The sequence below is a fragment of the Phytophthora infestans genome, genomic scaffold (genome assembly GCF_000142945.1).
Source record: "Phytophthora infestans T30-4 supercont1.3 genomic scaffold, whole genome shotgun sequence".
Taxonomy (NCBI): domain Eukaryota; phylum Oomycota; class Peronosporomycetes; order Peronosporales; family Peronosporaceae; genus Phytophthora; species Phytophthora infestans.
The window spans coordinates 1,795,702-1,866,543 of NW_003303756.1; the positions used below are offsets into that span (position 1 = coordinate 1,795,702).

Sequence of the window (70,842 nt, forward strand, 5' to 3'; positions counted from 1 at the left end):
CACGTCCCACAGGCTCCTGTTTGCCCGAAGAAATATTAGTAGTTCGAAATTGGCGGGTAGCATGGACGTACGCTGTGGAGTTAATACCAGCTTGCATTGCGAGAAAAGTCTCTCGCACGTGTTTGATGTCGGTGGAAGGTGCTTTAAGAGAGAATTGTAGATAGCACCTTTGTCCTGCTTGGACACCGCTTGCCTGGTCCAGCACGAAGGATCTGAGTCGCGTAGTCTTCGGGACGAATCTTCCTCTTGTTGCCACAAACCGGCACTTCAAACCGCTTGACTGCTTGCGACTCTGCGCTGGAAAGATTGACGCCGTTGATGACCTTGACGACAGCCGACTCGAACACAGGAGAATGTACGATATTAGCGTCTGCCTTCAGGTGACCACGCATGCATGGGTACTCAGCGACCACAGAGTCAAAGAGAAGGCGCACGTCCGCCAAGTCAATACCTTCAGTCTGCAGCTTCTTCGTCACGCTTTGAAACTTCTTCATGTGCTCAAGAAGAGCGACCAGCTTCCGATGTGACGCACCGGTCGGGATCAGCTCCTCCACGGCGTCCACTGTCTTGATCTGAGGGCGAATTCGAATGTAGCGCTGAAGCATCTCAAAACTGGAACTCCATCTCGTCATATTCCGTTTGATGGGATGGAGGCTGGTCACTTTTGAAAGTTCGGCGAAGTTATTAACTTGACATAACTTTGACATCAGCGTGTTAACTTGCGCTAGTAACGGTTCGTAATCAGCGAGATACTTGTTAACCGCCAAGTTAAACCGGTGACTGGCACAACCAACAAGCGGAACACCAAGCTTGGTGGCGATCGACTGGTTGGTGCTGCAGCTATCGCCAGCAATAAACGCCACCATGTCGAGCGTCTTGTTGTAGACATCCAACACACCGTCAAAGAGCTTGATGTGCACATCTGCATCCTGCGATCCGTCATCAAGGGGAGACACTGCGAGCAGCTGCAGACGCAGATCCCCATCTGTATCAAAAGCACCATAAACGGTGATGTAGTGCATGGAGCCACTCGACCATCCATCGAACATTATTCCAAAACAGCTGCCCAGCATCGACTCGATCGTCTTGCCAACTTTCTTGGCCACGTCGTGCATTGCGTTGAGAAGAACGCGCGAAGAAATGGATGTCCATTTCGACATCGATCGTGTCAGCTCGTTGTCAGCTTCTGAGAGCGGCATATTGCGCTCGATGACCCACTGCATCCACTGGAAACGATGTGTCGTCTCTTCGGAGACAAACCCAAAGTCCTGGAGACTTTTAGATGTTGTAGAAAGGGAGGCTGCATGCTGAGTCTTGAAACCGGGGTGCTTGTGAGCGAGGTGAGCGATCAGGTTCGAGTAGCCAGTATTGGCAAGTTGCTTTCTCTCGTTACCGCACTGCTTGCAGCGATAACGGCCTTGATCGAGGGCCTCGTAGAAGTACGCGCAGATGTCCTTGTTGTATGTCAGCATGTTTGAGGCGGGAGGTTACTTTGAAAAGTGAGCGAGCGAGGTACAAGAGGCTTCTCGACCTCACCTACTACTGTAACCAGTCGTTTTAACATCAACAAGTAAGTATGGCGTATAGATTCGACAAGATATGGTGGTGAGCGAAGCTCTGTTGTCCACCAATTCGAGTTTTGACCTGGAATTTGTATGAGCTTACTTTTGTACATTATATTGTGAAAATTGGTCCAATATGATATTATATTTTTTGCGAAAGTTGAAATAATCCGCTTTTTTATTGTGAAAAACTGATTTTAGTCGTACGGAAATTTTTTATTCAGACCCCTGGCTCCAGCATCATCTCAAGTTCTTGGTCCCCTAACGAAGATCTTATCGTGATGCACGACATCGAACACGTCCCCCATCTTGTAGCTGGTTATAGCGAAGGTACCAGCGTCCAGAGGCGTCGGCGTAATGCGAGGGGATTCCCTCACTCCTAACCCCGTAGAGAACGAAAAGGTAAGTTTTGCTGGTCAGCGGGGAAGCTGTACACGGTCATTTCTTCACTGACTGCTGCGGTGATACGCCGGCTGATCAGGAGATGATTCAGAGACTCGGTGGTCGGCTCTAACGGCACTGAGCGACTCGTCCGGTCGCTGAAACTCACAGGCCCTGCCAGCAGTACAAGTCACGTTCCTCTTGTACGGAGTTCACATTGGTGAACTCGTCGCCGTTAATTTCGAGAATAGCCATGAGCTCACGCAGCATAGAGTCCTCACGGAATGATGTTATCCCTGGTAAAGTGACTTCCCACCTGACCCACGGTATCCACCGACGTGATCGAATTCACCTCGATCTGCACTTCTAGAGATTCAAAACCGGCCATCAGCTGCGCTGTTAGGAGCCCAGGTCGGTCGTTTTGCGGTGGCATGATGTTACGAAGAAACCAATGTGGAGAACCTCCCCATTGTCCAAGTTGCATCTTCCAGTTAAGAACAGTTAGAGGTAGATCACCGGCATCGTCACCATCCGCAAGACTGTAATTGCCCTTCGCGGAATCCAAAGAAACTCGAGATGCTGCAACTTGTTTCGCTAATTCATTTACTTTGTCCGGATCCATATCTGTTTGTCGCCATGACGTACCGTGCACGTGATAGTTTTTTTTACTCAAACCCATGATCTTCCAGATACCCCCCACAGCGTGAGAAAGTCCGCGTTTTCAGGAAACGGCTCTGGGATCGAATGCTCCAGCTCCAGATGCAGATGGTACAGGATGCGCTCGGTGTCGCTGTCGACGGCAACGTGTTCCAGTGATAACGTGCCCTTGAGAGCGATAATTGACCAAGCTTGAGTTCTGGTAGCTGGGGCATGGAGATCGGCCCGGCGGTCCATTGCGACGAAGCTGCGAGTGCTTGACCTACTGAGAGGCTAACAAGTTATGTCTTGCAAAGAGATAGCTGCTGCCATGTAGTTTAGCGTATAGGTGACATCCCTTTAAATGTAGCTCCTCAAAATATCTACGTGAGACAATGTGGGATGGATGTCATTTAAGTGCAAAGTAGCAAATCGACTGCTCGGTTGATGCGATGAAATTCGGGCGACCTCATACCATCGCGTCATCCTCGATAATTCATCCGCACGTTTCAATACAGGACTAAAACACTTGCACCGACCAGATACTTACTTAGTAAGCAGCATTCTGTTTGCCGTAGGTATCAAGATAACAAAAGGTATGTAGCCCAGTCATTATAATGCTCACACAAGAACGAAACATACCATTACTCAGCTGCACTATGTCTCACACCATGCGATGGTACTTGATCTGAGTATTGGTCCTAGCCCGAGGACCAACAGGGCTGTTGGGTGCAGCGACCGAGCGTCTTCGGTCTCGGCCTCCACCACCAGCCAGGAAAGCTTCGTTCGGTTTGGCTGCCTCCAGCGGCTTTTCACTATCCGGACCGGACGAATACAGAAGCGATCCCGACGGATTCAACTTCTCGAAGATCTCCTTAAACGCATCAAACTCTCGTTCCGCCTTGTAGCGACTGGCATTGTGGAATGCCACCCTCGCTTCCACCAGTTCGGTGTGCGGTGTCTCGTCGTCTGGGAGCTGAACGTACAGATAGCCGAACTCACTGCAGCTGATTTTTGGAATCTCCCACTGGTAGAAACCGAAGCGTTCCATGTATTCATGAAGAACAGCTTCACGGTGTTCGGGTGGGATCGAAGAAGAGAGCACGCGGATCGTCTCGTGCACTTTAATCAACGCTCCGGAAGCTCGTCTGCGCATTTTGACAAACACAGCGATGTACAGAAACCACACGACGTTCACAAGCGTGAAAAAGCCACAAGAAATGCCTAGTAAGCTGTTCTCTTGCCAGCTTTCTCGTCTAGGGAAGAGATCCACAAACAGAGGGAACAAAGCGTTCTCGATCGCTACCAAACACGCGATGATGAAGCAGAAAAACACGTACTGATCCAGTGTCGTAAAGTACGAGATCTGCGGCGTTAAGGACGCCACCATGTTCTTGAACGTCACAGCTGTCAGCAACAGGGTCAACACGATCTGAACGCGGTCACCAGTGTCCATAAGCGAACCATCCGAGAGCGGAGCGTACGAGATAAAGCACAAATACGTGATGATACCAGCTGGAATGGCTACATTCGTCATGTAGTAACCTGGTCGTCGTTCCAACATCATCTCGAATCGAATACTCTTCTTGTCACCTTCAGCGTCGATCTCACCGACGAACACCTTATCGTGGTGTACCACATCAAAGACGTTGCCTAACTTGTAGTTGGCGATGGCGAACGTGCCTGCGTCTACCGCTCCCGGTGTGACCCGCAGGGACTTCCTCACCCCCGTCCCCGTAGAGAATGCAAACGTGAGCTTCTGTTGGTCCACAGGGAAACTGCGTAGGGTCATCTCTTCACTAAACGCAGCTACCACTCGACGACTGAATTGCAGGTGACTCAGATACTCCGACGTCGCCGTCACTGGCAGCGCTAGACTAGTTGAGTCTGTGAAGTGAACAGGCCCCGCTGGTGACAGACTGGACGTCATCTCGCGCTCTTCTTGCATCGAGTTGACGTTCGTGAGCTCAAACTGGTTCTCATCGAACTCGAGAATGTCCATGAGCTCACGTAGTACCGAGTCTTCTCGGATTGTGGTGATAGCCGGCATCGTAACCTCCCACGTCACATCAGCAGTAAACGTTTGGCCCACTGTGTCAACTGAAATGATAGAGTTGACTTCGATCTGTACTTCAAGCGGCGAAAAGCCGGCCATTAAGTGAGCTGTCACCGGACCAGGACGGCTACTCCCAGGAGGCACAATATCTCGAAGGAACCAATGCTGCTTGTGTCCCCATTTACCAAGCTGCATCTTCCATGGGAACAGAGTTGGGGGCAGGTCGTCAGCTTCAGCAGAGGCCAACGTGGAGCTTCGAGCCTTTGCTGGATCATTCGAATTCCCCGCAGCTTCGACCTTTTTGGCTAATTCTTCAACCTCCACATGGTTCATCTCGGTCTTACGCCATGACATGCAGTGCACTTTGCGGTTGTTGTCACTAAGGCGAATAATCTTCCAGATGCCACCCACAGGCCACGTCAACGTCATGTACTCGGCATTGGCGAGATATGGTTCAGGGAGAGGGTGTTCCAGCTCGAGGTGAAGGTGATACTGGACGCGGTCGGTGTTGATATCGATGGCGACGTGCTCGAGTGTGAGCTTGTCGTTGAGTACGACACTGGACCACGTCTGCGCTTCCTCGATGGTAGCAGTGGTGGAGGATTGTAGACTTGTGTTGCTCTTCATCTTGAGGACGTGCGCAACCGACACTGAGGTTTTTATAGCGTACAGACAGCAGATTTAGGAGTGCCGTAAGTCAGTTGACAGCCACGCACTGCATCTGATCGCTGGGTACTGGATCCATTCCTCGTGACTAAGCTCGCGGCTGACTGATGATTACCATGTATGGCTGACATCCCTCCAGGTTGCTCATTTTCCCAATCAGCAAGTTAAGTAAAGGGGACGGGTGACATTGTTTACCTACGATTAATCGGGAAAGGTTTGTGCAAATCTACGGGGCACGAGTGACCATCAACTCCGCCGGAGTCCCGGACAGCAGCGAAGCCCAGCTACTATCATCTTTGCATTACTGTAGGATAAGACCCACTGCCACTGGGTCACACATGTACAGTACCAGTTGTCTCGAAACATCATTTCACACTTGATGAAAAAAACATGATACCAAAAGCAGTCCAGTCATAGCTTTTCAACAACCGGTAGTAGTAGAAGATGTCGTATACCTCCTCTTCCTTCAAGGGTCGGGTAGTCCGCGGCTGTTCAGGGAGTACGGTCTTGTTCAGTGGCTGTAGGAACGGTAGATAGGAACACTAGAGAGTTAAAAATAAAAGTTTGTTGATTGGCTTGGCTTCCTCTTGAGTAGAAGGAGGGAAATATAAGACTGAGAGCTAACCGGAAGAGAGGCCTAACACCTTCTCGACCTTACATACACTACACTACCTACTAAAAAAAGGAAGGATTCACTTCGTTTGTTGTCGGCCTTCGTGGGACAACGGAGAGCTTCTAAGAAGAGGCTTGATGTCGCGAGGTGCTTTTGGTCCCACGACGCCAAGACTCCGGCGTTCTAGGGCCCCCTTATAGAACCACCCTAACGGGCTCGGTCAGGGGCACGTGCGTGGTTGAGTTCAACGGGAACCACCCTGACGGGACGGCGGGGCGAGGAGTGATTCCAGGGTCTCGAGTCATCCCGACGGGAGGCAGAGCTCCTGGAATGACCCCTCCGTTCCCGGGTACGGGACATCCTCCCCGACTTGTCGTTCGTCGTCCTCGGCGAACGGATCCTCTGCGTACATCTCTCACGTTAGTCCTATAGACTCCGTCGTTAGCAACTTCTTCAGACAGGGGAGGTTGGAACGCTTCGGGGTAGTCCTCGGAGCGGTCCTCAACGTAGTCAGGGTCGACGGCTTGAGAGTCATATAGCACCTCGACATCGTCGTCGACCCGCAGACGTTCGATGTTCCGGGCCTCAGCCATACTACGTTGAGAAGCGTTGTGGCGGGTACTCGTCAATGCTAGCTCGACCAGCACCTTAGGGGAGACAGTTCGGAGGGGGATTCCCTCGTCGTATTGACGACAACCGTGAGATACCACACCGGTGACCACCACGACAAGAGTGTCGGCGAGACTCCAGCCGGTTCACTCGAGGCAGTAGTTGGTAGCTAGTAGGAGCAATAGTACAATCCCCACACCCACAGGTCCCAGGAGTACGAACTCCACTAGATCAAAGGCGTTGACCGGGATGTACAGCAGTAGAGACAGGCATAGTAGTACTAGCCAGCAGGTGGCTTCTCCCACCGCGTACAGGCGCATCCAGGTGGCCTTGAGAGCGTCCCAGAAAGCGTACCAATAGCGTATGCTCGAGTCTCTTGTACGGAGGAGGACTTCTGGGATGTAGTCGGAGAATGTCACCTTGCTGGCGATCCACCAACTGCGCAACATCCGTCCGTAACGACCATACTTATCTTCTCCTTTGAGTAGAACAATAGGAGGCACAGCAAATAGCGCACTCCACACTCCATACGCGTAGGTAGCACCCCGAAGTTGACGAAGTTCGTTTGCTTGAAGTACGTCTCGGTATAGTGACGCACAGTCGCTCCAAATATCGCAGTTCAACTTGACCACACGCCACACTTGGACCAAGAACTCCCTGGTAACGTTACGTAGAGGAGTCGTTAGGACCCAGACCGTTACAGCCCCTACGTACACGGGCCACAGCTCTCAGCGGGCGTACTCGTAGAAAACACTAGCATGAGGCTCCATTTAGACGAGAGTACACTCGGCAAATAAGAAACTGAGTACACCCCGGGCGACCCTTCTCGACGTCATTCGACCTCCATCCGTCTTAGCCGCCACCCATCTGTCAAGTCCAGTAGCTGGGAAAGGAGAACTCCGATTCCTCGTCCTTTTCGGGAGCCTCTCTTGCACCCATTATACAGTTATCACAGGAACCTCGAGAGAGACAGGGCCGGAGGTCCAGGCACCGACGGGCAGTTTTACTGCTCATTTGGCAATTTTGCCCCGACTTCCGACACACCCTCGGCGCCCTCTCTTCTCACCACCCCAGTATGGGCACCTCGCGCGGAACGGCCACGCACCGCCTCAAGGCCGTCTGGAACGTGGAGTCTTCGGACTCCGACGGCTCCTCTTCAGATGACACTCTAGCCGACGAGCGCTTCTGGATCCTCATGCGAGACGTCCTGGCTGCAAATGCTAGCTCCATCGGCCTCGAGCTTCTGGATGACATAGCCGCCGCGATCTTGGACGACACGGGGAAGGCTCCGGACGCTCTGACGGGGCCGGTAGTTATCATGCCCAATCCGCCTCGGCAACCGACTCGCGGGAAGCCGCCTCGGCACCCACGCTTCACGCAAGATGGTCGATTTCCGCTCAAGAGCGTCAGTACTGGCTCGACTAAGAAGAAGACGATCACGGAGAGTCCTCGTTCCGGCAAGAAGCGTCCGAGTCACCCGTGGTCTTCGTTCGCGTTACCATTCAAGCTGTCGGACACGACTCCTTCTCCCATGGTCGATGATCTGAAACGGGTTTATTACGAGGCGGCCGAGCTAGTTCAGGAACCGTACCAGCTGGCGTATCCGTGGCCGGGCTCGCACTTGTGGTACAACCCGCAAGAGTACCCGCATGTGCACGCTTCTCACTGGCGCTTCTGGAATGAGAACCGTTCCAAGTTCTGGGAAGGCAGACGAACGTCCCGTTGAGGACCTCCAACGCGCAGACTCAGCGGTGCAAGGCTAAGATGGCGGCAGTAGTCGCACGCGTCTGGTTCCTGAGCATTTGTATCGAGACCTGGGGCTACTCCGGCTTCCTTCGTCTATTTGAGAGCTGCGCGCACCGTCGTCGCCTTATGTGGATGGGAGGACAGCCTGGTCGGAACGCCCCAGACGCCAAGACCTACAATGGCCCAGTCATCGACAACCTGTCTAAGCTTTACTCGCGTGACTCGGGAGCGTACTCGCGAAAAGTGAAGAACGCTCTCAAACCGTTCCGGATCGACGAGGGAGGTTTCACGACCATCCCGGAGTTGTTGGAGCATACCGGAGCCCTGGACCCTAATAGCTCTAAGCCCGACAGTCAGCTCACGGACCGGGCGTTGGCCCTCGTTCTGCTGGACATAAAGTCGAAGGAGGATCACGAACCTCATTGGGTAGGGGACCGTTCGAAGGGGGTCTGATATGCGCTAAGTCACTGCTCGCGTCTTCAGAAGATGACGGCCAAGCTTTCGCGCAAACGGGAGAAAGGGGCTCTTCGAACACCCAAGGTAACCCCCTTAGACGCGTCTGAAGCTGACTCGGCGGGATACGCAGCGTATGAGCGTACGGACGGTACTTACACGGCGATTTGGGAGGAAGCGAGTGAGGAAGAGTCGGCTTACGAGGAGGACGAAGCCGAGAGCGACTCTGAAGAACTCCGTCCCGTCAAGAGGACGCTGCGCCTTTCTTCTAGTTCCGACGAGAGTTCGGAGGACGACGAGCTTCCCCACAAGCGTCTACAGCTCTCTCACAAGTCTCTGAGGGCGAAGGAGCGCGCGAAGCGTTCCCGTTCCCCGTCTCGCAGCTCTACCTCCCTGAAGAAGCCTCGATTAAGTTCGTCGCGCAAGCGGTCCCCTTCATCTTCACGCGCTAAAGGCAAACTCAAAGCGCGCGCTGCTTCGCAAGAACGTTCGGTTTCTCCCTTACGGTCACGATCGAAGTCCCCAGTGCGCAAGAAGTCCCGTCGATCACGTTCGGAGGAGCGTCCTGCGTCTCGGTCGAAGTCTCCAACGAAGTCCTCAGCCACCAAGGCGAGTAGGGAGTCCCGGCGGGACAAAGAAAGATCACCTTCGCACGCGAAGGGGAGTAAAGTCACTTCCGACAAACCAACCGACGGCAAAACGCCGACTCCTCCGTCAGCTCCAGCGTCGCGGGACGGCACGCGTAAGCGGTCGCGTTCAGTGTCTTCCTTGAAGAAGGCAGTGCCTCCTAAGGGACGCTCGGCCTCGCGGTCCCCGTCAGCATCTCGGAAGTCGAGCTCGTCGGGTGAACACTCTGCTCCCAATTCGCCGGCTAAAAGGTCCGCCAAAACAGCCTAACGAGAGGCCGTCGAGAAGTTAGTGATTCGTACAATTCCAGAACCGTTCCTCACTGGATGAGAGTAAGAGTACTGGCATCGTCTTCCTTTTTAAGTTTCTTTTTGTTTTTCACCATGATTCGTTCCCACTTGTTGTTTTCGTTCTTCCTCTTTAGATCGCGGTAAAATTGTTTTTCTTTTTGGTATGTAGGAGATCAGCCACTTGTGAAGTAGAATCCAAAAATATGCAAAGTCGTAAGAAGTGTTCTTCAGATCACTTCCGCGGGAGGCGGGGTCGTAAGCTTACTCTGGCTCATTGGATCGACCCGTCACGATTCCCTCTCCCTAGAAGAGTAGCTCTTCTTCGTCAACGGCGGCGTTAGCATCTTCCAACCGCGCGCTGCGACGTAGTTCTGGTAGATCTCCCTCCCGACGACGGGTTTCTTCGAACGCCTTGATGAGAGCAGCGTAGGTGGGCAATAGTGTGTTTCGTGGTCTCCAAAGGGTCTCATAGGTAGCCAACAACACCAGGAACTGCTCTTCACGGTTCTTTTTGCGTCGGGCGATTATGTCGATCACAGAGCAAGGAACTCCGGTCAGGGCCGTCTCTTCCCCTCCAATCAGGAGTCTCTCTACGAAGCTAGTGGAGGGGAGGTCCTCTTCCGATAAAGGTCCGTCGTCGTCGACACCCGGACTCGACTGGACTCCATCGAGTACTTCGGAAGGGAACGGTCGGCTCCACCGCCCTCGGAAACGTTTCAACCTATTGACGTTAATGATCACGACTCGGTTGGGGTGAGAAGGGATGGCTACTCGATAGGAGTTCTCTCCCACGATCCCGACCACACGGTACGGACCATGCCACGCGAAAGCGAGCTTCTTCGTGGTCTTCTCCCCGTGACGAGCTCGGAAGTACTGGTAGACCCACACCGGGTCTCCCTCCTTGAACTTAATCGGTACCTGGTGGCTCAGTCGTTGCTCGTGTCTGCCCTGGGTCTTCAAGAGTTGGCGCTCTACTAATCGTCTCGTATCCCGCAGAGATAAGAATAGCTTTCGTCGGTAGCTAGCGACTTCGTTACTCTTCCATCCGTTGTTCGTGTTGAGAAACGCGAGGTCCAGAGGTAACACCGGGTCCCGGCCATACAGGCTGAAGAATGGTGAGTCCTTAAGGGCCTCGTGATACGATGAGCGGTATGCGAACAGTACTCGGGGAAGATATAAGTCCCAGTCGTTTTGAGCTTCGTTGACATACATCTTAAGCATCCCGATCAGCGTGCCGCTGAAGCGTTCGACTAGCCCCTGAGTCTGAGGGTGGTAAGCAGCTCCAAACAACTTCTTGATCCCGAGTGTTTCGTAGAAGGATCGTGCCAAGTTCGAGATGAAGTTGGATCCTTAGTCGCTCAGTAGTTTCTCGGGGACTCCGTGCCGCGAGATCACTTCGTTCACCATAACTTCCACGAACGTTACAGTGTCCAAGCGGGCCACAGGGAACGCTTCGACCCATCGAGTAAAATAGTCGGCGAAGACGAGTATGAACTTGTTGCCTCGAGGAGTAGCCACTAAGGGACCTATGGCGTCCACCACCAATAGCGAGAAAGGTCCGGATAGTTCTCGGGCATCCGCTGCATTCGGCCATTTCTCCAAGGGCGATAGCCTTTACCACTGCCGCAAACGGTGCATTCTCGAACATATTCGGCCACATCCTTCTTCCAGCCGTGCCAGTAAGCGTGCTTGCGCACCTTGTCGAGCGTCTTAGTAACTCTGACATGAGCAGCAAGTACATCCTTATGACAGTGATGTAGTACCGTGGATATGAAAGGCAGGGGAATCACCGGAACTTCAAGAGTAGAAGCAGGTCCAGCGCGAGCCTTCAGGTGTACTCGACGCATGAGTACTCCGTTCTTTACCGAGTAGTTAGGGGCCATCAGCAGGATTTTAGTGCGCATTTGAGGGTCCAAAGCTAGAGCTCCATCGCTAAGGAACGCTATCATAGCTTGGATCCAGGGTGTCCTCCTCTGTTCTTCCACGAAGCGAGTTTGTTGTAACCCGAACACATCAACAGGGGGCACCAGGAGTTGGTCGGTAACCTCTTCTTTGTCGGGGAACGCCACGGGTCCAGTTTCGCCTGCGTCCTCGGGCAAGGGCCCTGAAGGGAGCAGAGTCGAGCCGAGAGTCGTAGTCTCCCCGACTTCGACAGTACTAGGAGGGTCTCGTCAGCATCGTTGAGTAGTTCCGCCATGGAGATAGCATTAATGGTTTGGGTATGCAGCCTAGACAGACCATCCACATGACCCATAGAAGTACCAGGCTTGTGGAACACCTTGAATCGCAATTGAGACAGCTCCATGGCCCATTTAGCCAGCTTAGCGTTACTCGTACGGTTAGTCTCGTTGAATACCCATGTCAAAGCTTTGTGATCCGTGTATAGGTCGAACTCGCAGCGGTCCAGGTAGCAGCGGAACTTGCGTGTGGCCCAAACGATACCCCAGCACTTGATCTCCGAAGTACCGTCCTCCTTATGGACCCAGTTCTTCTCGGAGCCAACTAGTAGCTTGCTCGCATAGGCCACGACTCTTTCGCGCCCATCCACGGTTTGCATCAAGCGTGCTCCTACAGTGAGTTTAGATGAGTCCACATAAAGATGGAAGCGCTTCGAAAAGTCGGGATACACCAGGATGGGAGGTTCCACCAGCTTACGCTTCAGTTGCAGGAAGGCGGCCTCGCAGTCATCGCTCCAGAAGAATCGGGCTCCTTTCATCTTGAGCCGTTCGATTGGGGCTGATATGGCTGCGTATCCCGGGATGTACCGCCGGAAGTAACTAGTCAAACCCAGGAGCGCCCTCACAGTGTGCAAGTCGTGCTGTCTGAGCACGTTCATCACCGACTTGACCTTCTCGGGGTTGGGCAATATGCCAGACGGAGTGACGATGTGACCCAAAAACGCTACTTGGTCGCGTGCCCTCTTACACTTTTTCATCTTGAGCTTGAATCCCGCCGAACGGAACCGTTCCAAGACTTGTCTTAGTCGAACTAGGTGGGTAGGAAAGTCTTCACTGAAGACCACGCAGTCGTCGAGGTACACTAGACAAGTCCGCCACTTAAGGTCAGCAAGCACAGTCTCCATCAGTCGTTCGAAGGCCGGTACGGTATTGCACAGTCCGAACGGCATTACGAGCCACTCGAAGAAGCCATATTTGCAGGTGAAGGCTGTCTTCTCCACGCTATCAGCTGCCATCGGGACATTCCAGTAGCCGGATGCTATGTCCATCGTAGAGAACAGCTTAGCGTTGCCTAGTACATCTAGAATGTCATCGATGAGCGGCATCGGGTAGCAGTCCTTGATAGTCACAGCGTTCAGTCTACGATAGTCGATGCAGAACCGTATCCCGCCGTCAGGTTTGCGGATCATAAGCACCGGGCTCGCCCAAGGGCTAGAAGAGGGTCGTATGAGTTCTTGCCTTAAGTATTTCTGTATCTCGGACTCCATCACGTCTCCTTCCGCCTTGGACACTCGGTAAGGGGGTTGCTTTATAGGCGAGTGCTCTCCAGCATCAATAGAAAACTCGAGCAGGTTCGTCCGTCCGGGGCGCATCGAAGTGTCGACGAACATGTCCTTGAACGGTTGGAGGAACTCCGTGAATATTCTCTTCTGTTCGATCCCCAATTTAGACTCGTCTAGGTCGACGTAGAGCTCCTCCTTGCGTACTCGGTCCAACCCAGGTATGGATTCTCGAGCGACTTCGGTCGTCGTATTAGAGGCGCTAATGACCGAGTGGACCCACAGGTCTTGAGCTCTTCGGTCCATAGTCTGGGCCTCGCCGGGCCGGGTGGTTTCGTGCTTTACACTCGCAGCGGCTCCTTGCTGAAGCGCCGTCTCGGGGATTACCGTAACACTCGCCAATCTAGTGCTTCTCTTGATGACGGTGTTCTCAATAGAGGGGTTGCATACTTCCACGATCACTAGGTCGTTATACACAGTGCACAGGGTCCTAGCAACTTTAACGGAGTCATCCAGCGCAGAAAGCCCCTCTATGAGGACGGTGGTTCCGTCACTCAGTTGTCCTAGTACCTCCGCAACTACTAGCGCTTGTCCACCAGGGCAGAGCCGAATAGAAGAGGAGATGCGGGACAGGTAAGACTCTTCCACCCGAGGAGACCCCCGAGGGAACACCTCTCTCGTGTCCTTTAACGTGACTGTATTCTCGTCCAAGCCCACCACGGCGCGAAAGGCTTTGAGAGCGTTGGTGCCCAGGATGGCGTCGACGTGTAGCTTAGGTACGACGGCAAACGGTATTCTCTTCTCGACAGAGCCCAATGTCACCGGCACGTAGATTGCTCCTTCTATATCGAGCGCAGACCCGGACACACCGTTCAGACTGCCAACATAGGGTATTAGAGGAGAGCTAGTTAAGCCGAGACGCTTCAATGCCCGCCTATGCACTAGGCACGCCACGGATCCGGAGTCGATGAGAAGTTCGGCCGGGAGGTTCTCGATAAACCCCCACGATAGAGCTTCCACGCCCCCCACCGATCCGATTACTCGCTTGCCGAGGGACACGATTCCTTCTTCCTCGTCAGTGGACCAGCTATTAGTAGTGCTCGGTACTTCCACCAGGCCTGGCTTGGGGCGAGGTTCTGGACCGTCAGCGACGACGTTCACATAGCCGTACAACCCGTTTTCCTTATCTCGTGAAGAACAGTTCGGTCCGAGTGCTTCGGTACGATTGCCGAATAGAGAGGAGCAGTCGAAACTGACTATCTTCGGCGCTGGAGAGCACCTAGGAGCAGGATCTTTCCAACGACAGAGTCGGCAGGGTGAACTTCTCTCGAGGATCTTCAAGCGGAGTTGGTCAGCCTCCTCCTCGTAAAGGTCCGCAATTCTTTTAGTCAGTAACTCTTTCGATCGCGAGTCAGAGGGAACAGCGAGGCTATTGATCCATTCCTCGATCCGGCTTAGGAGATTTTGGAGCTTTGTGGGGGGCGGGGAGTCATCTTTCTCTTCTTCTTCTAGCGATTCTTCGCCAATACACCCTTCACACCAGTCACCTCCACTTGAAGCTTCAGCCTTAACGAGGAGGTATACTACTCGTCGCACCATGGCTCGCCAAGGGTCAGGCACGATACCGCGAGAGTCCAGCAGCTCGTACTCGGTTTCACCGAGGTCGGAGGGCCTTTTTGGGGAACTTCCCAGGGCCAGCGCGATATTGTCTTCCACTACAGAGGGGTCCACGGGACATTCTTCTCCTGGTAGAGGAGGTACCTTCAGCTCCGGGAAGTGCACTATCGTTTTGGGCGCATCCCGCCACGAGAACCCTTCGTCGCGGTCTTTCCACCTTCGTCGCGGTAATCGGAGTCGTCCGACGTCACAGAGTTGATCCGTACTGGTTTCTCCTCTTTGAAATTACGGTTGTCTCGCTTCGCTTCTCCGGACGAGGCCAGCGTCTTTTGGAACCATTCCAACCAGTACTCAGGAGTAGATAGCCGACCGGGGGAAGAATCTCGGGTCCTCGCTAGCTGTTCTTCGGGAATGCCTAGTAAGTCACTCAACTTGGCGAGAGACAACTCCTTCGACTGTTCCGCATTCTCGACTAACCGGCGCTTCAGCTCTACTTCATCGAGAGGAAACAGTCGGTCTTCGAGCTCTTTGTCATACTCTTCTTTCTCTTCAGCCAGCTCGGATGGCTTACCTTCTTCCAACGTATCGAGTTCTTCTTCGGTGAACACCCTCGCGAAGGAAGGCTCCTTCTCCGGTTCATCTTTTGGAGACTTAGTACTGGCGACGTCCTCAGAGTCCTTTTCGGAGGCGTCGTCTCTCTCAGGAGGGGTCACGTCTTTCTCCTGCTCGCGTGGCTCCGCCTTTGATACTGGAACACTAGCTTCGGTAGCTCCATATTCTTCTCGGGCTGGGCTTTCGAGTACCTCCGTCACGTCTGGGAGTAACTCCTCCTGTATAGGGCCGTCATAGGACTCACCCTTCTCCTCGTCTTGATCGAGCACGCTCGAAACCACACTCTTGTGGTTCGTTGACGTCGACGGGTAGTCTTGTTCCGTCGAGGACGCCTGATGTTGCGGCTTTTCTCCTTTCTTGCTTAGTTTTTTGTTCGTTGTTTCGATTTCGCTCTCTTGGTCATCTCTCGTTACCACTCTAAGGTTCGTCTTGGAGCGTTCGTCGACGTGCGTAGCTATTGCGGAACCGTCCCATACGGGTCCCGAGCCTACCTCTTTTACAAACGCTTCTTTCTCCGTCCTCCAACAATCGTTAGTGTTTGAGACTACCGATACCCCGTTCCACACGGGCGCCGTACGTTCTTCATGCTCAAACGGCAGTATTTCTTCAGTTCTCGTCATATGTTCATTGCTTACGCTCGTTTCATTTCTTTCCGGTAAGGCGGAACTCATCCCACCTCCAACAGGACACACTTCCCCATACTTGGTCGACTCCTCCGCGGAGTTCAAAGTGTTCCCATTTGTGTCGATCCATAGACAAGAGGAAGGAGCGACACTCCCTTCCCCTCCCTCTCGCCCCCATCATTGCTGGTTGGGCGCTTGTCCTAGGACAGGTCCCACCGTTGCCCCAGTCGGACCGCCAAGTCTCTTCAGCGACGTCTTTCGAGGGCACTCCGCCAACATGTGACCCGTTTCATCACACAGGAAGCACTTGCGTCCGTTCCTCGGCTGGGTGTTCCGAAATCCGCTATAAGGGTCACGCTCACATTCAGGACCGATGTGGCCCACTTCCTTACAGTGAGGACAGGTGGCTTTGCCGCGGCGACAGTGAATTCGACTACACCCCAGAGTGTGACACCGACCGCACACGAGAAGATCATCTTGAGTACGCAAGTCCGGACCCACACGAACGCCCCTGATAGGCGTAATAGGAAGCGTTCCGGTAGGCTGATAGTGCAGAGAGGGGCTCGGATCAGGAGGAGAGTAGGCAGCAGCTACATTCTTCGCCGGGGAAGCATAGGCGGTCGTCAGGGGACGCTCCATCAACTGCTGTTGCTGTTGAAGTTGTTGCTGTTGCTGCTGAGCGAGTAGATTCTGCGTCTGCTGCATCATGCTCATCATGCGTTCGAGGACAGCGTTCTCTTGGGAAGCTTTAGGGGACGGCACATTGTCGAACTCGGAGTCGTCTTCAACCGGACGGTGCATATTCTTAAGAAGCAACATGGCCACAGCCGCAGGGATGGAGTCAATCATTGTCGTGGTGAGAGCGTTCCTTCAATCTCGGTTCCGAAGTCCAGACAAGAAGTACTGGTAACGCATCTGAGGGTCGTAGCACTGAGCATCATCGCAGAGACTTGAAATCATGTCGCCCCACACTTCAGCGGACATTCCCCTGGGTCGTTTAGTGTTCTTCAGGTTCTCAATCAGTTGCAAAGGGGTCTGACTGATGAACTGGTTGTAAGACCGAGTTCTCAGAGCCTCAAAGCTGTTGATGCGCGAGTACATCCACCAATCTTCGCCGACCTTGCCTTTCAAGCACTCCCTGAAAGCGCTCAGTCGCAGGGGTTCGTCCAGCCCGATAGTGGCGTTCTCGAAGGCCTCCCAGAAGGATCTAGCTTTCTCTACCGACGCTCCTTCCGAGTAAAAGGGTTGTAGCATGCGAATAGCGTTCGGATGTTAGTGGGCATACCATATTGGCCACTAGTAGTCAAAGGCATATTACCATACGTAGGCGAGGAGTAGTAGGAGTTACCTCCATATTCTCCATACGCAAGACTCTGATGGGTTCCGGCAGAAGCCGTAGTTCCTCCGTTTCCTTGTGAAGCTCGAGTTGTTCTCGGAGGGTCGAATCCGCACGCGATTCCACTGGTAGTCGAAGTTCGAGACCCCGGGCCTTGGGTAGGAATTCGAACGATAGGCGATGAGGCCTGAAAGGGAACACTCTGAGGTACGGGGACGGTTACTGTTGGAGCGTTCCCCCCGCCACCTTGCAAGTTACCAGAGGGTTGGAGACCCCAAGGAGGAGCGTTAGAGGTCCTCGGAGGAATACTTGCCGGGGAAGTACGTCCACCGTTTTCAGGGACAGTCGGTAGAGAGAAGAACGGGTTGAAGTCCTGCCCATATGACGTATTCGGGGCTCGGATTGTGAAACCTTGGTACGACGGGATTGCAGTCCTTACTCGAGTTGTAGGAGGGGGCGTCCCCACGAGACCGTTCCCACCAGTTCTCTCCATAGCAGCGGCAATCTCAGGAGGAGCCACGGATCTCAGCCAGTTGGGGGAGTTGAGCCAGCCTTGCACCGTACCTCGGCCGCCTCCGCCGTCCAGGGTCAGCATCGAGCCCAGCTCTTCCGTAGTGAAGGTCGCAGGGACCCCGGAGCCCAAAGCGTCCGCGGGTGGCTCGACACCAGTACTAGAGTTGTTCCCCCCAAGTCGGTTAGCCGCTTGGTCTACGATATTTTGCACGTTTTGGAGGCCTTGCGTAGTCGACAGACTGGGTCGCATTCTTGAAGGCAGACTCCCAGTCGGGCCTTTTTCTTCCCGGACAGTGGCGCTCTCATCTTCTCTGTTGCTAGTAGCCGACATCTTGTCCTTCCTTCTGACGTTCTCCGCGAGACTTCACTGGGTACAAGATCTTCTCCAGCAAGCAGACTACCCTGCTTCTCCACCAGATGTCGTATACCTCCTCTTTCTTCAAGGGTCGGGTAGTCCGCGGCTGTTCAGGGAGTACGGTCTTGTTCAGTGGCTGTAGGAACGGTAGATAGGAACACTAGAGAGTTGAAAATAAAAGTTTGTTGATTGGCTTGGCTTCCTCTTGAGTAAAAGGAGGGAAATATAAGACTGAGAGCTAACCGGAAGAGAGGCCTAACACCTTCTCGACCTTACATACACTACACTACCTACTAAAAAAAGGAAGGATTCACTTCGTTTGTTGTCGGCCTTCGTGGGACAACGGAGAGCTTCTGGGAAGGGGCTTGATGTCGCGAGGTGCTTTTGGTCCCACGACGCCAAGACTCCGGCGTTCTAGGGCCCCCTTATAGGACCACCCTAACGGGCTCGGTCAGGGGCACGTGCGTGGTTGAGTTCAACGGGAACCACCCTGACGGGACGGCGGGGCGAGGAGTGATTCCAGGGTCTCGAGTCATCCCGACGGGAGGCAGAGCTCCTGGAATGACCCCTCCGTTCCCGGGTACGGGACAAAGAGAGAGACTTCAAGTCTGGTGTTTGGCCTTTTAGCGGAGAAGGCAGACCAGATGATGTGCCAGCACCAACAGGGGCTAAATGTTTGGACATTAGCGAGATATTGGGACGCGTCGGCGATGAAGCTGGCGTGTATTCTTTTGGGGGCAAGGCTGACACGTTGCCTGCGACTCCTGGTCTAGAGGTGAAATACCTCGGTACGACATCATTCTCTCTGAGTCAAGCACAAGCTCAAATGCTGGTCGCAAATTATCAGAAAACTGGCAATATCGTGGGCAACAGCACAACCCACGGCTGTCAATTGGAACCAGACGCGCTAGCAATCAAGAATCCGGCGTGACAGAGCGGCATTGAGAAGTTGGTGGAGACAATTGCGGGGGGACAACTCGGCTACAAAGGAGTCACGATGCAGACTCATTTGAGAAAATTCATAATCGATGGAGGGGTAATTTTGTGAAGCACCAAGAGACCCAAAAGGAACGCCGGGCTGGTAGCGACACTTCTGATTCAATACCAAGTGTGTACGAGGAGGTGGTCTTTTAGTGTGTCGTGATGGTGAAATAGAAAACCGTCATGTGCTCGAAAAAGCAGAGGGGGCCCATCGGTATTTGCCGCATTATGCAGCCATATTCAAGGATACAGATTACGAGTTGGAAAAGGTGACGAAAGGATATCGTGTGGCTTTAATTTATTCTATGATGTTGCCACTTTCGATGCATCACCTCGCAAGGAGCTCCAGCAACCCCCTTGCGAAAAGTTGGTCCGTGTGACCAACAGCCGATGAAGCGTGTTTTGCAGTTCTCTTGACCAATCGATATATTCCAGAAGACATTTAGGAGTTCGGTACTGCTACGCTAAATATCTCGATTACGCCAGTACTAGAAGAGGAAAATGATTTCGCTTCACCCGACAAAAAGTTGCACTTTGTTCTTGTGGAACTTAAAAGCTTCACAATAACTACAGTACCGCCTAGTAAAAGCATCGAAGACGGGTGTCTCGGCTACAGAGGAGGCCGGAAAACCACAACGTAGTCAAGATTCACAATAGTCGCTTGGCCCGCCGTTAGACATTATGAAAATGTCATGATGTTTATGCAAATAAAAATGCTGTTGAAGCCCTACTACCCAAGATACCACGCTGTGTTAATAACACTCAAAGCGTTTTGAAATGCTGTGCTACAGAAACATTACGCACATTTTACGCACTTAAATTCACAGGCTCGGCCACAATTGTACGACATGTCTGTAAGATTTTCTCTGGTGTTTTGCGAGCTTCTGGAAGGGGAAAATGACACCAGGTGAGTGGATACATGAAAGTTGTGACAGAAAGTGTAAAATGATCACAGACGAAGATGGTGAACACAGCTTTCGTACCGACTCACTTACTGTCGCAGCTTGGCATTCAGCAAATCCCTTGTTGGCCAATCCCAATTGGGAAACGATACCGGTAATCACAGAACCCCCAGTCTAGTTTATCCCAATACTGTTGTTTTCATCCACGCAGAGTAGGCTCCTTAACGTTTAGCTCTCGCGAAGCGTCTGCTGGGTGCACGTGCGCTTGGACATCGCGCCCTTAATTCGGGATTGGCCATCGGAACTAGCCGTTCAAAACGAATTAGACTCAGATAGTTCAGATTAACTCGCGCGACTTAATCTGAATCGGGTAGAAAGTCAGAATAATTCGCGCGAGTTATTCTGACTCAGGGAGAAAGTCAGATTAACTCGCGCGAGTTATTCTGACTCAAGGAGAAAGTCAGGTTAACTCGCGCTAATTATTCTGACTCAGGGGGCTAGGTGATCCGGACCTGGAGCGGTGTATTCTTGTGGCTCACCAGACACTGATATTGCATGAAACCATGTTATGCTGCAGAGGTCGCAGTACTGAGTATAGACACGCACGTAAAACTCGTACTGTACAGACCTCCCATGAGATAAGGCGTAGTCTTGAACAGCATGAAGAGCATGTGAAGCAGTATCAAAAGTTATTCCGACTTGAATAGTGTTTTCCTCATCGCCGCTGTCCAATCCATCAGCGATGTCGTCGATGTCCTCCGTCATTTTGCGTCCCTCAGTCGTAATAAGTGGCTTTGGGACTTAAGAGTTATGACGTACTGCGCGCCGTATACCAAGTTGCGAAGTGAGATTAGTCAAAGAATCCTCAAACTATCCTTATCTACGAGCTCCTGCGGCAGCAGTACCTGTCCTTCCTACTGCTGCTTCAGTAGCCGCGTGCCACCGGCTACTCCTGGTCGCCGGCGTGTGCCGCCCGCTCACTGTCGCCGGTCGGGTTGCCGATATGTCTTGGAGGCACGCGAGAGCGAAACAGGAGCCATCGAGGCACGCGCCTCCTCTCGGTATTCGCTGAGTCTGTTCAGGCAATGTCGTCTGATACTTAGTGTGCTATTCCACAAAAGTGTACGATTTGGGTCTTCATACGCATGTCGAACACTAGTATACAACAGGTTTTGGGTTTAAGTCCGGCCCACCTTGTTTCAGCCATTCAATCATTTGGAGCACACATTGTGACGTGTGTTCCCTAACTTCCTCACTTACTGACGCGAATTTCACTTGGTACACCTACCGGCGATACCGACCCCACTTTGCTCACGTTTTGGCACACCTTTAACTTTCTGTCACAACTTTAGTGTATCCACTCACATTTTGTCATTTACCCCTTCTGGAAGCGTGAGATCTGGCACTAGCAAATACATTTCGAATTAATTATTTCCCGCGCCTAGCTGACTCGAAAGAAAGTAAGGCTTTCATATCCGTTCCAACAAGAATGGTCCGTACGTCCATATCAGACCCTGGAAACTTGAGCTATTAATAATACTAAAACATATGTATCGAGAATTGTTTTATTTCTATCAATAAAATCAAGATACCATACGGTTTTCGCACATCACAGCAAAATTGTCAGTAATATTTCCGTGCTCTTGATAAACATATTAAGGATTTCTATAAATAATCTTTTATGAAAGTAGTAATTTTTAATAATAGGGAGTGAACTAAGAAAATGAGCAACTCACATGCACATGTCAAATAAAGATCAGCTTGACCACAGACCGTTTCTAGAGGAAATACCATCGGTCAGTAGAAAAAAAGCTGATCTGTCCCCAACGCGGCGCTGCCTGCACAACTACTGATTTCACAGCTACTGGAGTGCTGTTAAGTTCGCATTTGCATTTTCTATTAGTCCTGCCTCGTTTGGTGTTAAGTTCGCATTTGCATTTTCTCTTTGTCCTGCCTCGTTTGGTCTAACAGTCTCTGACTCCGGCGCGTTGGCTGCTCGCGACGCTGGGTTCGTCTTCCCGGCGTAGATTGATAGACCCAGACGAAATTGACTGACGCGTGTTCGAACACCATCTTTAGGCGCGCTGGCACGTTGGTACTTGGCTCCCACGTCAACTCTGTGTACCCCACCCATTGAATAAGGTAGTATACGAAGTTATTGACCCACCGCTTGGCGTATATTCTTTCTACCTCGAAGAGCTGAGCATTGTCTCCTCTACGAGCTCGGCGCTCGTTTGCAAAAAGACCTCCTCCTCTACTGACAACGTCACGTAACCCACCACCTATGGACGATGCACGCTCGGCGTCCAGCTCTCGGTCGACTTCGTTCGGTATGCTAACTTCTCTGCTTAGACGAAGCTGCCAAAAAGAGCCGTCCAGACGGCGCTGGATCGTTCGGGCGTGACGCTGTCGGAGGTTGAGCGGAGGCATCGACCAAAATGGCGAATGCCACCGACGTGCACTCCACAAAAATAGATAAAGGCGTTTTGAGCAGCTAAAAAATAGTACACCGAATTAACATGTTGACGTTGAAATAGCTGGGTACACGACGTATCCAACTGGTTACTCTCAGGGTACGTTAGTAGAGCTCTATCTACTCACAGAGATTGACTCCCCAGTCCGTTTGCTGCTGATATTTATTGAGAGTGAGGATCAGTAAGATAATCTATGGGAAAGAAATACCTTAATTATTAATCAGCACTCAACGATTGCAATTGTTTGTGTCGTTAGTTTTCTTATTTGTGTTGGAAACTCAGTGTCTGCAATATTGGTTCGCGTCGCGTATACCCCCCATACTTTTGGCTGGAGCGGTCTGAAATATCAACTTCTGCGTCCTCCCTCAAAACACCCATGCTTATAGCTGTAGCGATGTCAGAAAGATCTACCACGAAGGGAGAACTCCCATAATTCGGAGGCGGCTTTCGAGGCATGGTACGCTTAGGGCAAAAGCGGTTTTGCTGAAGGCAGCAGAAATGTAGCTATGATTAGAGTTAGGAACGGATCGAACTTTATCATTTTCGACTGATTGCCGTCTTTTCTGCGCCGCGTTGGGGACAGATCAGTAGTTTTCTACTGACCGATGGTATTTCCTCCCGTTTCTACATCTTCCGCTATGGAGCACTGTTACATGGATAAAACCTATCGACTCAATAATCCACTTTATGCTACAGACCCGTATGTTGGTAAGAAAACTCGAAACACCAAACAACTGCAACCGTACCCATGCATTTGTATGGGCAGCGGTGCTCCGGTGCCCCATCCTTGTTGTGCTCGTCGACGAATGACGTCTGTTGTTCCTTTGTCGTTGTCAGCTTGGAAGTGAATGTACTGTACCGGTACAGGCGACCTCTCTTGCCAACATTGCATTATTCTTCAATTTACTACGATCTCGATATCCTACCTCCACTCGATGGCTGTCGAACATCGGAACACTCGGTTTTGGCGGCTACCACTGCTGGTTAGTGCAACCATCGCCATTGCGACGTCCACTGCTGAGGCTAACGTCGATCTCCCCAACTGGGTGAGCCCAGTCAACGCGTCCGAATCGGCTTGTTACCGCAAGACATACCTGTCAACGAAGACCTGCGCAACAGGCTACGAGTCGGACCACGTCGCCACATGTTGGGCACAGTGTCCGTTAAATTACCCTGTCGAGTGTGGGATGGAGTGCATCCCTCAAAGCGCAGACTGCACTTCAGAGGTCCTTACCAAGGTCAAATCGGTGGCAACGGTGGCACTTAACGCTGCTACGGCGGGTGTTTTTGGACAGTTTCTCAAGGTGAGTGAAGCTATTCAGCTCGGCGTCAAGTGCGGCCAGAAACTCTTCACTGCCACGAGCTCCCTTGTGAGTTATGTTAGTGAACTGCAAGCCAACGAGACTCAAAGCCAGCAGTTGCTGAGCTTAGTGAATCAGTCGGACCTTGTTGTCAATGAACTACCTGCTGCCGTCTGCACATGCCTGAACATCCCTGTAAACACCGCCAACCTAGAAACGAGAGCTGAAATCGCTAACGTCGTCAAGCAAATCGTCACAACAGCGATCGAGGATGGTACAGCGTTGCTGAACCCAAGTAACTTTTTGGCATTTATCAAAGATCTCGGAGTCGACGATTCCGTCCAAAAACTCGACCAGGACAGTTTGACTCAGCTTCAAGATGTCCTCACGTCGGGTGCTACATGCGGCACAAAACTGCAAACCATCATCCACAAGGTGACACAGTTCGTCATCGACGCCAAAAGCGGGAACCCAGCTACCACTATTAGCGCCATTCGTCAGGCTCTCAGCGTCTCCGAGCTGTTCCTAAGTGACATCCCCGCTGTGACCAACAACTGTGTCCGGAACCTTACAGACGATGCATTTAGTACTCGTGACAGCCTACGAACCGTTGTGAGCACAATTACAGATGGTCTTGTGGAAGGCTCGGTGGACGACGATGGCAAGTCGATCTCGACGGTGGATTACCTAGCTAAGGTGGCTGACATGGGATTGGATGTCATTGCCATGTTTGATCCGACGGGGATCGCTGAAATGATGTCTACGTTCATCCAGCCAATCTGCGGGCCCACGGCGTTCATGGGCGAGATCGACGACGGCTCGTTGGATGACGCACTAGCACTCACGACAGACGGCTATGTATTCAAGGGTAGTTATGGAACTTGGAACAAGGTCGGTGATGGCAGTGTGACGGTCATTTTCGAGAGCTTTGACTCGAAAGACGTGACGGTGCATATTCACTCTGGTGGCGACACGGTGGCGAAGGTGGATGTGGGTAGAGGCGAGACTGTGACGTGGAACTCGACGGTGAAAGAGCTTCAGGACAAGACGTTGTACATGCACCGATGGCGTGCAAGGTTTCTTGGACTGCCTGGCTCGGATGGTGGATCGCTGTTGATGTGGGTGCCGCACTCGTCAGAAGGAGGGAAGATCGTGCTGCACGTTAAGATTCACGACAAAGACGGTGACAACAGCGTCAACGGTAGTGGCGAAGCAGGCGTCGGACAGAAGGATGGCAGTAGTGGAGAAAGTGGCTCTGTTAATGCCACTTCAGCCCCCTCAACCACCAATAATGTGGACCAGGTTGATCAGTCTAGTAGCGGCAGTGGGGGAGACATCACTTTTCCGCCGACACCGACTGCTACAGAGAATGACAGTGCTACGCCCGCGCCAACCCCGCTCGGAGATGATAACACCACACCGTCGCCGACGATTTCTAGCGTTAGTGGTGGAGATCCGACCCAGCAGAGCAGCGAGGATTCTTATTGCCAAAACTAATACGCGGCTCTTAGATATTAAGTAAGCGAGACGCGCATTAACGTCCGATTATAAAATCTAAAACCGAAGACACTTAACCTGTCACATCTAATATGCGTATTTAAACTATTACATTAAATAAGAAACCCCTGCGCGAAAAAGAGGGTCAGAATATCTCTATCTAAGCATAATCATCTTTAATTGATATGCTCACCCATGTCTTTCACGCAGGACTCGACATCACCAAAATAGTATCCTAAAATTGACTGTAAGCTTAAACAGACATGCCCCAGCTCATCGTGACCTTATTGCGCGCCAGCAACCTGCCTGTCGCCGACACCTTCATCCAGGGCAGTGCCAGCGACCCTTTTGTGACCTTCCAGCTAGGTGACGAGTATCTACGCTCGTCTTGCATCAGCGAGGCGCTCGATCCTGTGTGGCAGCCGGCGGAGACGTTCGAATTTGAGGTGCCGCATACGTCGCGGAACGTGGAGCGCGAGCTGCTGATCCAAGTGGTGGACAATGACCGCTTCAAGATGGACGACTTGCTGGGGGATCTACGTCTCCGTCTGTCCACTTTCGAGCGACGTCCCAATGAGGCCGTCGTTGAGACCTATGAGCTAAAAGTCCCGGGAGCTTTAAAGACCGCGGCCAAGTTTCCCGATAAGAAGACGACGATCCAGTTGGACATTTGCTTTGCAGAAGAGACAGATGGACAGAGGACGCTGTGTATCTGGGAGAACGAGGATTATGTGGACGGCAAGTGGACGCCGTCGCACAACAACGAGCGTCGTCATTGGAGCACCTTGGACCTCCAGACGTCCTCCGACAACTTTGACCAAGTAGCCCCGGAAGTCCCCGAAGGTCTCGAAGGGTCTGGATGGGCTTACTCTACTAAGAAGGGGGACGACCATGGATGGATCTACGCAAGCACGTACACGGGTCCGTGGTCGTCCGCGTCCTTCGCCACGAGCTACGCGCGTCGTCGACTGTGGCAGAACAACTGCCGTCCTGCAGTCGCGTGCGAGTGAACGTAAGTCAGAGATGGTATCTGCTGAGTGAAGAGAAATAAGTGAACTTTCCACTGCAGGGAATGAGTGAATGGAGCTTTACTTTTCGTATGTGAACTAATCGTGCACATTGAATTCTTGGTAAAATGATGCAAGATAAAAAAAAATGATTTACACGTCGTTTATCTTAAGAAAAAGTTACCCACTGACGAAAAACTACTTACAGTAGAAGTTCAATAATTTTTATGCGCATTGAACTCTTCTTTCAGTAATTCGATCTTTTTAATTAATCTATCTGCGTCGGACACGCATCTAAGGCATCATACACGTTCATCTCCGCAGCGAAGTAATGGAATCGTCGGCGTAACAGACGTTTGAAAAAATAGGGAGGCAGTGGGACAGAGCCCATGTTGTCCATGCATTCAAAGGTCTTGGAGCTAGAGAGATCAAAGTCGTCGTGGCGAAATCTTGGTGAGATTTGTGTCGGATTCAGATTGTACATACGTGTGCGCTGGCCCATAATGGTTTTCTCCACTCCGTTCGGAAATGGCTGTAGCAGTGCCTTACCGTTAACATACAGCACCTCCGGTACTTCTGTATCGTTTTCAGTAGGCATGAAATGCGCCATACTTCCACACATGGTATTCGGGTGCGACCGATCGTTGTTTGGTACGGATTCAATTAGGCTCATTCCCCAAGGAGAGAAGAAATAATCTTGATGCGCCAGCTCATACGCGAGCCAAAATGCTTCCTTGTCGCCCCAAGAGAACTGCAAGTAAAATCGGGTAATAAAGATCAGCTCCCGCAAGGTTTCCAAAGCCTTACCAGCTCGCTTTTTGTCGATCAACACCAAGGACGAGTCCATTTCGTGGGCTGTCTCCCCTCGGTACGAAAACTTTTTCTTCACTTGCTCCGAAGCGTTAGCGCCACTCAATCCAAACTTGTCGTACGGGAATTTATCAATCAAGTGGTGCAAGCTCGTCTCACCACTTTTCACCAACTTGGTTAAGAATGCGTTCATCTTGGCAATTCGATCTCGGAAAAACGTCGTTCCTGTTCGCACATAGCCCGTCATTGTGCGGAGTACTGCCGGATCGCGCAATAGTACTGCGTCTGCATCCAGTAAAATTACTTCGCGGATGTTTGTGTGATACAGCGCTAGTGGTTTGATCCAGTAGCTCTGGAAGGTTTTGGCATACTTCACGTCGCCCTCGAATAGATTTTCAGACCCATTTTTGGATAGAGTATCCGTGCACACGTCGACGAGTTCCACTCTGGAATCATTGCGTGTCAGAAGTTCCCTGTTATCCGCCGAAATCTCGTCTGGAAAACAGTAGTACACTTGGATGATTTCGGTGTTGCCCAAGCAGCGTAGTTCTCGAATAAGTGACGCACCCATGGCAGCGATTCCATCGTGCAGACACATGATCATGCCTCGTTCGTATTTATCTTCAGTTGCATCGTGCAGCTGCGGAAGACGCAGCGTCTTGGTTCGAGGCCAGTAGGATTTCGGCAAGGGATGATACTGAGTAGCAGCAAACGACGTGGTGCTCACGTAGCACAGGATGACGCCAGACGTGAAACACCAAACACAAGCCAGCAGCCATATTAGCTTGCTGCGATCCATCCGCGCCCATGTTATCGTCATCGGTCACAATATCGAAATGAGGCTCAGCAGCGGCAATTTCTTCCGTGACTAAGCATGATTTCAACGATGCTTACCAACGTTTAGCCCTGACAATGTGTTGCTGAATTTGACGATACCGAGCAGTGATTATCCTATGAAAACCGCTTTACCGCATCATCTTTCCTATTCTATGGTGTATGAGTCACGGGTAAAACGAGTGGCATAAACAATATCCTGTTATTAAGGTTTTCATCCATTTTGGCAAAGCGGATGATCCGAGATCCACTATATCGGATCCGATTTGCTGAACGCCGTCGAAATAGAAAGTAGGGGTAAGACAAGATTGCTATCTCGGGCCCGATATGTCGATGGGCACTTCGAATTAAAGGGGAAGTGCCAGAATTGCCGTCTTTGGACGGCATAAGTGATCTGCCCAAACTCATTTGCTAGAACACTTCCAGTCTAACCGCCATAGGAGAATTATAGCACCCTTTTACTCGGCAATCGCGCTACAGTATGCATACGTTTAGTGTTTATTTCTTCCTCAATAAGTAAAACTGAGTTGTGGGTGGTAAGGTCATCTTAAGACCTTAAGTAGGGTCACATATAGCTAATTCAAGCCTTATTACCCTACACCCAGCCCAATTTATTAAAATCGGGCCCCGAGATAACACAGCAAATCGGGCGGCAAAATTGATGAAAACCACAATACATAACCGGCCATTTGCAACCGAGGTTGTATTTTTATCTGTACAGAAATCTGCCTGAATAAGGAACGCCTGATATAAATTAAAAAAGAGATTGCATAAGCTGACAATGCCTCGCTAAAAACAGACTATAATATCGGATCATGGGCATGTATTGAATTAAGTTAGGATACATTGAAGATTCGACTTTTGAATGAGACCAGAGTGATTCCAGCAGTGCTGAATCGTGGAAGCGCTAACTTTAGACCATGCAGCATCGCACCATAGCAGTGTAGTTAGCTGGTCGACGTTGTACGGCCTTCGCCTAGGCGATTCACTCAGCTAGCTCATTATACGACAGACTAGGTGAGCGAGCAGTCTTCTCGAGGATGGCTACCTTCTCGGATCAGGTGAGGCGGAGACGATTGGAGGACATGGGGGTGCTGAAGACGCAGTCGGCTAGTGAGGTTGAATGTAAATGTAGGAAGCGAACTACTGCGCGTCCATTTTTTTAATTGGATTGTTTTTTACCTTGCCCATCACTATCCCATCTCCCTAAATCTTTCCCGACTATAAAAATTGCGAGGTTATTAGTTGAAACCCCGTTCCTTATTCAGGCAGATTTCTGTATCACATTCTTATTGGCGGATCAGGTGCTGTGGTCACAGTTCCAGCTCCCGCGACAGCGATACGTCTGCAAAAAAACCTGTATCACTTGCGAAAATAGTTGCACTGGGGGTTTGTATTTTCACTGGCTCTTGCAACTTGCGCATACACAAAATCAAGTGGTGGCTCTCAAGTGGGTAGCAAAAAAATCCCACCACCCTCACAATTAAAGAAACATCGAAGCAAGCAAGATGCAGACAAAGCGATACAAGTCTATTCTCATCGAGTTTATGGCGTTTAAAGCAGGACATCCCTTCAGCACAGATACTGTTTTCAGCAAGAGCGACTTACTGGAGGTCACCCCCGACGTTGTGTGCCGCTGGATGAATATGCGTGCATTTGGGGAAGAGACGCCTACGGAGGACGCCAAGCCAGTGAACACCAAGGCGTCCACCTTAGAGTACGCTAAGAAGGCACTCTCGTCCTTTATGCCACGACGCACTGTACCATGGGACCCCATTTGCAATGAGGGCAACCCAACCCGCTCTGAATCAGTTTATGCAGTGATAAAGAAGGTGAGACGCAGCGAAGTTCGGCGAGAAGGCGTGCAGTCAGCAGCTAGACGCCCGGTTGAATATGAAGAATATGTCAGCCTACTCAAGCTGTCCCGCTCAGCATCCGACAAAAGCGCGCTAAAATATTTAGTTTTGGTTGTTCTTTTTGTGCAATGGCATCTCATTGCACGCATCGATGATATGATGAAACTAAAGTTTGACAGTTTTTCTTGCAACATTCAGCACCCGGGAACCCTCCTCTGCCAGTTACGCTGGTCTAAGAACATATCTGAAGAGCGCGACGCACCGGAGCATATCGTACTCAGAAGCATGGATCCTCGCGTTTGCGCTCTACATAATTTAGCGGTGCATGTGGAAATAGCGGGTAAAGTGTCACTTTCATCATACGTATTCGGCAACCCCAAGGATGGTGATCGGGTTGTCCGCCGCTTTCTGCAGGACATTTTTGAAGGGCCCGACTTTCACAAGCTGAAGCCGGGAAATTTAGGCACACATTGTCTGAGAAAAGGTGCTGCTACGTATGGCAGCAGGAGTGGTCTGCCCAAGGACTACGTCAACCGGCGTGGAAGGTGGCGTACACGGAAGAGCGTTGTCGACGTGTATATCGACAACACCCAACCGTATATGGATGGTGTTGCTGCTGGGGCACTGACTGGCCCGCTTGGGCCATGCTGTTACGTACTTAAAAAGGGTATTCATGCCGTTACGGAGGAGTTACTGGTCAAGCAAGTCGGACCCGCAATTAAGGAAGCGATGGGGGAGGAAGTTGTGAAGGTGCTCGCTCTGCCACTACTTTGGGCATCTCTCGTCCCGGATGGAAGTTTTGATTACGACCTTCTTCCGAGTGTGCTCAAGCAACGCATTGTACGAGCCTACATCAACGCTGGAGAAAACGTTGCTGTGAATCCCGTTGAGCGTGTGCCCTTACACGTTACCGGTGACGGTGCACAGCTTCGGCTTGTTGACATTCGTGATACCCCCACCGATGGCAACGAGTCTGAGCAAACGCATGGGACTCAGAGCAACATGTCTGCGGACAGCACCCGTAAAGAGTTCGTTGCACTCCATTCGCAGCTATTTAGCCTGCAACGCCAAGTTGCTGGCTTGTTGAGCGAGGCCCTCCGCTCGCGTACCGAAAGCCAGCGAAACCATCAAAAGGGATTGGCTGTATTACGGCGTATTGCGCTACAGCCTGTTGCGAGGAGAGTGTTGCCCGATTCGATCGTGACCACCGAAGCATGCACAGATGGCAGTGCTGCGCACGAAGCTCACCACGCGATACTGTCGAAAAGACCGAAGGATCTGTACGAGTTGTGGGGGGAGTAAGAGTTCGGCTTGAACGGCTTAAAGTCAGCGAAAGAGTTTACAGGTGCCGAGCGAGGAGCCAACAAGTTTGCCTACTCGCGCCGCAAAGTGTTCTGGGATGTATTCTCTGGGTTTGTTCGCGCGGGATTCACCAGTGATGTTGCTATCGACAAAGTATACGCGGCATACGGTCGACAGCTTCCTGTGACTAAAGTTCTAGTCGCTCTTCGCCGAGACAAGCAAGGTGGTCATTTGTCACTTCGATTGTAGCTCTTAGTACAGTGCCCGCCAAATCATTAAGACCCCCGATTTGGCGGGACAATTCTGACAATATCTCGGCTTCTAGCCTGAGTTGAGAGCTGCTACTTTGATATGTTCTCTCTATTAGGCTTACAGAGGTGCCACTTGTGTTAACAACTTAGATTTCTATGTATCTGACAGGGCTGGTATACAAATTCAAGGTTTGGACATCAGCGTCAAATTATTAAGACCACATCCTTTTTATGACGAAAAAACACGTTTATGAACAGACCTTACAAATTTCTATATTAAAAGAGTGATGGTCAAAATAAGTAGATGGTTGGCGGAAATGAGCGGGTAGCTAGACGCTACGGAGGCTGTGAGCCTTTCATTTTCTAATGGGCCACGGCAAGACCCTCTCCCAACAAGAGTACTGGTTTATCGTCGGTCTCCACGACGGAGGCGTCTCTCTGCACGAGATCGCTAGGAAGACAGGTCGGTCCCGTACGTCCGTCCGGAACGCAGTCAAGGCGGAGCGGGGACGGAAGGAAGACAGGGGTGGAGAGCGAAGGGCTGGGCGGCAACCGGCACTGACGGAACGAGAGCTGCGGCAGCTTGTGCGTGCCGCGGCGACAGGTGAGTTCTTTGCTGCGGAGCTCAAGACGAAGTTCGGCATCAAGGCGTCCGTGAGGACGATCCAGCGGGTTCTGCAGCGTGTGGACCATCTGGTTTACACCAAGATGGACCGCACGCTTCCCCTCACGGCAGCGCACAAGGCTGCCCGCATGCAATGGGCGGAAGATTACATACTGAAGCCAGGTAAGCCTCTCATATTAAAGTTTTGCTGCAATTTTGTATTATAACAATATTTATTTTTTTAGAAACTTGGATTTACACTATTTTTCCAGATGAAAAGAAGTTAAATCTAGATGGTCCTGATGGATTCAAGTATTACTGGCGGGACATGCGCCAGCCTGCACAGTCTTATCTGCGTCGCCAAAATGGAGGAGGGAGCGTCATGGTGTGGGGCGCTTTTAGTGCAGCAGGTAAGAGTGAGCTGGCCATCTTGCGTGGACGTCAGAATTCAGGTGACTATATTTACACGTTATCTGAATATCTACTCCCTTTTGCTTACGCTAACTATGGTGTTGACTTTGTATTTCAGCAAGACAATGCTACGATTCATGCCTCGCATGAAACGAAGCAATTCTTGCAGGAGATGCAACTCAACACCATGGCTTGGCCAGCTCGCTCGCCTGACTGCAACCCCATCGAGAACGTCTGGTCGGCGATGGCGGCCAAGGTGTATGCACATGGCCGCCAGTACCAAAACGTTGCTGATCTGGAGGCAGCAATCATGGCTGCATGGGACTCCATTCAGCTAGACTACTTGCTGAAGCTGATAGAGTCCATGCCTCGCCGCTGTCTAGCGGTGATCAAGAAGAAATGTGGTCTGACTAAGTACTAATTTTTAATATAGAAATTTGTAAGGTCTGTTCATAAAAGTGTTTTTTCGTCATAAAAAGGATGTGGTCTTAATAATTTGACGCTGATGTCCAAACCTTGAATTTGTATACCAGCCCTGTCAGATACATAGAAATCTAAGTTGTTAACACAAGTGGCACCTCTGTAAGCCTAGTAGAGAGAACATATCAAAGTAGCAGCTCTCAACTCAGGCTAGAAGCCGAGATATTGTCAGAATTGTCCCGCCAAATCGGGGGTCTTAATGATTTGGCGGTCAGATTCAGTAAAACATATTTTCCACCAATCACATCATGGGTGCACTCTCTGTTGCACGCTTGGCGGGTATTTATACAGTACTGTGAATAAAAATGATCGAGACACGCTCATTACCTTTAAATTTTAAAAGTTCTCTTTCGAATCTCATACACGAAACGCTCATTCTACGTGAGTTGAGTACTGTCACCGTACTCAAGCAGATGTGTGCCATCCATTAGCGACTCACGACACCAGCGTGATCCGTCTTTATCTGCGCGTCAAGTTCCGCAAATTAGTTAGGCGTGAAAATCTCCTTAGCGCGTTGGTACATGATATTGTAGTAGCGATTCAGTAGAAGCTTTTCAGGCAGCGACCGACCCCGGAGCACGTGTCATTCTCTCGCAAAATGTCCAGGAAGAGCTGATACTTCTCGACCGCGTTGATTGTCGAGTTCCAGTCAGGTAATTCGGTCACCCCGTACTTCTGGTAGACCGCAAGGCAGCGATTGTCCAGGAGAAGTTTATCCCCAGCTGAGATCATGCATGGCACGCCAGACCCTTCGTCTCCAATCGATTTGAGATACTCCGTCGCCGCTACGATCTTATCACAGTCTGGCTTGTGCCGGCGCCAGACGGCCTTCATACACTCCCGACTGCAAATGAAGAACGCCTTGCATCGACCACAGCGTTGCGGTGATAAAGCCCCACAATTCTCGCACATATTAACGGGGTGACCAGACATCGTTCCTATCAGAAAAAGAACAATTGCAGTTTCTTAATGCAAGTGGCGATAGTTTTGTTCAGGCACTTTCGCAGATTCTTGGCTTAAAATGGACCAAGAGCGAAAAAACCTTTATCCTAAACTCAAAATTTGGAAGGTACGGGAAGCTTGGAAACTGGAGAGGACAGCAGTTTATCGCACTTTATTGGTAAAGAATGCGTCAAATCATCTCGAAAATTAAACTTCATCTTAATTATGCACGGCACTTTCCATTTGTGGAACTCTTGCTCATTGACACATGCGATTCGCCGTACCAATGTGGTGCTTCTGCATCAGTGCATTGAGACGATCAAGTTCAAGGAAAGTCAACGTCTTCATCGCGTGGCTGTACGCGTTGTTGTACCGACGGTTGAGGAACAACTTCTCAGGAAGAGGAGCGTTCTTGTTCTCAGGCGACGAGCTATCGTGTACCTTGAGGAAATCCAGAAAGAACGCTGACTTCTTGTCCACATTCATCTTGGATTTACGTCCAGGAGGTTCCTCCACGCCATATTTCGTGTACACATCCAGGCTTAGACGGTTGAGACGGAAAAAAGCATCCGGATCAATCGACCACGGCACGCCAGAGACGGAAGTTCCTGCCTCGTTTAACTGCTTCTGAGTTGCCACCACATTGTTACAGTCCGGCTTGTGTCTGCGCCATATAGCTGCCATACACGCCTTATCACACACAGCAAACGCCTTGCAACGACTGCACCGCTTGTGCGATGGTTTGCCACAGTTCTCACATGGTACAACACCCACAGGGCCGTCACCACCAGCCTGTACATTAACGTCCATGTTCCTTCTTTCTGTTATTCTCTCGGTTAGCAAAAAGAAGACTGAAGTGAGACAAAAACCTTAAGCTCCCGGTCTCAAGGTTATCAAAAGCGTCTGTACATTTGAGTCACATTCTACATACTCAGCCAGTCACTACCCATCATCCTTATTGATGGATGGGACGAGACGATGGCTCCATTACAATGCCCAGTCTAAAAGTCTAACTTGTCCGTTCGGGACAATCCCCCAACGCTTCGTACGCGTTTGTTTCTGCTGCAAAGTAGTGGAATCGACGTCGAAGTAGACGGCCGAAGAAGTAATGAGGAAGTGGCACAGATCCCAGATCGTCCATGCACTCAAACGACTTGGATTTCTTCAGATCGAAGTCGTCGTGTCGATATCGCGGCGTTAAGTGGGTCGGGTTTAAGTTAAACATTCTCGACTTCTTGCCCTTGACAGTCTTCTCCACCCCAGCCGGATAGGGCTCCAACAGCGCCTTGCCATTGACATAAAGCAGTTCTGCCGTGTCCGTCTCGTTCTCCGTAGGTACGAAATGCGCCATACTGCCACACATGGTGTTCGGGTGTGCGAGGTCGTTATTTGGCACTGATTCCAGCAGACTGAGACCCCATGGAGAGAAGAAATAGTCCTGATGCGCCAGCTCATAAGCGAGCCAGAAGGACTCTTTATCTCCCCACGAGAACTGTAAGCGGAAACGTGTGTTAATGATTAACTCCTTCAGGACTGCCAAGGCCTTGCCCGCTCTTGTTTTATCCACCAACACCATGGACGAGTCCATCTCGTGGCCTGTATCTCCTCTCCACGAGAAAGAATTCTTGAGTTCTTCGGATGGCTTTGGGCCTTTGAGACCGAGTTTTTTATATGGGAACGAGTCAACCAGATGCTTGATGTATAACTTGCCATCTTCTTTCTTCTTGTTGAGAAACCTGTTCATCTTGGCAATGCGATCACGGAAAAAGGTGGTGCCTGTGCGCTGATATCCCGACATAAGTCGCAGAATCGACGGATCCTGTAGCAACACTGCGTCTCCATCCACTAAAATCACTTCTCGAATCTTGGTATGATACAGCGCCAAGGGTTTGATCCAGTAGTTCTGGAAGGCTTTGGCGGTCTTGGTGTTGCCCAAAAAGAGGTTCTCGGGGCCCTTCTTGGCCAAAATATCGGTACACACGTCAACGATCTCCACTTTCGAGTCGTTACGCGTTAGCAGCGCTCGACTCTCGTCCGACATTTCGTGGGGAAAGCAATGGTACACTTGGATAAGCTCCGTGTTGCCCAGACAGCGCAGCTCCCGGATGAGTGACACGCCCATAGCCACGATACCGTTGTGTAGACACACGATAATACCCCGGGCGTAGTCGTTCTCAACAACGGAGCTGTTGCTTTGTTGTACGTCGTATAAACTCTGCCACGTCGACGGTCTGGCCCGTAGCAAGTTGCTCTTGACCTGTATAGCCTTCTCCTGGAAAGATGCGAGCGAATTGGTGCTCGCGTAGGACGAGAGGAGCCCCAAGGCGAAGCAGCACACACATGCTAATGGCCACATAAGTGAGTTGCGGCTGCTGTGGCGAGACGACATCGTTCTCTCACGTGACTCTCTGAGTGGACTCTGACGCACCCCCACCCGGTGGAAAGGAAGTGCGTTCCAGATGATGGGCGAAGTGGCAACAAGGTTCTGTAGCCATCATTTGAAATGGTTAGGTTTGGGAGCATACGGAGGTCAAGATTGTTTTCGATTAAATCCGTACGATGTGTGGGCCACACATACTGTGTACAGATTGTGATGCATTTTACATACCAAAGTGATTTTCTAAAAGCTTGGTAACGCTGATGCTGCTTGGCGCATACGGTACGCTTTTTTCTCCTTCGTAACAGGTGTGATTTGCCTGCCAGGCAATGCCTGGTCGCTTTCTTTGATCCTGCAAACTCTTTGGGGATAAGTCTGCCCTACAACCTTGTCGTAATCAGGACAACCAAAAAGTCGCCACTGCATTGCGGGGATCCTCGAAAATATATCTACTGAAAATATATTGTTTTTACTTAAGAAAATAAATTACTTTATGAGTTGGCACAGCATAAAAAAAATTATATATGGATTTTGTGCATTCCTTCACGAAATTTATTGTCCTTGTTGGGCAGCCACCAGAATTTCGCTGGCTCTGAGCTCTCTGCAAACCGATGCCACCGACGCAAACTCACTTTTCACTGCGCACACACCTCAAACTACTAACTCTCACAAGATTAGCCATGTCTATCGCTCCTCTGTTGCCTTTCCAACGCTCGAGGAGCAAGTTCTCCCGAAGCCACTAATCTATTTCCCGCTTCCTTACCGAGTAACCTTTACCGAGTAACCTGTCTGTCCGTCCGTCTGTCAATAAGTCCGTCCGGTTCCTTTCTTCCTGCTTTGACCTGCCTTTCCGCATGGCTACACTCGGCCTGTCTTATACAGTTTCCTCCCATCCTACCGACCGCGCCTATCTTTCTGACTCGACCTAACTATGCCAAAACTACAAATATATCCAAAAGCGTCACACAATTAACTCGCGCCCTGATTGGGCAATACCTGCCGACCTGCGACACTGACTGGATCTGTTGCACGATCAGACCGTCTCTCGCCCTCGCGATTGGACGTGATGTAAACATTTCTGCCGAGCACGAAACGCACCGATTGGATGCAAACGGCCAGGCGAGCTGCGCAGATACTTGATTATTGCGCAAAACCTGTCGTATGTACTGCAAATCGGGCACACTAACCACTTTATTTTCTAAGAGCTCTGCACACTTCTCAAATAGAGATATTTATCATTACAGTATTAATGTAGACTTCACAGACCAGTACTTTGTAAGAGCTCTGGGATGTTATTTTCCACACACTTTTCGAAGTAATGACGATATTAATAGTACTAATCTGATTAATATAAGCTTCACAGGCCGCATTTGTAAGAGCTCGGCGATGCTATTTTCCACACACTTTCTAAAGTAGAGACGATAGTATTTTTAATATTAAAGTAGACTTCACGACCAGCGCTTTTTGTAGCGACTTTGCGAATATATATATTTTGTACTTTACCTGGAAATCACCACTGCCACCGTGCAATGAAGGCGCGCAGCTGCACGGGCATTTCGCTATCTGCTCCCGTGCACCACACCCGACAGATGCATGCGCGCACGATAGATAATTGTCTTAGGCAATTTATATTGCATGTAAAGTATGTTTTTGTTTGGAAATCTGATAATAATATATTATAGCAAAGCCAAAACGTTAGTATCAACTTTTTAATATGTTTCTAAATAATAAATACCAGCCTTATATTTCCAAGCTATTGGCTAATATTTGGACGCAAGTAATTGGTAAAAACAAAATATTTTGCTAACATACGCACAGTTTGCAAAATGGTGGGCCCTACGTGCAAGCAATGCGAGGCGAAGATTGACCCGCTTCTGCTGAACCCGCAGCGGTCTACGACGGACCCCCGAGCGCGCTGCGTCTGCTGCGGGAAGCTGCAGTACGGCTACGCATTCCGTACAATCAGCGGGCGGGACATCGTGCGGCGCTGAATTGCCTGCGAGAACGGCCCAAAAAGCGGTTGAGTTTTGGGAGGAAAAGCCCCCACCACCTGATTCGGCCGAAGTGCGCCGCCAGGAAAGCCTGGCGAACGTCAAGAAGGCGATGGGTCCTGACTGGTACCCCAAGAAGAAAAAGAGGCGCAGCCGCCCTCGCAAGCTGACCGCCCGAAACGCCAATTACATCGAGCAAAAGAAGCAGCAGAAGAGCAAGTAATTTGGATAATATATCCTTATTGCCCCCGTTACCCCGCTTATCTTTGTATTTTGTTTACTGGCGGGCGGCGCGAGGCTTGGGGCCGTACATATGGTAAACTAACTGTGGTGCTGCCAATTGTGTTGACGCATCTACGGAGTGTAGCGCGTTTCATATAATAATTAGCGCATGGTATCTACTGTGTACCCTTGCGAGCTGGCCGCTCCTATCTGCATACGCGTTACCGTAGATGGAAAGAACACTTGCTCACTTGGCACACGCAAACCCATGCTATATGTACCACCAACCCTCACAGTTTATATTTCACTAATGTGCGCTCACGAATGTAAGCTTCAGTATTGAGTGAGCACTATGCGCGATGAATAAGCTGCTGTCTACATGAACACAACCACGTACGCGGTAGTGATGACCATACAAGCGGCCATCGCAAGGAGATGTGTCTGTACGCAGTACTTTACTTTAGCGCCCTGTCCATAATGGCCGAGATAAGAGCTCGGTTGAGTCACGGATGGCTATAATGTGTACCCGCCGCGCGCGTATATATTGCTTTGAATACTGCTAACAGACGCCTGATCAGCTTGCCTGTATCACCGCGGGTATGACCTGTGCCCGAAAAGTGACGTGCTGGATCATATAGACGGATACATCATAATCGTAGGTACAGTAGGCTAGCACGACGATACAAAAGTACCGAGATCGCAGCAGTAACCCAGTGCATGGGTGCTGGCTATCACGACAACACCCATTGGCGGCATTGCGGGATATGCACGGACACATCAAATAGCACGCCGAGCTGATAAGTAGGCAGCGAAAGTACTCCATCTAATGTACATGAACTATTATTCAATTCAAGTCTAACCATCACTACGATCTGATACTCTGCCTACAGCCATATATCTTCGTATGTTGCAGCCGGTCAAAAGAATGTGCACGCAGTGGTGCCTCTTCGTCCGATGTGGACGAGGCCTTTTGTCGTAAATATCGGACCCAGTATAATGTCAGTCGGAAAGGATTTACGCCACTCTGTCAGTCAGAAGCTATACAAATAAATCAGAAAGTACGTCAGCTAAGCAAGTAAGATAAATGCATGCGGAAGATAGTGGAAATACCCTTCAGTTACATCACAAACAGCTCAGCAGAATAATTTCAAAGCATAATATTGATGTTTGTGGCGACCATCGGCATATACTACCTATCCTAAAAGATACTTCGCGCGCGGAGCTGATTAACATTGCTCTATTCGACCGTCGCAATCGGCGATATGTGTCGACTGCCTCATGGCGATGACGTGCAGATGGGTAAAATACGTTTGAGTAGGCGTACTTACTCTAGCTACACTGGGATTCCTCACCGATCAACGTATATTTCGTAGCATCATTGATACTGACCCGTCTTCCGTACAGCATATATTAGCTTTGCAACCACGCGCGCCTCCGATTCGTGTCATTTTGGGAGCAATGCGCTCAAACGAGATTATAGACAAAAACTTCCCGGGTAAGACGGTGCTCTTCTTGCAGATCACGTTAAACCCTGGTCATGTCTACAATAACATGTGAGCACTAAGGATACTGTGTGCGGTGCTGTTTTGGAGCATAATATACGTAGATCACAGTATACATGTACTATATGTTGCTTCGCTTTGAGTAGAAATTCTAAGCCCACCGCAGCGCAGCGGAGGTGGTCGGCCCTCTCTACACCAACCAACCATGCCCTAGCGTCCGCGGAGCGGGCGCCCAGAGCGCTAGTTTCCCGCCACCTAACCTTGTAGCGTAGTCTGTCCGTCTGTCAATAAGTCCGTCCGGTTCCTTTCTTGCTGCTTTTTCCTACCTTTTCGCATGGCTACACTCGGGCCTTTCTTATACAGCTTCGTCCCATCCTACCGACCGCGCCTATCTTTCTGACTTGACCTAGCTATGCATAAATTACAAATATGTCCAAAAGCGTCACACAATTAACTCGCGCCCTTATTGGACAATATTTTTCGACTGACTTTTCATTCAAAACACAAAATTGGATTTTTGAGCGACGGCGCGGAGAGGACAAGGTGCGCTGGCTGTATAATAGCAGTAGGGTAGTTTTAGATGTATATGCAAGTATGTACGGGCGTGGGGCTCCTTGCCCTACCATATATTCAAGAGAGACCTCTCAGGATACAGTCTGAGGCTGCCCCAAAACTCCAAAGTGGTATGGCAGTTGGTAGCGATAGCGATCAGGTTGGGGTGGGTGTGACTGGGAGCGTCTACCACCATGCACGCGCCTAGGGGTCCTAGACCCACCGCGAGTGTCTACGCTCCAAAAGCGAGTGGCGCGTGCTGCCAATTGGCCAAACCGAAGTTGCAGCCACATGCGGAAGAGTCGTTACAGTCCCGCAATACAGAGGTGCTCTTAAAGTGTGAGCTCCCACATCAAACCACACTTTGCGAGAGCACTTCTGGCGGGATGGAAAGGAATGCAGCAGTCGGTCTCACAAGAGCAAGGAGCCCAAAACCAAGTGCAAGGACAGCTCAAGAAACAAGAAATCAAGACAAAAAAAACACTTTAAGAGCACGAGTGACCCCGCGCCTGTACACTTAAATAGCATAGCGTCATAATAGACAGTTTTAGAGCATTTTCGGAGCTGTGTGAGCCCCGTGAGGGGCTGGGTCGTTCTCGGACGCCCTGTGCATACTACTGACATGACCTGAAGGGCTGGACGGTATCGAACAGACCTGGGCAACCACTCAACAGGGCTGAGGCAACAGCTTTGACGTACCCAAGAGGCAACAGCGCGATGCGGCGTCTGAATTACCATGTACAGCTGCTTGGTCCACAGCCGTGCAAGGTAATTTGGATCCGTCGGACCGTGAGCTGAGGGCTGTAACACGTCGGCCAAGGGGAGGGCCTAAGCAAAAGTTGACTGGACCAACAAGCCCCCTGGAGTGTCGATACCCCTAAGTTGTTTGTAATCCGAGGAGCCGGGATGGAAATGACAGTGATGTGTTCTATTCACAGAGGGCTTCTGGATTAGTACTGGAAAGGAAAGTTCGGGGTTCTATTCGAATACCACGCTGCTTAAGCTACTGTGTCCATGTTCTGGTGCTTATATTCATGAAATAGCTGTAGAATAGCTCCCAGTGCACTTAGACTTTCGAGTCTAACAGTCAATGTGATTTTGTTCTATCTGAATCAGGCGACAGCCCAGATCAAGATACGAGAACATGGCAAGAGCCCCGATGAAAAGAAAAAGGTTTCCCAACAACTGTGTAGGGAGATTTCGTGCGGAATTAACTCGACTAACGGTGTCTACTGATCAGATTTACCCGCGAGGAAGTAGATGAGCGTGTACAACGCGCTCGACGGGATAACACTTCTCCAACGCAGCTGGAATCGAGGAAGGAGAGGCAGCTCCGTAAGCAAAGGCTTCGTAACGCAGAGGCGCGCTACCGCAAGGCAATCCAAGAGTTGGAGCAGCTCGAAATAGCTGAAGCCCCAGCATCAACTGAATCCGGACAGATACGAGTTTTTGCTCCGGCGGTAGAGCGAGAGGAGAAGACAGAAGAAGATAATCCTGCCGAGCACCAACGACGATTCGAGGAGGAGACGCATCGCGAGGGGCAACACTATACCCAAGAATTTCAGATTGGTATGTCAGGACCTGCGGGCGGCGATAGCGCAGCAGCTACACGTGCGCGTGATGCAGAAAGAGCCCGCGTCAGGCGAGCTGCTATGACGAGCTCACAAAAACAACGGGCACGAGAGAAAGATGCGGAGAGGAAGCGCATACGCAGAGCTAACAGATCCGAATCCCAGGTTATTCGAGACCGCGGCCGAAATGCCGAACAAGCGAGGGTCCGACGGGGTCGACTGGAGTCAGAAGGTCTCTCAGTTCATCGATCATATAGCCGCGACGCGCAAGCCAACCACAGAGCCACAAGACCAGAGGAGGCCAGTCAAAATGCAATGATTCGCGATGCAGTGGAGCACGAAGTTCGTAGGGAAGGCATGTCAGATGAGCAGCGTCAATCTGAGCGCGATCAAAATACGGCTTCACGAAGAGACCACAGAGGGGGCATGGCGTATGAGCAGCGTCAAGCAGAGCGTGATCGGGACGCAGCCGCGCACAGAGCTCGAAGAGAAGCCATGACGGAAGAACAAAGGGATCAGCGAAAAGAGCAAGAGCGGTTCCGCCGGCGGTCTCGGCAGTATAAGAAGGGCCTCGCACACCACGAACGTTTTGACCCTTCCACAGTTTCCGGGGGTCGTCACTACTTTACGCGTTACATGGACGACAACCACGAGAACGAGCGGGTTTGTCACTACTGTAATGCTTGGAAGTTTCCCAAAGAGACAGACGGATGCTGCTGTCGTAACGGACTGGTGTTTGTTCCATCTTCGCGAACAGCACCTGATGCTCGACTATCCCTTTTCGAAAACCCGACCTTCATGCGGTCAATCCGAGCCTACAACAACGTATTCGCATTTACGTCCATGGGAGCTTCGCGGTCTCGGCCTCTCAACGTCGACGAAAGCGTGACACGGAATGGTGTCTACAACCTCCGGGTACAAGGGTCAGTGTGCCATCGCTTGGGTTCGCTACTACCTCCAACATTCGGCCGCTCCATGTATGCCCAAGTTTACTTTAACGATCCAGACATGGATGCACGTGTGCGAAGCCGTATGAACATGACGCAAGGCCTCGATTGCGCCGTCATGGAAACGATTGACCAGATGATGGTGGCGCACAATCCGTACACACAAGAATTTATCAACGCGCGTAGATTTTTTAAAGATCGTGGCTGGGATGCGTAAGCAGCAGCCATCAGGGAGCACGAACGACGCCGAGCGGTAGGGGAAGACGTGATGAGCATGATCCGTCATTAGCCTTGAGTAATTTTCTTCCGGAGGGGGATCACCTTAAGCTGCGTCTGCACGTCACACGGAATGCGAACCCGGGTACGCATAACACCCCAACTGCATCAGAGGTGGCAGCCGTTGTGATCGATACAAATGCGGCTGAGCATCGGGATATAATCCTACACACGACAGGAGGAGGTTTCAAGCGCATCTTTGAGACGAGCGTTACCTACGACCCGCTGCAGTACCCTCTACTGTTTACGTACGGGAGAATGGTTGGACTTACGATATCCCGTACGTTGGTAATCCCGTCGATCGCCACGGTGACCCCCTAACCATGTCCGTTCGGGAATATGAGGCGTATCTGCTTTACGACCGGACGGTTAGTGATTCTCTTATCCTGCACGGTGGGCGACTGACGCAGCAATACTGCGTTGACCAATGGGCCAAATGCGAACTAGAGCGCCTGCGCTTCATCAAGAAGAACCAGCTCCAGTATCGATTGGAAACCCTCCAGGGACTCACGGACGCGTTGCGTGGCGAGTCTGTTGAAATCCACAGAATGGCAGCTGACGACGAGGCGGCCATACGTAGGACTCGGCGTGGGAATAACACGGAGCAGGAGTCAGCGGAGCCAGATGCGGGTGAGGTTGGCCGCAAGATCATCATACCTCCGAAGTTTACAGGTGGCCCCGCTACATGTACCAACGCTTCTTGGATGCCATGGCTATCGTCCGTGAAACAGGAGCCCCGAACCTGTTCATTACGATGACATGCAGCCCGAACTGGCCTGAGATCAAGGAAAACTTACGCCGTGGAGAGAAAGCATCCGACCGACCGGACATCGTGGCTCGCGTGTTCATGGAGAAACTAAAAGCTCTTAACAAGGATCTCGATGAGGGTGTGCTGGGGATTCAAGCCGCTCGAGTCCATGTAGTGGAATATCAGAAGCGTGGTCTTCCCTACGCCCACATACTGCTTATCCTGCGTCTGAAGGACAAGCCCACTACCAAGGAAGACGTCGATAAGCTGGTGTCCGCTGAGCTCCCGGATAAAGAGAAGTACCCCGAGCTGTACGATACGGTGATTTCCAATATGCTGCATGGACCCTGTGGTCAACAGAACCCGAACTGCCCGTGCATGAAGAGCGGAAGGTGTTCCAAGAAGTTTCCAAAGGCGCTCGCGAACGAAACGGTGATGACCCCCGACAAATACCCCACGTACAAGCGTTGTCGCCGTCCGGATGGAATTTTGTGCCATAAGGGGAAAGTATGGGACAACGCAACCATCAATCAATGGGTGGTCCCGTACAATCCGTTCCTGTCGCAGAAATACAACTGCCACATCAACGTCGAGGTTTGTGCCACGAACAAGGCCATCAAGTACATCTACAAGTACGTCTACAAGGGCTCGGACATGACGACAATCACGATTGAAGGCGAAGAAATTCGGGCGAACGAAATTCTTCAGTATCTTTTCGGGAGGTATATTTCTCCGGTAGAAGCTTGCATGCGGCTATTCATGCATCCAACACAAGGATCAACACATTCTGTCGTGACGCTACCCATCCATTTGGAAAGAATGAGCATGGTTGCTTATCGCGACCAAGCGACGCCCCCCCCCCAGCTTCACAACTAGATTAACCACGGGGACAGATCAATGCTGACGGCGTTTTTCAAGCTGTGCGCGTGTAACCCAGAAGCTACGGCCAATCTACTGTACAAGGATGTGCCGCGGAAGTACAGGTGGACGGAGCACAAGACGTGGGAACCGTATAAGAAGTACGTTGCTTCTCTGGGACGCTTGGTACACGTATCTCCGCAGGACCCGGAACGCTTCTACTTGCGACTTCTCCTGTGTAACCCGACGCTCGCCTAAGTCCTTCGCGGATCTTCGAACGGTTGATGGTACGGAACATCCTACATATCAGCAAGCAGCTTTGGCGCTTGGGTATTTGGAAAATGACGATGAGTGGATACATTGCTTACGCGAAGCCGCCGAGGTCAAGATGCCGTACCAGCTACGCCAACTCTTCGGCATCATTTTGGTTTACTCGATGCCTGGCAATGCCAAAGATCTATGGGACAGGTTCAAGAAGGATATGTCAGAGGATCATGCACGAAGCATTGAGGAAAGAGACGCAGACCTGCGTAATGTACGCGAAGAGGAGGTGCGTCTTCGAATGGCGGAGTACAAGGCGTTGAAGAATTTGGCTGATTACTTGGTTTCGAACCAAAAGTCCCTCGACATGTACGGCCTTCCTCTGCTAGCCGATTACGACGATGTATCCGCTCAAGTGGACGACCCGGATACAGCGTCTGTTGATGTTGTCCAGCAAGAGATTGACGCGTACCCCCAAAACGAACTGGAGCATGTTGTGGAGCAGGCAGACCACTTGAACAGTAACCAGAGGGATATTTTTGACCAAGTTATTGCTGCTGTGAGCAGACCGGTTGGAGGGGAGAAGCTTTTCTTTTTGGATGGTCCAGGTGGAACAGAAAAGTCGTTTCTACTCGAGCAAATACTCGCTCACGTTCGGATGCAACGTAAGGTTGCCATCGCGGTTGCATCGAGCGGGATGGCAGCCACTCTGTTAACCGGAGGTCATACCGCGCATTCGATGTTCCGGATTCCCCTCAAACTAACAGAGACATCGACGTGCAGCCTTTCATGGCAGAGCCAAAAAGCCGAATTGATTCGTAGCGCGAGTTTGATCATTTGGGCCGAAGCGCCGATGATGAATCGAGCTTGCTTTGAGGCTGTTGACAGGTCGCTTCGGGATATTATGAAGAACGAGCTGGAGCCGTTCGGCGGAAAGGTAATGGTGTTCAGCGGTGATCACCGCCAGATTCTACCTGTACTGAAGGATGCTACGCGTGCGGAGACGATTCAAGCTTGCTTCAAGTCTTCACCCCTATGGGAGCATTTGCGTCAAGTGCGGTTAACCGAGAACATGCGTGTCCGCACCGCCCCAAACGCGGCCACTGCGGCTGAGTTAGCGGAATTCTCTGAATTTTTACTTCAAATTGGAGAAGGCCGTTACCCCGTCAACCATGAGATCGGTGATGCGATATATGCCTCCCACGCGACATGTGTATCATTCCAGAACGACGGGTACAACAAATGACCTCTGATGAAGAAGACGCGGATATGGAGCCTCCACCAAGTTTCAGGTTACTCCCTCCGGCGGACGAGGAGCACGAGCGAGACTTGGACGAAGTTAAAGAAGACCGACGAGTCCGCAACGTCAACGCACTCTTAGATGCGGTGTACCTGGGCGTTGATACTGAGAATTTACCCGATGAATACTTCGTTGAGCGAGCCATACTAGCCCCCACAAATGCAAGTGTTCGGCGTATCAACGACATGATTGCGGAACGACTATCGGGTGAAACGAAGGAGTATCTCTCGGTGGACAGCCTCGAAGGGATCGCTGATGCAAATATGTTTGAGCAGGAGTTCTTGAACTCTCTTAACTTCTCTGGTATCCCTCCGCACAGGATTGTTCTGAAGGTTGGAACACCTATCATCATGATTAGAAACCTAAATAGCGACGCAGGACATTGCAACGGAACACGGCTTCGGGTTGTGTCACTGCGCGAGAGAAGCATCGAGGCCAGCAGTATGTCCGGGCCGTTCAAGGGTAAGAAGGTGTTCATTCCTCGGATCGTCTTTTATAGTGAGGACGATGACAAGGAGTTCCCGTTCAAACGCAAGCGTAAGCAGTTCCCCGTGGTTCCAGCGCTTGCCATGACTATCAACAAGGCCCAAGGACAATCGATCCACCACGTGGGTATCTACTTGGAATCACCAGTCTTCGCACATGGGCAGCTTTATGTGGCGTTGTCGAGAGTGACTTCAAGGAAGGCGATCAAGATTGCTGTGGATCCAGAGGCCATCGATGAGGACGGGAACGTACACACCAACAATATTGTGTACAGAGAGATCTTTGGAACGCGGACTTGGTAAGTCACGTAATGCATTTAATACATTTAGCTTTGATTTCGAAATGTTCTTTAATCCGCCGCAGCGCAGCGGAGGCGGTCAGCCCACACTACACCAACCACCCATGCCCTAGCGTCCGCGGAGCGGGCGCCCAGAGCGCTAGTCTACCCCATCTAGTGGAGTGTGTTGTCTGTCCGTCTGTCTGTCACGGGCTAGGGTTAATTAATGTAACGCAAATGCGCGCATTCTACTGGCTGCCGAGCGCAGCGAAGGCGGCGTCGATTCGCTAAAAAGCTGTCGAGCGCAGCGAAGGCGGCCCCCATTGGCTAAAATCAACATTGTGTTTCTTACACATTATATGTGGTCTACACATCGTACTGAAAGCACTGCTTAAATTATATTTTGCTCTCATTTTCAGCTGCGGTATGCAAGGCCACGCAAAGGGCGCTGCCTGTGTACGCGTTAGTTAGCATAATTAAAAGGCGCCGATGAGCACATACGTACTATATCGTCGTAGGAGCTGTTGAAAAAATTGTAGGCTCTGGTGACACATATTTCGGCCTCAATCGAAGCTTTAGTACTTATTAGTTTTAGAATGATATTTTAAGCTTCGTAGTACTTTTATAATAATTAATCTCACAAAAATGTTTTGCGATGTACTATTATCAAGACATTTCATATTTTTGCTTGCAGTTATTTGTAGTAGTAGTCCATATAATTATTATATTAGCGTTAGATAGTAAATCACAATTTTATTGCTACTATCAATAATGTGAAAACCAAAAAATAATATAGTGGCTTACACCCCTGCACCCCACACTGCCTCCGGGAAAAAGTGTTATCTTCCTTTGTATTTGCGCGCGTAGTGTGCGACCTTCAGATATTCTGCAAACTTTCCAACAATATATGTAGCGTACATCAAACAAAATGGGAACAGCTATTGTGTTTAAGTTAGCGCGGAGGCACGTGACTAAGCAAGAGCACGAAGCCCGAAGGAACATCGACCCACCCTATGTAGACGATGGGATAGAAAAGCAACACGAAGCACGAAAGATAGAAGCCTTAGCCGATGCAAACCACGAATTGTTTTACGTAGCGTGAAATATGGAAGTGCACGCAGCAATGGAACGAACAGAAGAACGAGAATATGACGGGAGCGTACGGGCCACGGAAGGGAACTAAATACATAGACACCTCAGCATGCTATAATGCACGGCTACGGAAGAGCACGCAACTTCGAAGCCACTGTAGAGCACGTAGCGGTAAGAGTGCACGGACAGTAATTCTCCCATAGCACCACGGTACAGCACGGAGCACAGTCGACCGACCAAGTGTGAAAACGCGATGTACCATAAACGGAAGATCATCCGAGCATTGGAGCACGATATTAGGGTAGAATCGGAGCTCACCGAGTCCGACAGCACGACACTACGGTAGCTAACGATCTTACGGACGACAGAACAACCGCAACATCGCAAGCTAACACGATAGCATGGACTGTGCCACTAAGCCATAGGGGAGCACAGCCACAGGAGCTATAGACGGGAGATCTTTGAGCCACGGAGCACGATACCAGCGTAGAAGCTGAGCTCCCCGAGCCACGGAGGACAGTAGCACATTAAAACTCGATTGCACGGACGGCAGACCAGCCACGAAAATCACGGGGGTGCTTGGGGTGACCACGATTGCACACCGTGGAGCACGAAGCCCATGTAGAGCACGATAACACGGGCAACGCAGATGCACTACGCGAGCACAATACCATAAATACCATTACCACACCGCGATTGCTCCATAGCGTCGTAACGCGGTCGATGGAATCTTACCAGGAGAGCACGATACACGGGCGACGGAGCAACACGACTGCGTAGAGGCACCAAACCACGGATTAGGACCCTTCACGTAGAGTACTTGGATGGGAAACCAACGACGACAAAAGACTATGAACCACGAAACCAGTGCAGCCCCCGTAAACGTTTGAGATCAGGAAATAGTTAGCATCCACGAAAGAGGGTCATACTACTGAAGAGCATGAGCCCAAGAGAGAGGGTCCATAATTACCAAGCATCATGGACCACGAGTGAGCAGGAAACCACGATGCCGGGAAGATCACATAAGATCGCAGGCCATTGAAGAACATGACTACAACCTGTAGTACGGATAACCGAAATGTACCAGATGTACGGGTCCACATGATACTACGGAATGGTAAGTGGTTAAGTACGCGAAGCCAAGACCTACTGAGGTGAACGAGGCTAACAAAGTACGCGACACCAAGAAGCACTTAAATTTGAGGTTACCGCATCTCCAACAAACCATGCCACTCCGCCGCGTAGCGGCGGCGAACGGCTAGTCCTAAACTATCAATACTAGCACGGTGTCCGTCCGCCCGTCACACGAAACGCTCAGACCTTCTCATTGGCTGCCGAACGGAGCGAAGGCGGCTTCGATTGCTTAAAACGGAATTATGTAGCTTAAAAAAAATAAATTCATGTGGTTCACAGAGTACATATGGCGATTTGCACAAGGGCATCGTTTTAATATTACGAAGTATGTAATATCTATTTTAATAATACATGCTGCTTTTAATATTTGAGTGCTAAACAGACAGAGCTTCTTATTCTCAAATGAAATAGCCCCTACTATGCTGCAAGGTGCTCAGCGTACACGTAGGAATGCGCGTTTTCGAGGACATTTTATTAATACACGTAATATTCTGTACTTAATGGTTTCTGCAAGTTACAGTGACTAAAACAATAACCACAGCTGTTTTGTTGTAGAAATATGAAGAAAATATCTGAGTGTGAGGTAGCTGACTGAGCCGCCAAATAGTAGTACACGTACAACAGAAGCTGGCCGTAAGAACAACGCTGTGTTAATAAACGGTGTCACTTGATCCATAAAGATAGATAGTTTTAGATTGAGCAAAATTGTGACGGGGTCACACAGCACCTTGCGCTAGAGGAAGTTATCTTCCGAGAGTATACAAACTCTCAGTGAACGGCAGTTCACAGGTCCCCTCTTTAATTAAAGAGAGCGAAGTGACCTAAATAAGGTAGATTGTAAACTGAGTATATTTATAGGTAGGTTAAGTTTGAGGTTAATACAAACTATCAGTTACCTATAGAAATGCAATGTCATAAAACCAATGGTTGGTTTTGAATGACCTTGGTACCTTGTACCAAATATCCCGGAGTATAACATGTCATACTCCTGAAGTGTGAAGTGTCACACTTCATGTAACCAGGGTACACTTAGTGCTACGTACCCCGTTACATCCTCCCCCACGTAGGTTCGGTTTACCGACCAATCAGAATGAAGAGATGTTCGTCACAAACTCTCATTCTCAAAGTCGAAAACCATCGACTCGGCCGCGCGAGCGCGGCGGAGGCTCACTTTACAGTTAGAGCCTCGAGCAGCAACCTGTGCGCTCTTCGTCAAGGTCTCCACTTCGACCGTTAACATGCCTCGTGGCACTGCTAAGAGCGGTGCTAAGACACGCTCCAAGGCTGCAGCCGGTAAGGCGCAGGCCAAGAGCACTAAGCCTCACGGCAAAGGCTCTGCACTTAAGGAGGCTACTCAGGTGGCCTCCGAGGCGATCGGATCCTCGGGTGACGCGGCTGCGGACAAGCGCGCAAGCAGGCGCCGCAGTCCGTCGCCCTCGTCTTCAGACAATCGTCCGAACCCTCGGTTCGTAGAACGTGAGTTCAACTCGGGCAGTGAGGACGATGCCGAGTCCGAGAGCACTCATGATGCTCCTGCGGGCTCTGTGGGAGGGCACAGCCCAGTGCCCAGTGAGCACAAAGAAGACAGCGTGCAGTCGTCCGCTAGTGATCACGGTGATCACAGTCCCAGGACCTCTGTGCGCTCTGAGAGTCCGGCCGCTAAGGCTAAGGGCACTCCCAAAGCCGGTGGCGATGAGGAAGGGAGTCCTCGCAAACGTCTCTCGCTTGCCGAGGGTCTTGCGCGCGCTAAGGCCTCTAAAGCCGAAGGCGCCAAGCCCTCAAAGAAGCGTACCGCCTCTAAGTCTCCACTCCGCGAGGAGAAGAAGACTCGACGCTCCTATCAGAGTCTCTTCGGCTCCTCGGATGAAGAGGAGGAGAAGGAGGAAGAAGAGGAAGAGGAGGGTGCCATTGTTGAGCCCCGGGAGGTCTCGAATGACCTCGACCAGCAGCAGGAGGATTTCCAAGCTGCCCAGCGTGTGCGTGGGGGTTCGGTGGCGGCACCCGTCAGCCAGGGAGCTGCCATCAACTCAAGAGGGTATTGGCCTCCCGAGGAGAGCTCTGGGGCTGACCTCTTCTTAGAGCTTCTCGTCGCTCCTCGTGGCCTTGTGGGCGGCCACACTTCTAGGGGCATCTATGAACGAGCCCTTGTTCAGAAAGAACAGTTGTTCGTCGACAACGTGGAGGCTGCTCGGTGTGTGCTTCTCGCGCCACACCGCATTCCCCTTAAGGACTTCACGACTTGTCGTAAGAAGCCCGAGACCCGGGGTGGTCTCTATCCTGTTTGGGGATACCCCTGGGTTATGCCCGAGAACTGTCCCACATGGAGTTCTTGTGAGGACATGTTCTGGGCGTGGGTGGAGACTCTCAAGTACTCGCCCACGGAGTTATGGGAACTCCATGAAGATCAGCAGCTGTCCCACATCCTGGACCAGCGTGATCTTCGTGTGAGGTTTGCCCACTTGATCAGCAAGCGTATGCTGCCAAGGGACATCCTGAAGCGCGCGGCTTCTAGCGCTCACGATGAGCGCGGGTACGGTATGTATTCATCATCCGTACCCCGTTCGGGCAAGAAGCCCCGGACTACTTATGAAGCTGCCGCCGCTTCTGTTCCCAGATTGCGACAGCCTTCGGGCAGTCAATCAGGAGCCGTTCAATCGGCTCCCACGAGTTCTCGGAGTGGGCATAACCCCTCCACTTCACGAGGAGCTGTCGCTTCCCGCGACACCGTTGCTCCTGGAGGATCCGCTCCACGTGGAAGTGGACTTCTCCATTCCGGTCAAGCAGGGGCGGAGGTGCCCTCGTACGAGTACGAGTACTCGGCGCCTCCCGAGAGCCACTCTCGTTCGAGTGCTCCGACTGCGGGTCCGACACGGGACCCTGAGGTTGACCGCCTCCGTCAACGTCTCCTCGTGCTTGAGATTGCACTTGGCCTTGGGACTGGCGGTAATGCTGCCGCCCAGGCCGGGAATCAGGGCGAGCTCGCTCGTCTTGCGGGTCGCCTGGACCTGGTGGAGCGAGAGGTCGCGAGCCTGCACCTGCGGGTGGACCGCCGGGCCTCTTCGTCCGATCTGGACGAGGCCTTTCGCATGATCCGACGGATCGAGGCTTTGTTGCCACGTCCGGAGCCGCCTGCGGCACACTCCCAGACGTACGCGTATGGTGCGTACCCGGCGTACTCAGCGTACTCGGCGTATGGCGCCGGGGTCCGTTCGTATGGAGCCCCTCCGGCGTACGGTCTTGACCGCAGCCTTGCCGTCCCGACCGAGGCTTGGGTGCCTGCTCCGACGCCCTCGTCGACGACTGTGACCGGCCCTCGCTTCGAGGAGCTGGGTCAAGGGGGGTCTGCGAGTCAGCAACCCCCTGCGGGTCAAAGTACCGCTTAAGACGTCCGACATAGAACGTCGGGTGCGTCGTCATTGACTTTGGAAGGTCGATGGTGTACGACGCACCATGTCTGGCCAGGACTGCAAAAGGTCCGATGAAGCGGTGCTTCAGCTTGTTGCTGCCGACAGAGCTAACAGTGTCTAGAGGTAGGTTCCTCGTGTCTAGTAACACTAAGTCACCAATCTCAAATATACTTAAGTTTCCTCTTCCTTGTTTGTCCGAGTACTCCTTTTGTTTATCTTGGGCCGCTGCCATGGCATCGCGGACCCTGCTGACAATGTTCAGCTTGGTATCCATAAAGGATTCCACCTGTTTCCGCAGCGAAACTGGCCTCACATCCGAGACCTGGGAGGAAAGGGCTTTCCGAGCCTCTCCCCCACTTAGAATAGAGGAGTCAGTGTTTCCTCGAAGAGTGAGAGGCACTCTGGGGTGGCGGAAGCCGTTCAAGTAGAACGGCGTGAGCCCCGTGGACGCGTGCACCGCGTTGTTGAGCGCAAACTCAACAACTGGAAGCTGCGTCGACCACGTACGTGGCGCTGCCGCGCACACACTGCGCAGAGTGTCCTCGAGCACTCGATTGACGCGCTCTGTTTGGCCGTCTGTCTGCGTATGATCCGCAGTGGACATCTGCAGACGAGTTCCCAGTAAAGGGAACAGCGTTTTCCAAAACGCAGCAGTGAACCGCGGGTCTCGGTCCGAGACAATCGTCTCCGGGAGACCGTGATAGCGGAACACACCATCGACGAACAACCTTGCGGTTTGTTCGCCCGTCACAGTGACGGGAACTGGAGCAAGATGTACCATCTTGCTCAGCCGACACACGAACACCAAAATTCCGGTGTTGCCGTGTCCGTCGGCGGGAAGCCCAAAGATGAAGTCAAGACTCATCGACTTCCAACAATCAGCCGGTACGGGCAGGCTCTGTAGTAGAGCCGAAGAGTGCCCTGCGGGTTTAACCCGCTGACATGTTTCACATGTCTTGACGTACCGGGCGACCCACTTGTACATGTGGGTCCACCAGAAGGACTGAGAGACCGACAGAAAGGTCTTCTCGCGGCCCAAGTGGCCGCTGGAGGGCGCGTCATGCGCCTCCGCGAGGATGTCGAACTTCAGATCCTCGTCGTTGGGTACGACCACCCGTGGAGGATCAGTGGGCTCTACCCGATAATAGAGGAGGCCCTCCTTCAACTCATATCGGTGGAGCCGTGAGCGCTGTCGCGACGAGAGCCAGTCGGACTTCGCGCTCGTTCCGGCCTTAAGGAACTTGACGATAGGCGCGACAGCCTCATCGTCCCGATACGCCATGCGTATCCGATCATATAGATCCGTTGTCACCCGCGTGATGTGGGCCAACTCATAGTCGGGACGCCTAGAGAGGGCGTCCGCAAGCACGTTGAGCTTGCCCGGCTTGTACTCGACGCGGAAGTTATATTCCGCGAAGAAGGACAGCCACCTCGCCATCCGTTGGGAGAGGTGAGGCGAGTTAGTCGCCGTCCTCAAGGACGCGTGGTCTGTGTAGATCACAAAGGGCGTAGAGCCCAGAAGGTGAACACGGAACTTCACAAGGGCATATTTCATTGCCAGGAGCTCCTTGTCATGGACAGGGTAGTTCCTCTCGGCGGCTTTGAGCTGCCTGGACTGGAATGAGATGACTCGTTCCTGTCCAGCCGTGTCGTCCTGCAGCAATGCACACCCGATAGCGTAATCGGAGGCATCGCAGACGACGCTAAACGGCTTCGTCTCGTCCGGCAGAGCCAGGACAGGGGCTTCTTGGAGACTGGCCTTGATGCTGTCAAAAGCATCCTGGTGCTCTTGCTCCCAGCGCCAGTCGACGTCCTTCTGAAGGAGGCTCGACAAGGGCTTAGCGAAGCCCGCGTACCCAGCGCTGTACTTGTGAAGGTAGTTGGCCAAACCCAACCACTTTCGAAGATCCTTCTGGGATCGAAGCGTCGGCCATGCTGCTATGGCCTTGACCTTGTCTGGGTCAGCCCGAACGCCCACGTTGCTTACGAAGCAACCGAGAACTTTGATCTCTGGTGACGCGAAAACGCACTTGTCGATGTTGGCGTAGAGCTTGTTCGCTCGCATCACGTCCAACACTCGACGGAGGTGTCCTAGATGCACCTCCATGGCCGTCTTGCCTCCCTCGGCACGGCTATGGACGAAAATGTCGTCGAAGTACGTCTGTACGAAGGTACGCAAAGGGCGGAACAATTGCGTCACCAGGCGATTGAACGTCGCCGGGGCGTTAGACAAGCCCTGCGGCATGACGAGCCACTCCCAAAGCATGCCGCTTGGAGTGCTTACCGCGGTGAGCGGGATGTCACTCTCTCGCATCAGGATTTGGTAGTATCCGTCTACCAAATCCAGCGCACTGTACAGTACGCTCCCAGCCATGTTGTTCAACAACACATCCTTTCGTGGGATCGGTGTTTGGGCCGGCACCGTTGCGTTGTTCAGCTTGTTATAAGCGTGAACCAGACGCCACTTTCCGTTCGGCTTACGAACGCAGAAAGTCGGCGTCGAGTGCGGGGATTTCGACTCCCGCACCATGCCTGCCTTCGCTTTCGCGGCGAAGAAGGCATCAATGACCTCGCACTGTTCGCGCGGGAGAGGCCATTGCCTCGTGACACAATACTTTGTGCCGGGCACGAGATCAATCTCGTGCCGTACGCCTCGATCCGGTGGGAGTTGGGTCGGTGGGTGTTTATTCACCACGTCCGCATACTCCGTCACCAAAGGATACACCGGATCCTTGGGGTTCTTGAGAATCTCAGAACCCAAGCGCGCCTGACGCTGCTTGTTCATGTCTTCCAGGACGTTCTCGTCCAAGACAGAGGAGGAGTTCAGCTCCTCCTGAGTGGTCTCAGGTCTTATGAGTACCATCTCAGCGATCTCTCCAGCCTTGAGGTTGGCCAGGAAAGACTCAGCCGTCATTTCCTCGAGGTTCAGTATCTCTGCAACCTCTGGCAACGGTTCCAAGTGGACACCAGATGCCTTGACGGGTAAACCCGTCTCGCTATCGAAGATGTGATAGCACTCTTCCACCGGCCTTGTCGGAGGAGCCCGGGCCCTGGACTCCGAGTCGCTTGAAGCGACGTCGATCGGAACGAAGTTCGGATCCGACTTGAGGCGGCGGCGGCGTCTTTGCCGACGGCTTCTGTGACGGGGAGCTTTGCTGCCCACGTCTAGGGATGTCGTCGCTACGACATCCGAGGCACTCGTGGCCTCGTGTGGTACTGTTGTACCCACACAGGAAGCGTGTTCAACGCCTTCCTCTTCAGTTAAGGTCTGGGCGACCGCGTGTGGCACTGTGTTACCCACACAGGAAGCGTGTTCAACGCCTTCCTCTTCATTTAAGGTCTGGGCGACCGCGTGTGGCACTGTGTTACTCACACAGGAAGCGTATCCGACGTCTTCCTCTTCAGTTATGGTCTGGGCGACCGTGAGTGGAACTCTGTTACCCACTCTGAACACGCTGTTCTCAGTGTTCATGACAGCTGCAGCTGTCTGCGGAACTAAGTTACCCGCCTGTGGACCTAAGTTACCCACTTGGCCGGCGCCTCTTCTGGGCGCGGCCACCATCAAAACATCCTCGGAGTCGTCATATACGTCGACGACTCCCAAGCATCTGCCGGATGCTTTGGTACCCTGGCAGCCCTCGCGGGCGCCCCGGGTCCTGACAGAGGTGGGAACATGACTCACCAATGCTCTGTCGGACTGCGCAGGGCGGCTGGCACCGATTGCCTTGCCTCGCCAGTCGATCCAGGGCTCGTGCTTCTCAAGCCAGGGCATGCCCAGGATCATATCATATGGATCCATATCGAGAACAGTGAACTGTTCGAGGCTGTCAAAGTCTTCAAACTTGACAGCCAGATCCACTTGGACGTTGGGGACAGTGACGACCTTCCCGTCGGCCAGTCGCACTGACACCGTCCCGTTGCCCTTGCTTTCTCGCAAAGCTTCGGACAACTTGTTGCTGTTACGAGCAACCGTCTGGCGGCGTGCGAAATTCTTCGACGCCCCAGAGTCAATCAAGATTCTAAAGGGGTGATCGTACCCCCGTACACATCCGTGTACTACGAGCAACCCGCCGCTGCTCTTCGCCGATTCGAGAGTGCGAAGACTCTCAGGGGCTAAGTCCCCGTGGTACGCGCCACCCGCGCACCCATCACGAAGACTTAGTTCTTCCCCAGTAGGGCGCCCCGCCCCTACTGGTTCCCTGCGTTCCCCTGTCCCCGGGATCCTGGCTTCTGCCAGCGACCCTTGAGGACGGGCTTGGGGAAGGACCGTCTGCGGAGTCTTTCCGCGGGACAGTCGCGCTTGAAGTGGCCCATCTTCCCACAGCCGAAGCAGCGGATGTCACGCTGTTCGGCGGACCCAAGTTCCATGGGAACTGGTCCGTTGGGGCTTGTTCGACCGGGAGCCGACAAGGAACTCCCAGGCCACGCTGAGGCCGGCGTACGCGCCTGGCGATGGCGGTATTCTTCTTGAAGAGCCACTTGAATCGCCTCTTCAAGGGTGTTTGCCTGCACCCGGAACAGCTGAGTGCGTGCGGGGCCCACTCGAAGGCCGTCCATGAACACAGTCATCTTGATGTGTTCATTGAGTGGGTTTCCCACTAGGGACGCCGTGAGCTCCCGTATCTCTTGCACATACTCGTGCAGTTCGCGTCTTCCTTGTTTACACGCGAGGAAGCGCGAACGCTGGCGGTACTCGTAGTTCGCCGGGAGGAACGCGGCTCGGAGCTGTTGGCACAGCTGAGCCCAGGATGTGAAACATCCCCTGGATGTCGCTTCCCGAGTGTACACCCAACTCTTAGCACGACCGCTAAGGTTGGAGAGTGCAAAAGCAACACGCAGTTGCTCGGTCGAGATCAGAGCCGCGTCCATCGCGAGCTCTACTTCTCGGACCCAGAAGTGAAGGTTCTCGCCTTCCTTCCCTTCATACGGCTTTACCTTCAGCCGTATTGGCTTCGGGTGAGGCGGGTTTGCTTCCGCCGCCGGAGCCTGCAGGTTCTCCCGCACATGCGCGATGAGGCCCTGCTCGTACGCGTCGAATGCATTGACGCGCTCGAGCTGCTCAGCCGGTGTTGATACCACCAGGCTCTGCAGGGCCTCCATCCCGAAGATGCCTGCCATCTTCCGAACCGACTCGAACTGAGAGTCGTTCATATGGGAGAAGTCGTTCCTATCCATGGCAACGAACTTCGGAGGTTCAGGTAGTCTACCCGCGATGGCGTGGATTGACTACAAGTGCTACCAAGTGTGACGGGGTCACACAGCACCTTGCGCTAGAGGAAGTTATCTTCCGAGAGTATACAAACTCTCAGTGAACGGCAGTTCACAGGTCCCCTCTTTAATTAAAGAGAGCGAAGTGACCTAAATAAGGTAGATTGTAAACTGAGTATATTTATAGGTAGGTTAAGTTTGTGGTTAATACAAACTATCAGTTACCTATAGAAATGCAATGTCATAAAACCAATGGTTGGTTTTGAATGACCTTGGTACCTTGTACCAAATATCCCGGAGTATGACATGTCATACTCCTGAAGTGTGAAGTGTCACACTTCATGTAACCAGGGTACACTTAGTGCTACGTACCCCGTTACAAAAATGAACCCATATGTTTACTGCTGTGAACCTTTGATTTCTAAAAGTTGTTTAGACAGCAAAATCCGATACTACTTAAATGGCGGACGTGTCGCCGACAGGGGCGTAGTATACAATTTTAAATGGAGCGGCAAGACAACAACAAAACACGAGAGGTGTGAATTATAGTTGGTTAAGTAGACCCCATAAAGAAACATTAGTAAACTTGGAGCCTAAATGACGTCCAATAATCCTGGAATCATCGGTAAATTATCAAATAGAAAACACTACCGTCAACAGCAACAGCAGCAAGGCGTCTTGCGACACAATATCTAAGTGCTCCAATCATAACTGGCACAGATTCGAGTGCTAATTCTGAATCAGCACAAAATGAACGCCACATACATTAAAAATAGTAAAATGTGAATATTTTGTTTTAGCTTTCATTGAGTTTGATATGAGACGTGAACAATCTTTAGTTACGTACAAGCTGAAATAGGCAGTGCAGGCAGGGGTTAATAAGTAGTGCAAGCTGGACAGGCCATTACTATCGTTTGCGCTGATGTGAGCTAAGTTTCATAGCGGCTCAGAAATGGCCCGTGATATCGAGCACAACGCTAAACTAAACATATTGTGTAGCGTTTGTATGAATGTTATTTAAAGTGCTGGTGGTTTTGGATGGAGGATGAAGATACAGTGATAGCCAGCAATAAAAAAGAGATTGCATCAAGAATCTTGATTAAAGATCATTAGAATATTTATTTCTTAAATCGGGTAAGCATGATGCTGACCCAAATTAATAATTAAAATAAAAACGATTTAGGTACACGTGGGTTCAGCGTTTTTTTTTCAATAGTTATTCCGCCGAAGCATAGCGGAGGCGGGAAGGCCAAAGCAAGTAGAACTAAACCTAAATTACCGCCGCGTAGCGGCGGCGCTCGGCTAGTTTATAGAAACATGATCATGTTTTGATGCAGATATTTATTTTTCACAGTCGCAGCACCAGTTACTTAGTTGCAGATTTACGATCTACCATGCAGGTATCTACTTTCATTAGACAAAGAAATTCATATAAGTTATATTTTGAGGAGCCCTGCTGCATTGCATGAATCATCGGCAGTTTTCAAGACGCCTGCAAACGTTGTAGGCAGAGCTTCTACATGTAGTCTACCCTACATATATAATACAACCAAGTATTAATAAGTTAGCACTAATTGCATCGAATGGATCATCCAGTGAGCAACAGTTTTCACGTCTTCAAAAGAAAGGTCGATGTACCGTTAAATGCCCTAGGATTACGCCCCCAGACGCTCTTGCCCCCCCCCACCCGTGCGAGAATGGGGCGTGTCCTGTCGCTAAGTCCTCAGACGAGAGCCAACGCGCGAGTAACAGCAACGAAATCGCATGGGTGGGTCATCCATTCTGACCTATCCTAGATCCGACCAGTATATGATTCGCAAAACAAACATATCGAGCAAACTCGATGCAAATGTATTGCGTCGGAATATTAAAACCTTTTTACATGGCAGTCGTAGCGGCACTACACTCAGCGTAGTGCTGGCCATGCTGTCAGCGATCACTTGTGTGCCTTTTTCAGATTTGCAGCCACTTGTCTGTAAAAAATGAGTGCATCGACCCCGTTGCGTTTCAGCTTTGAAGCTGAGCGCAATTGCTTAAAGAAATGCGTCAAACCCCCGAACACTCTTTCTTCTTCGATTACATCTCCGTTGAACGCGGGCTTCTCGACGCGACGCAACATGCGCCCGCCATCTTCGTGGACCACATAGATAACATCAGGCGGAACGCCGTTATCAATGGTGTTGTATTCCTCGGTCACAGGGATCGCCGTGCTGGTGCGGAAAGAGACCGCAAGTATCATTCCGAGGATATACGTGAGGCGCATACTTACTGGGAAACTTGAGATGTACAGCGAGTGCCTTGTCTGCTTCTGCGCGAATTGCGGAATGAGTGGAAGGTCGTTCCAATGTGGAAGTCATATAGGAACTCATACGAAAGGGTTAAGCATGTATTAATACATGCACTTGCATCATAAAATGCATGATGATTACGATTTAGAAATTCAGACACCAATCACTTTGCTTTTCGATTTGGGAATGTACATGCACAGTGCAAGATACACTTTATTAATTATACATGTATTGAAAAACGGGTACTTCGTCCATGTTACGTGAAATTTGGAATCACTCTCGTATTTCCTTTCTTCAGTGTAGGGGGCGACGGGCCGAAGTACTGTGAACGATCGCATTTAAACCCAACGTACATGCGTTGCAGTTGTTGATTTGGCGGCGCTTTGTATGGTTGAATATCGTGTCCATTCGGACACAACATGCTGAGTTTGTGAATTTTACAAAACGTAGTGACCTATCAAATTGCTTTCCAAAGCGAACGACAAACCTGATGCGATATTTTGAGGACATCAAGTGTATATATGTAGCCTACGACTACGAAGTGGCTGTGGAAAAACTTGCAATTAGTTTGATGTCAGTGACTAGCAACCAACAGGCTTGAGATTGTTTGGACTTGTACAGTATCAGTCTTAGACTGTATCGAGAGCACATACGATTTATATGTGCTCTCGACTTCCAACTTCAGCTATACATGTAGGTTGAAAACTCGTAATTGAAGTAGTAGATTTCGCGTGATTTTAGTATTAAATAATATCGTCGAGTAAAAGTAAAATTGGGAGCTCACAGTCTTTACTTATGTATCTTGCTCGTTAGTGCCCAGCTTGTGCAACTTAGAGGCTTACGTTATGTTGCTGCATTACGTGCCTCTGTTGTCTATTTCAAATATCAAGATATCGGACTGCTGTCGGACTGCTACACTGTCTACGGTAATTAGTCCGACCGAGACTATTTTATGTGTATGGTTTCTCAGGTCATACACATTAAATAGTATGACACAGACTATTTAAGTGCTAGGACTATTTATGAATTTCGACCGGTCACAAAAAATACACAAAACGTGAGACTCAAACCGTCAAACCTCAGCGTGGAGGGTCGTCGCTCAGACGACTGCTCCAACTAAGACTAAATTTTCGTTCTTTCCAATGTTTTATCTATGTTAGCAAATGACCACCTTGCTGTATTTCTACGCGTTTTCCGTGTCAACAGGCTCGCCTTTAAAAGGGGTCTTGTGCTTCTTGATGATGTCTTGGAGATGCGGGTAAAGCTGAGAAACCGACCACGTCCCGTCGATGCCGAGAGACAGACCGCATAGCATCATTGCCTTTCGCGCGTATGACATTCCGTTCTTCTCCCTTTGAAGATTGACCGCCTTGACCGCATCTGAAGCGAGTTGCAAGAAAAACATCTTACCTGGGTTTTGAAGCTTGCCTGACCACGAGCCATCCTTGCGAACCTTGTTTTGCCACCCGTTCTCCTTGATCAACTCCATCTTCTTCTCGTTCCACTTGACTTTCCACGCGTCCTTGATCTTGGAAATGACGAACGAGTCAGCTGGCTGGCACAGATCCGTCGCGTTTGGCGGAAAGAACTTGAGGTTGGAGTTGATAGCGTCGAGCTCTGAACGACATTCTTCCGCTTCCAAATGGCCGGAGCAGTTGTCACGGAAGATCGGCTTCTTGCGCCCATGAACGTCTGCTCTCATCGCCCTCCTTTATTTTAGGTACTCTCGAAACAGCTTTTGAGTCATCCACCCCTTCTTGCTTGAGCGATAGCAGACGCCGGGGATCTTGTCTGGAACTCCGTGAATAGGATAGTTCCCCGCCGAATTCATGAAGATCATCATTGGTGGGTGAATCCGAGCGCTTGGGCCTCCTGAGAGTCGCACGACCATCGTCATTCCTTCACCTCCGGAGACCACGTCAGCATACTTCACAGTCTCGTCGCCACAAAACCCAAGCGTCTTGCCGTTGTCGAAGCCGACAACGAAATGAGTTTCGTCGATGTTCTCGATCGCGTTTTCATCGAGCGATCCGTCGGCAAACCCACGCTGAAGCTCGCCTAGGTGAAACGCCACTTCCTTCTCGATGTGCTGAAGCTTGGCCTGGCTGAGCTGCTTTTTCCCTGTCTGGGCCCTGATATCAATCTGGTGTGCCTCCATAAAGCCCTGAACCCAGCGAGGGGTGATTTTGTCGATGATCAGCGCACCTTTTGGGTTAACACTTTTGAAAGTGTCTCGAAGAATCTGCTTCGCGAGTTGCTGCAAAAGCTCCGGCTCGAACTTCACGCCAAGCTTTCGGAGTCTGTCGAACTCGTCCAAAAGCAAGGGATACAGCAACGTTACCCACGCGCTTCTTGGTCGCACACGCCCCGCAATGACCTTGGAACGCACGCGACGTCTTCCACCTCACCGACGCGTCGAAACAACAACCGCACCACGATCTGCCTCCAGTATACGCCCACGCTTCTTCCACCAGTCCACCGCCTTCGCTAAGTTGGCTGCCCGAGTCATCGAGTTGAATACACCAGGGAATTTGTCGACAGCTTTTGCAAAGATGCCTTTGTCGCCTTTGACTGCCTCGTGCTCTGTCATCCAGCGGACGACCTGAGCGATGCTGCTGACAGCCTGTGTGCTGCGCGATTGTCTGGATGAACGGGGTGAGCGTGATCGCGTGTACTCGAGCTCGCCTTCGAAGTCGTCGGCCTGAGATGTGCCGTGCTGGCTCGATCGGTATCGTCGCAGTCTGGACACACCATCGACTGCCCAAAGCCTTCGGCTCCAGTGGGTCGTCCACAAAATGGATGCATGTGGCGCAAACACTTGGGACAGCGATGAACAGAACCAACGGGTTCTCCACAACCTCCACATTGCGCAGTAGCTGTAGCAACTTCCATGCCGACTTGCCGATAAAACAGAGAATGAGGACTTAAACCTTTACTGGAGGGAGAGCTACGGCGCTCTACCATCCAGTCCTTCACCCCTACCACCGAAGCGGAGGTAACATCAGACACCTGTTGCTATAGCTTCTAATGATTCTGGGCTGTATATGTACTTGCACTTGGTCGGCACTTCGAGAACCACAAACATCAAAACCAATTCTTGTGAGAAAAAAAAGTAATGGGTGACTCGAACCCAGCCGTACTGAGTACTCTTACCCACACGGCTCATGTCCGACTATTTATGAACCTGTGTTGGTCAGACTATTTATAAATCTCGATATTTTGGCTAAACAATAAATAGTCTCACCTAGACTACTTTTGAACTGAGACTATTTTCGCACCTAGACTAATTACCGTAGACAGTGTACTGTAATCGATCGGGCATTTCGGACATATTTTGTCCGAGCATTTTCAAAATATTCGGTATTGCCTTAATTAAATCAAGTAGCTACAATATTTTCAAAATATCGTACCTGTTCGGACACATACATGTACAGCTAAAGTGAATGGCGTCTGAAAGCAGTCTGCGGAAACGTCAAGAACCATCTCCTAGAGCAATACCCTCGACGATTGCAGAAAATTGCGATTATTCTCGACAAACTTTGCGCCAAGACAGACACAGAGTTTACCCTCCTTGCATGGACACTGGTAATTATGATCTGCAAGGGTGCGACAGCTGCGGACGATAACAAGGATGGTGGCCTCAATAACAAAAAAGCGTGGATGACTGCAATTTTGTTTCGAGAGTGGCTTTGCAAATTTGAAGCATATGTGCGACCAAAAGAGAAAGGTAGTTTTTCGGGGCGGTAATAGAGAACATTAGTTTCTGGAATAACGCAAGGCTTGGAATAACGATAATCTGCATAAAATCTGAAGAAATGACGGATAGATTGGAATAGCGAAGGGTCGCGTTATTTCACTGAAATATATTTCTGAAATTCTTATTACTTAAGCCTGAGTTATTTTAGAATCTAAAGTTCTCTAATGCATCTTGTCACATCGAAACGGGCTCGAATTTACAGCAAGTTAACACCTTGCTTACGAACGTCGTATAAAACGACTTGTTATATTTGTTACGTCGTATATTAGGACATTGCACGAAGGTCATTAGCAAATGGCTCAGAAAAGTTTTTTCAATAATTTAATCAAGTTACCACAAAAATATAATCTGTGAGAGGTCATTTTGCTACAAGTCAAAACCAGGCCAGGGGAAGGGGATCAGCCACGTCGTGAAGAGCCACTCATTCGACATTTTGCTGGATGGCGCGCATACGGAAGAGTCGACGCGAGAAACCCGCCGTGCCGGCTGCCGCTGCACACGATATTGACTTTGGCCACTTATGGCGGCAGCTTCCGGCGGCGGGGTGGAAGTTCAAGCGTCCGAGTGGACTCCAGACTGAGTGGAGCTACTCGAGCCCTGACAACACGCACGTCTTCGTGGGGGAGAAATCAGTCGTGGACTACGCGTTCGACAATGGCTTGCTGGAAGAGGCGGATGCTGATGCTCAAGTTCGAGATGAAGGAGGTGGGGAACTAGACCAAGCAGAGTTGGTAATAGTGGTGAAGAGCAACAACACGGGGGGAAGACGTCTTTCGGCCTTCCCAGATCGACACGAGTGTCCTTCTTTCGCAGCATAACATTGATAAAATGTTCGGCACCCCAAGTGATGATGACGTCGAGCTGTCGCAGACTGAGCGGAGCATTGAATCTATCCCCAGGAGATCTACAAGACGGTGGTGCCCGTGAGGCCGCTGCTGGACTGCATTTACTTTTGGAGAATTCTGGATTAGAGAGCGAGGGTGATCTGGACCAAGAAGAAGCCGCTGCGTCTCAACCTCGACAACGGACACTTACGCTGTTGTCAGGAAAAGAGGACGTGAATGTTTTGGTGGATGGGGAGAAGCCGAGTGACTACGAGAACTACAGCTCGGGTGATAGCGACGACGACGGCATGAGTGATGGTAACAGAGCCGGGATATCCGAGGAAGATGACGACGTCCTGTCCGACAGTGACGCAGTTGAAATGGACCAGGCTTTCATTGCGGCACTACAGGTGGACAATAACGCACTTAGCAGAACCGCTGCAACGGAGAGAGAGCAGACACTACGAGGTATGCAGTGGACGCCAGTGTCTTCAGAGTACGAGACGGATGCTGCTGCGTACCCTGGACTGGGCACCGAAGAAGCAAGACCTGTGCCCGACCTGCTGGAATTATGGAGATCGCCAATCCTCACCTTTTTCTATTTCATGCCGAAGTCTCTGTGGGTTTTGATCGAGGCTGAGACGAACCGATATGGTATACAGCAAGTTGGCAAGCGCGCCCGTAGCATTCGGGCACGGCAGACTGGCCATCGGCGTGAAACTATCAAGCAGATTACACGTCGTTTGAGGTTAAAGCAGCATACTCTACACACGAGATTATTCACGTTGTTGGACTCCTCGTTGCACGGATGCTCTTCTCTCAAAAGAAACGTGGTGGTGCGCACTGGACTATGGTGGAAGACGGTGCTGTTTCCGCCGGTCTTTTCGGGCGGTTCATGACGCGTGACAGGTGCCAGCGTATCTTGCACTTCGTAAACAACACGATTGACCACGGTAACGATAAACTCTGGAAACCTCGCCCCGTTGTTGACAAGGTCCAAGAGCGCATTCTGCTGAAGTGGTCTCTTTCTGATATTTTTTCGTTTGATGAGGGTATACTGCCGTCCACGTCGAAGCGGAACACGACCCGGATGTTTATGGCCGACAAGACTCACCGCTACGGGTCCAAACGTTTTATGGTCTGTGACGCGAAGACGGCATACTGCCATAGGTACGTTTAAAATTTGTATGCCGTAACTATCTACTTTGTGTTTGCCATACAACAGTGAATGTCGTAACTATCTAGGTTCGAAGTTTATGTGGGTAGGCGTGCATCTGCAGGTGGACCTGACACCTCAGTTGAATTTAAGACTGGAGCTGCAGCCGTGGTACGAAATTTGAAGATTGTTCTCGCCCAGTCTCGTCACAAGTGGCTTACCGTCGTGATCGATCGCTACTACTCGTCCGTGCTCCTTGCGGTTGAGCTCCTGAGTATGAAGATGTATGTTATTGGCACGATCATGACTAACCGGCTTGGATTCAACCCGAATCTCAGAGCTACAAGCAAGACACGCTCAGTAAACATACCCCACGGTACATCCTCGTTCTCTCGCTCTATCGCCATCCCGACCATGATTTCCTGTGTTTGGTGGGACCGAAAGCCCGTCTTTTATCTCTGTACGGGTTTCATTATTGCGGCGTCGACAATTGAGCGAAAGATAAAACGTATCGGTGTGGTTCGAGTGCCATACCCCTCTGCTGTAAATGACTACCAGAACAGGATGAGCGGAGTTGATGTACGATCAACTCCGTCTCCGGTCGTATTCACGGCAAATGTCGACGAGGTTCACGAAATATTATAAGAGCCTGTTCTTAGGTTTGCTGGACATGGTCATGGTAAATGCGTATCTTACGCACAAAGAGGGGGCCAAGATCAAGGGGGTGGTTGCTATGAAACGCTCAGAGTGATTTTGCGTCCTTCAAAACCAACTTCGTCAACTCAAAGCCGCAGATTTTTGCTGGGGTGGAGGCAATGCTGCCTCCACTCCAGCAAAAAACGCCAGCGCAGCCCAGTACGCCTCACGCACGCGCTCCAGGAGTCTGAAGATTGGGTTACTGTCAGTGGGGTCCAGAAACGCCGGCAGCGATCGTGCAAGGTCTGCGCGCTCTTGCGTACTGAAAAGAAGAAGTCCTTCGCAACAACGTTCTTTTACGGACGCTGCTCCGTTGATAATGCGAAATGCTGGTTGTGCAACCGTATTTGACGGGAATACAAGGGCGTTGCAATGACATGCTATGAGATCTGGCATGATGACTTCGACGCCGGGCAAGCTATCCCGCCAAACTTAGGGAAGCGCATTGTGCTCCGTCGGCCCGGCGAGAAAGCTGGCCAAAGAAAGAAGATGCGACGGGAACTTCGACTTGGGCACGATGCTGGCAGCGACGGCAACGGTGGTGACAACGAGAATGGTAGTGATGACGAGTGATCTTGGTTGCGTGTCAGTTGATTAGTGATTTCAAATACACAGCTTCTTGAACCATCGTACCTTCGTCCTTGCGATTCTTGATTTAATTGGACTGCCTGTGAAGCAATTCAGCCATCTGTTGACCGCACTTGCAGTCAGCTACGACATTGAGCAGGCTATACTGTCGCTGAATCCCGTCAGAGTTACGACATTGAAAGAAAAACCTGTTGAAAATTAATGCACCTAACCTCACGTCAAAACGGCACCCATACAAATACGTGGTAACATTATTATACCGTATCTTACGACATGCGCTTACGCGTTCTGGGCAAATACCCTTCCTAACGCAAGGTGTTAAGATTATTTTCATACCCCCAAGTACTACCTCTAAGTAACTGGCCCAGTACCCCAGACATAATTAAGAAACTTAAGAAAAAGAGAAAAACAAACAATTCTTATAAATTTAAGTAAGCGAGGTTTAATAACAACAACAAAAAATCCGGCTGGCACTTCCAACGGTCACAGCCCTGCATGACTAAGCGACCGAGTTTGTGACGGGGTCACACAGCATCTTGCGAAGAGGAAGTGCTTAAGGGTATTAACTACCCGAGTGAACGTTAGTCCACGTATTCCCAGCCTCAAAGGGAACGGTTTGCTACTAAGAAGAGTAGATTTAAGACTGATGTATCTATAAGTAAGATAAGCTTGGGTCTCATACAAACTAGAGTTTACCTATAGTGGAGCTAAGTAGTCATGCATTGACTGGCTCCGAGACCACGTACCAGGTGTCCACAAGAGTGATGGGTCACGCTTTATGTAACATGGGGCACACTGGATTGTACCCCGCTACATCCTCCCCCACTTAACTAAGAATCACCTGATTCTCCAATCAGAAGTGAGAGAATTAAAACACCAAAAGGTAAATTCTCACACTGAGCAGTCACGAGACTGGCGCAGCTCACAGTCACACCCACAGTGACTTGTGCTGCCAAAGCTCATTGGGATTTGCATCCCTATGCTCACAACTGTGCTGGCCGCAAAGCCTACACTCAGCGCTGCCTTAGCTCCTGCGCTAGCGCGCGTAGAGTGCTTTGGCACAGGGTGCAATAGCATCCGAACGTGTGGCATTCGCCCACAGTTCGCACCAGAGGACGCGACAGTCCTCGCGAACGCGTCCGGAGCATGGTGTCTCCCGCGAGGGACGACACCGAGAAAGGCAGCATCTTCCCCAGCACTAGAGGGAGATCTCAGCTCACCTCGATCCATGCCTTTGGCTCCAGCAAGGATCCATCCTTGCGTGCAAAGCTTCTGCCACGCTCTCTTCGCGTCTTCACCATACCGACGGCGCGTAGGTGTCCTTCATCGACACCGTGTACCGTGACGGTACACAACCGTGGTGTAGGTGTCTCCCATCGACACCATGTACCGTACGGTACTAACCTTTGGTGCGGTACGCCCACCACAAGGTTGCCATGTTTGGCGGCAACAGCTTCTGCTGTGCTTTCGCCTGAACCGATTCATGGCCAGTGCTCGCATCATGCCCGACGCATGTGCAAGCACAGTGTCCAGGTCCATGGGCCCGTACACGTTGTACGCTGTGTACGACACGTACCACAGCTACAATAAGTGCTCCGTGCACGTCATGTGTGTCATGCACGACAAGTTCATTACGTGGAACCCCTGGTAGGCTGCTCGACAGCAGCCAGTGTCGATGCACGGTACGTGCCTTGACTCACAGCGTCCAGAGCGCATCGGGTCGTGGTATGTTGCATATCCTTTGCACCTATACCAGTGTCTGTCACAGACACCATGTACCTTGATGGTACTCGACCGTGGTGGGGCATATCTCACCACTATGCCACTGCGGTATTGGTGTCTGGCATTGACACCGAGTACTCACGGGTACCAACCCATGGTGAGGCATGCAGCCATCACCACGGTGGCATGCTCGGCGCGGCACCAGCTACGACTGCGTGCGTTGCCTCGACCACCACCTGGTCAGTCGTGTGTGCACTCGTGCACCACACTTGGGTTATGGCTCCACGGCCCATTATATCCGGCGCGTTTCGTACATCACGTACCGCAACCGCTTCGTCGGCGGGTGCGACGTTCCGTTCACCCTACTCGACAGGCCGTTCATGACCAGGGAACCGGTGCGTTGATTGCACTAGGTCCGTGATTCGCCTCGTGTATCGTTGCTTGCAACCCCAACACTGCTGATTCGATCAGCGATTCCGAGGCACCTTGCGTCAGTGGCTTTCTTCGCCACTATATCTTGTTCGGCTAGAGCTGCCGCAGCTCTAGCCCGGCTGTTCCCATACAGCCTGCAGTCGATGTACATCGACGCCTGGTTTCGTAAGGAGCTTGGTCTTACCTCAAGACCAGGAAGGAAAGGTATTTCCGAGCCTCTCCCCCACTTACACTTGAGTCCATTGAGTCTCTCGTGGCTTGTGATCGTCACTGGCAGCACGACGGCTACCTGCCTCGTGGAAAGTCAGGGAGGAAAGGTATTTCCAAGCCTCTCCCCCACTTAACCTCGAGACTACTGAGTCTCTCGTGACTTCTGATAGGTGCTACGGCTCTCCGCCCTGTGAACTGCGTCGGTATGGACGACCGCGTCGGCCGTGTCGACCGAAGGCACCCAGCCTTCGCGTCAGCAGTTTGAGTCTGCGCGACTTGACGTCGAGCGAGTTGATCGCGTCTGGCGAGGCCAAGACAGCCTTGGCCTCGAGCCAATGGCTCTGTGTGCGGAACTATGTTACCCGCCTTGGGTGTGGAGCTCTGTTACACACACCGGAAGCGCATATAGCGTCTTCCTTATCAGTTATGGGCTGAGTGACTTTGCGTGGAACTTTGTTACCCACGCTCGGAGCACCGAATGTCGGTCTCCTTAAGCAGCTTCGCTGCTTCCGGAATTTGTTACCCGCAGTGTGGACCTATGTTACCCACCTGGTAAATGCCCTTCGGCACCACCACTGTCGAAGCGCATACGGCGCGACGATGTTGGGATCGGCCGGTGTTGCAGACCCGCAAACACACCGAACAGAGTTGGTGTCCACCGACCGAGTCAGAGGAGTACGGGCCCTGGACTCCGAGTCGCTTGAACCGACGTCGGCCTGAAAAAGGTTCAGACCCGACTTGCGGCGGCTGACGTGACGTGGCACTTCGTTACCCACCTCGTGATGTCTCGTTGACGACATCAGAGGCACTCGAGACCTCGTGTGGCACTGTGTTACCCACACAGGAAGCATAATCAATGCCTTCCTCTTCAGTTTTAGTCTGGGCGACTGCGTGTGGCACTGCGTTAGCCACACAGGAAGCGCATTCAGCGCCTTCCTCTTCAGCTAAGGTCTGGGCGACCGTGTGGTCCTAAGCTACCCACCTGGTTAGCGCTTAAAGGCATAACCACTGTCGAAGCCCGTACGGCGCGACGACCTTCGGCGTTGGACGCTCCTGGTGTAGCAGGTCCACACGCCGGGCAAAAGACCCACGCCCGTGGCATTGCCGCGCGGAGCATGGTCTTAATGTATGCAGATCTGTCGGCGCATTGACATCT

The 70,842-nt window shown here is 51.3% G+C and overlaps 8 protein-coding genes across 8 annotated transcripts; 3 read left to right on the top strand and 5 right to left on the bottom strand.

Annotated features, from left to right (window-relative positions):
* Window positions 1–3,434: 3,434 nt before the first annotated feature.
* On the bottom strand, window positions 3,435–5,262 carry PITG_02377 (uncharacterized protein; the record flags this gene model as incomplete). The annotated part of the gene is made up of 3 exons (XM_002907269.1): window positions 3,435–3,647; window positions 3,703–4,762; window positions 4,844–5,262. The coding sequence occupies 3 exons, from the start codon at window positions 5,260–5,262 to the stop codon at window positions 3,435–3,437; spliced, it is 1,692 nt and encodes a 563-aa protein (XP_002907315.1).
* An 18,434-nt stretch (window positions 5,263–23,696) lies between these two features.
* PITG_02379 (uncharacterized protein) lies at window positions 23,697–24,756 on the top strand (the record flags this gene model as incomplete). Its single annotated transcript, XM_002907270.1, has 5 exons — window positions 23,697–23,756; window positions 23,805–23,879; window positions 23,925–24,005; window positions 24,081–24,678; window positions 24,737–24,756. The coding sequence occupies 5 exons, from the start codon at window positions 23,697–23,699 to the stop codon at window positions 24,754–24,756; spliced, it is 834 nt and encodes a 277-aa protein (XP_002907316.1).
* A 799-nt stretch (window positions 24,757–25,555) lies between these two features.
* Window positions 25,556–26,317, top strand: PITG_02380 (C2 domain-containing protein, putative; the record flags this gene model as incomplete). The annotated part of the gene is made up of 1 exon (XM_002907271.1): window positions 25,556–26,317. The coding sequence occupies one exon, from the start codon at window positions 25,571–25,573 to the stop codon at window positions 26,315–26,317; it is 747 nt and encodes a 248-aa protein (XP_002907317.1).
* Window positions 26,318–29,466: 3,149 nt separating this feature from the next.
* Window positions 29,467–31,451, top strand: PITG_02381 (uncharacterized protein; the record flags this gene model as incomplete). Its single annotated transcript, XM_002907272.1, has 3 exons — window positions 29,467–29,790; window positions 30,229–30,842; window positions 31,442–31,451. The coding sequence occupies 3 exons, from the start codon at window positions 29,467–29,469 to the stop codon at window positions 31,449–31,451; spliced, it is 948 nt and encodes a 315-aa protein (XP_002907318.1).
* Window positions 31,452–33,289: 1,838 nt separating this feature from the next.
* Window positions 33,290–33,795, bottom strand: PITG_02382 (uncharacterized protein; the record flags this gene model as incomplete). The annotated part of the gene is made up of 3 exons (XM_002907273.1): window positions 33,290–33,325; window positions 33,433–33,480; window positions 33,529–33,795. The coding sequence occupies 3 exons, from the start codon at window positions 33,793–33,795 to the stop codon at window positions 33,290–33,292; spliced, it is 351 nt and encodes a 116-aa protein (XP_002907319.1).
* Window positions 33,796–34,062: 267 nt separating this feature from the next.
* On the bottom strand, window positions 34,063–34,614 carry PITG_02383 (uncharacterized protein; the record flags this gene model as incomplete). The annotated part of the gene is made up of 2 exons (XM_002907274.1): window positions 34,063–34,345; window positions 34,427–34,614. 2 exons carry the CDS (start codon window positions 34,612–34,614, stop codon window positions 34,063–34,065), a joined length of 471 nt encoding a protein of 156 aa, XP_002907320.1.
* A 199-nt stretch (window positions 34,615–34,813) lies between these two features.
* PITG_02384 (uncharacterized protein) lies at window positions 34,814–36,242 on the bottom strand (the record flags this gene model as incomplete). Its single annotated transcript, XM_002907275.1, has 1 exon — window positions 34,814–36,242. The coding sequence occupies one exon, from the start codon at window positions 35,924–35,926 to the stop codon at window positions 34,814–34,816; it is 1,113 nt and encodes a 370-aa protein (XP_002907321.1).
* A 23,707-nt stretch (window positions 36,243–59,949) lies between these two features.
* On the bottom strand, window positions 59,950–60,276 carry PITG_02387 (secreted RxLR effector peptide protein, putative; the record flags this gene model as incomplete). Its single annotated transcript, XM_002907276.1, has 1 exon — window positions 59,950–60,276. One exon carries the CDS (start codon window positions 60,274–60,276, stop codon window positions 59,950–59,952), a length of 327 nt encoding a protein of 108 aa, XP_002907322.1.
* Window positions 60,277–70,842: the final 10,566 nt, after the last annotated feature.